Raw genomic sequence first — 72,089 nt, 5'->3', positions numbered from 1 at the left:
AGATGAATCAGAGATCATTTATTTTCAGGCAAATATGAGTGACAATGGCCCAGAATCACAGATTCAGATGAATTCCATGTTCCACTGTGGAAGTGGTTACATGAATCTTTATAGCCACAAAACAAAGTCATAAATCAGAGCAGTCATCAAATACATTAGGTAGATGGGCAACAGCAGAGTGGGGGCTCAGATATCATCTTAGAATATTCTTAGCTTTAGGGATTGTGGAAGCTAATGATGAGCTCATTTTAACAGTACATTCCCAACATTTTATCTGATAGCCATAAGAATTTAGGTCAGATAAAGAGGTTGCCTGTTGATTAGACTAAAGATAGCCATAGATGGTTTCGTTTCTTGTTCTTCTACGTTCCATCTGTCCACACTTAAGAAATTCTGCTCAGTCAAACAATCTGCAGGACCTTCAACCCTGATGTAGATTCTTCAGAGGATTTCAGTCAGTAATGTCAGTAAGGACAAAGGCAATTCTGTTATGCCTTTCTTCTTCTTTTGGAATTATTTTTTTCCAGAAATTCTTCCTTCAGAGCCTCTTACCCTTGATATTCTGCCCCATTTACTCCATAAAATGTATTTGCTTGATTATATATAACCAATTTGCTAGTCATCCTTAGACATAGCTAAAACAAACATGGATATTTTTGACTTATTTCCTAAGTGATTTCCTAACTCACCCAGAAATAAAAAAATAATAAACAGAACTCAAACCTAGAACCTCATTCTATATTCAAGCAGAGGTTCAAACTCCACAGGGGAAAAAACTAAGAGGAGTTTTAGTGTCAAAAACAACAATATTTATGCTATATTTTCTTCTACAGTACTTTAGATAAAAATGATGCTTAAAAATCTATTATCACATTTTGTGATAGTACTGGAGAGTTTGAACCTAGGACCTTGTGCTTGCTATGCAAGCATACTACCATTTGAATCACCTCCACAAGTCTTCTGCTATTATTATTTTTATCTTTTCTCTTTTGGTTCTAGGGACTAAGGCCAGGGCTTTGTACTTGCTAGTCAACCTCTTTGCCACCGACCTAAATCCCAGCCCACTACTATCATTTTGATATTGTTCACTTGGTCTATCAATTTAGGATCTAAAATCAAATTCTCACCACTTTTGTTTCTCTCAATTTTATCTTTACCAAAATTCATCCATCCTGCCTTTATCCTTGAATCTATCATTTTTCCATGCTGGTATATAAATTCTGTTGACCCAACCTTCCGTTTATTTTAAAGAGTTACTATTTGCCAAGCTTCATGTCAAGCTCTTTACTTACATTAGTCCTTTAACATTCATCATGATATTCTAATATAGGTGTAATTATCATCTTTTTAAAGCAAACAATAAGTTTCCTTTTTTCTGTTTTTGTCATATCTCAAATATTATGCTATAGCTCTATTTCCATTTGTCTGAAGAAATTTGTTAATTTATATCATGATTTCTTCAATCCACTAAATATTCAAGAATGAACCACTTAAATCCCACCTATTTGTATAATTTCCAAATTTTTATTGATTTTTAGTTTATTTATACTCTGGTTGAAAAAGATATCCAATATAATTTCAGTTTTTAAATTTTTTTCTCAGATTTGTTTCATGGCTTGTCATACAATTTGTCTTGGAGAATATCCTGTGTGGTAACGAGAACAACATGGATTAAGCAACTGTTGGGTGAAGTATTATGTAGCTGTCTTAGATTCTATAGTCCTGATGATAAATATATCGGATAGTCTCCTTACTTTTCTTTTTGTCGGTCTTAGGGCTTGAACTCAGGGTCTAGGAACTGTCCTTGAGCTTCATTTGCTCAAGGCTAGCACGTACCACTTGAACGACAGCATCACTTTTGGCTTTTTCTGTTTATGTGGTACTGAGGAATTGAACCCAGGGCTTCATGCATGCTAGGCAAGCACTCTACCACTAGGCCACATTCCCAGCCCCATCGGATAGTCTCTTTAGCAAGAAGCAGCTTTACCAAATCTTTTTTCTAATATCTTCCTGGCTAGGCCACAAATTACCCAAAATTCAGACCAAATTTCTACTCTACTTCTTTCTGGTTACTATAATTTTGTCTAAAAATACCAGTAATATCCATGCTACAACTTGAATGCTTGGTCATTTTGATATGTCCTTTGCCAAATAAACTAACCCACGATTATTTAATTTCTGTCCCCCACAAAGTCCTAGAACACAAATACCATGTCCCCAGGTTCTTTGCTATTTACTCCAATACCCAGAAGATTTCCCTTTCCCTTTAAAATCTTATGGACATTACCTCAACTCTCCACATTCTTATAAGCATCCTATATTTTTAACTTCCATTAGAATTACCCATGTTGCTCCACTTACATCTATCAAAGCTTCCTGTAGAGTCTCTCATGCTTTATCTGTAAATCAATTCCAAAGACATTTAAACATTTTCAGGTACAGATTTACTAATTCCTCAGTGCCAATTTTCTGTATTAGTAATTCTTTCATTGCTATAATAAAATACCTGAGGCAGCTAACTAATAAACAGAAAATGTTTACTTAGCTCATATTATTGGAAGTTCAAAGTCCAAGTTAGGTAGCCCCATAGGTTTGACCTCTCATGAGGGTGTTAGAGGGGCATGTTATGCTGGAAGTATGTGTGTGTAAGAGTTTACACTGCAAAGTAGAAAGTCAGAAGTTCAGATATCCCACACTCCCTCCTGAGGACATACCATCTTTAATGACCTAAGGGCCTCCTAGTGGGCCTTCAACTCCAAAAATTCCATCAATTCTCAATGTCACCACACTGAAGACCAAATACGCACACATAGGGAAAATGATAAGTACTTAGATATGTCTTCCATTTTCAATAAAATACTCGAGTCATGATCCAGATGAAGCTTTATATTAAAATAATTAAAATGCTAATAATGTATAAAATGTATTTCTTTTATTGTGCCAGTACCAAGGTTTGAACTCAGGATCTTAAGCATTCAGTTGGCCTTTTCTCTCACTAAAGACTGATGCTCTACCACTTGCCACACTTCTACTTCAAGCTCACAGACTTATGCCTAGGCTGGCTTTGAACCACAATCCTTAGATCTCAACCTCTTGAGTAGCTGCATGAGCCACTAGTACCCAGCTAAAAAAATATTTCTTAACTCATGAAAAAATGCTAAGTTGGTTTGGATTTACAGGGCCAATATCTAAGGAATATGGGAATTGATAGAGATAATAGAATACTAAAGCCACTTTTACTCATTGATTAGTGATTTTCATGTGATCAAAAGTCCAAAGGGTCCCATATAAGATTGGAAATGCTGGTGATAATGCAGAAAAAGGCAACTCTTATATACTGATGGTGGCAATGTATTATGAAAAATAATATAAAGACTCCTTAAAAAGTTAAAGGTAGGACTGCCATATGATACAGTAATTCCATTTCTGTGTATATATGTACAACGGTGATAAATTATCCCTGCACTTTCATTTTTATTGTGGTACTCTTCACAATATCTAAAATATGAAAACAACCCAGATGTTCTTTAGGAGATCAGTGAATAAAAAGAATGAAACCCTATCATTTATAGAAGCATGGACAAAACTGAAGGTCATTAAGTGAAATAAGCCAGACAAAGAAAGACAAGTGCCACATGTTTCACTCATTTGTGAAAGTTAATGAGTTACTCTTGTAGAAGAAGGCACTGCACTAGAATAGTAGTGACTGGAGATTGTGAAGCTTTGAGTGAGCTGGAAATAAGTTAGATAAGTTTGAATGAAAGAATTACTTCTGGTACTTAAAAAAAAATCACAATAGGAGCCGATGCCAGTGGCTCACGGCTGTAATCCTATTTACTCAGGAGGCTGTGCTCTGAGGATCACAATTCAAAGCCAGCCTGGGCAGAAAAGTCCCTGTGAGACTCTTTTCTCCAATTAATAACTCAAAAACTGGAAGTGGTGCTGTGGCTCAAGTGGTAAAACATTAGCCTTGAGGATAAAGAGGCTCAGTGACAGCACCCAGGCCTTGAGTTTAAGCCCCACAACCAACAAAAAACAATCACAATAGGGTAACTATGGGTTAAATATGTGATATATTTCAAAATGATTAAAAAAGAAGAATACAGAATTCACAACACATCAAAGTGAGTAACGTTTAAGGAGACAAAAATACTTATTGCTCTGATCTGATTATTATACATTATATATGTGTATTGGATTGCCATATTATACCCATCAAGGTGTACAAGTAAAAAGAAAAGAGTCAGGTGTGGGGCTTATATTTATAAGTCCAACACTCAGGAGGCTGACGCTGGGGGATGGAGACTTTGAGGCCAGCTTAATCTACATAGTAAGACCCTATCTCAAGAAAAACAGAGAAGGAAGAAAGGACACGAGAAATGAGTTAGAGAACGAAGAAGGAAGGAAGGAGAGGAGGGGAATGTAAGGTAGGGGAAAAGAGGAAGAGAACAGGGAGAATAGGAAAGAAGGAATGAGAAAAACAAAAGGGAAAAAAGAATGGAAGGAAGGAGAGAGAGTGTGTACAAGAGTAAGTGGCAGGTATGATAGTACATGCCTGTGATAACAACATTTGGGAGCAAGAAGCATGACAATAGGAAGTTTGAGGCCAGTCTGGGCTACATTATGAGACCATGTTCCAAAACCAACCAACTAACAAAAGCTCCAAAAACAAAAAGAAGAAAGGAAGGAAGGGGGCTAGGAATGTGGCTTAGTGGTAGAGTGCTTGCCTAGCACACATGACGCCCTGGGTTTGATTCCTCAGTACCACATAAACAGAAAAAGCCAGAAATGGTGCTGTGGTTCAAAGTAGTAGAGCCTAGCCTTGAGCAAAAGAAATGCAGTGACAGTTTCCAGGCCCTGAGTTCAAGCCCCAGGACTGGTAAAAAAAAAAATAAAAGGAAGGAAGAAAATAAAAATAACCAGGTAAGATGGCACATACATACCTCTAATACGAGTACTTGACCAGCCTGGGATGATACTTTGTCTCAAAAACATTCTTTAAAAAAAAGTTAAAAAAAAAAGAAAAGAAAGAAAAAAGAATCAATGAGGGAAGACATGGGAAATGGAAATAAATTTAGCAATGTACAGTTCCACTCCTGGGCATTTATCCAATAGAATACAACTAAGGACACACTAAAGCTACCAGCACAACCATGTTAATAACAGCATTGTTTATCATAGCCAAGGTATGGAATCAATCTAAATGCCCCTCAGTGGACAAATGTATCAAGAAAATGTGGTATATATACACAATGAAATTCTATGCATCCATCAAAAAGAATATTTTATATTCGTAAGGAAATGAAAAGATTTCAAAAAATTATATTAAGTGAAGTAAGCCAGACCCAAAGAAACATAGGTTACATGATTTCCTTCATTTGTGGTAACTAGAATGTGCCTATAAATCTATAAGTAAACATACTGGGTGGTAAAAGAGAAAAATACACTGGGACATGTCTCTAGGTATTCACACAGTGAGACCAAAGGAGGATATTCTTACTAGAGGACCACATAGATACAATAGTTATGTGTATCTGACCATTTAAAGTAATATTTATTGAAACAAACTCCAGGAAGTGGGAACAAGAGGTTCTTATTTTTCTTTGTTGCTATGTTTGTTTAATTTCCATTTGTCTTTCTTGTTTATCTGTCTTTGGGAAGATAATGGCGGGCACAGAAATGGTAGGGCCAAGGGTGAACAAATGCCTCAGTGATACTCACTAGAAATTATGTTGAAAATGAACTATGCAACTTGTGTGGATGGAGATGGGAGGAAAAATGGGACAGAGTAAGGGAAGGGGAGACATTGTTCCAAAAGAAATGTAATCTTGCCGGGTGCTGGTGGCTCACGCCTGTAATCCTAGCTACTCAGGAGGCTGAGATCTGAGGATCCCGGTTCAAAACCAGCTTGGGCAGGAGAGACCGTGAGACTCCTATCTCCAATAAACCACCAGAAAACTGGAAGTGGCGCTGTAGCTCAAGTGGTAGAGTGCTTGCCTTGAGCTGAAGAGCTGAGGGACAGCGCCCAGGCCCAGAGTTCAAGCTCCATGACCGACCCAAAAAAAAAAAAAAAAAAAGAAATGTAATCTTTATCAGACTAATGTAACTGTAACCCCTCTGTGCATCATCTTTACAATAACAATAAATAATTTATTTTAAAAAGGAATGTGGGCAGTCTGTAGAAGCTAGAAAAAGCATGGAAATGGATTCTCCTTGGAGAATTCAAGAAAAGGATGCAACCTTGATGACACTTTGGTTTTAGTTTATTGAGACCTGTATCCAATTGTATCCTATAAAGGCCAGTAAATGTCCTTTAATTAAACTTCTTTGTGATAATCTGCAGTAGTAGTAGCAATAAAAAATACTTATTTAATGAGTAAATGCTGCAAAAATGTTTCAAAAAGAAAACCAATGAAATGGGAAATTGGAAATAAATTTAGCAATATACAAAACGTGTAGCAATGTCTACAAAAAGCTAAAATATCACAATGTATGTGAGTTCATCTTAAATGAAAATTTAGTTCAATATTTCAAAATCAAACCTGTAACTCAATGATTTAAAGAAGAAAATATATGATCATGATATTTTTCCTATTAGGTATCAAAACATTTATAAGTAATATATATCTAGTATTGGAACAGAAACAGAGATCCCAAAATAAAAACTTGTGATGCTTAACATCACATCAATGGTACTGTTTCTTGGGAAATGTTGGGCATTTCAATATTGTGCTAACACAATAGATTTATCAGTTGAGAAATATGGTATAAGATCCCTGCTTCACATCTATACATAATATAGTTCTAGATGGAAATAGTAGCTCAATTTGTTCAATATAATTGTAACTATTTTAGAGAGGAATATAGGAAGTATTTTGGACATGCTATCAAGATCAAAACTTATGAGAAGTTGGGGGTGTAGTATAAGACAAAAGGAAAGAATTATAATACATTCACAACAAGGCTTATTCAGACAAGTCTGCAAATTTTGGAGCTCCGTTGGTTTTTTTAAACAGAGCAAGAGTCCAGGTTTTATAGACCCACATCAAACAGCCTTTGGATACAGACCAATGCTAGGAAAGTCAAGTAACTTTTTTACATAAGCCTATCCTGGAGAGGAATTTGTTGAGATCTGTTTTTTCCAACACTTCCAATAACTTGAAAATGAATACTTTTGTCTTGGAAGGGGAATATTTGGAAGGCACAGGATAAGTTCTGCTTCAATAGACACTTACACTGAGTACATTGAAAAGTTGGACTGGGAGTTGGCTCAAGTGGTAGAGGACCTGCCTAGTTCAAATTTAAGTATCATTATCATAAAAAGATATTGAAAGTAAATACATGAAAAAAATCTCCTAGTGATATTCAGTGATGTGCTAATGAAGGCCATAAAAATAGTCTCAATACCACCAAATGGGTAAAAACAAAAATTAAAGAAGTAGTTTGAATTTCAATTGTTTTTTTTTTTTTTTTAAAGGTAGGGGCTGGGAATGTAGCTTGGTGATAGAGTACTTGCCTAGTATGCATGAGGCCCCAGGTTTTATTCCTTGGTACCACATAAACAAAAAAAATAAGTACTTTTTTTTTAAAAAGGAGAATACTTTGGAAGTAGATCTTGCTTAGTATGGGTAAGGCCCTGGGTTAGACTCACCCAGACCACAAAAAAAATCTAAATCATGTTACCACAAATGCTCATACATTACCGGCGGGAATATAAAATGAAAAAACAACATTGAAAATTACATTTACAACTACTTTGAAAAACTTTTTACATTACCAAGCTAATTTTAAAAATTCAAATATCCACTTAAGTGTGGTGGATCAAGCCTGTAACCCCAGGTACTTGACAAATGGAAACCAGGACTATGCTGTTCAGAAGCCAGTGTGGGTAAAAATTAGTGAAGCTATATCGAAATCAACACGCTGGATATGGGTACACACATGTAATCTCAGCTATGCAGAAAATCATAGGAGAAGAACCTTCCTGTGGTCCACAATTGGCTCCAGAAAAATTTCAAGACCTATCTGAAAAAAAAAAACTACAGCAAAGAAAGGGCTGAGTGTGGCTCAAGTAATGGAGCAGTTGCTTAGAAAGCACATGACTCTGAGTTTAACCTCAGCACTGCCCAAAGGAGAATAAACAAACAAACAAAAAAGCAAATGTCCTATTTATCAGCAATTCTACCACAAGATAGATATTTACCTTAAATTCTTGCACATGCATGCAAAGTTTTGCTTTTCTTTTTTTATTTCTTTTTTTTGGGGGGAGGGGGTCCGGTTGTGGGGCCTGAACTCCGGGCCTGGGCGCTGTCCTTCAGCTCTTCAGCTCAAGGCTAGTGCTCTACCACTTGAGCCACAGCGCCACTTCCGGCTTTTTTCTTTTTGCTTATGTGGTATGAGGAATCAAACCCAGGGCCTCATGCATGCAAAGCAAGCACTCTACCACTGAGCCACCTTCCCAGCCCAAAGTTTGCTTTTCTAAGCCTTTGTTACCTCTCAGTGTGAAACAATGTAAGAGCAATTCAACATTCAAAGAGATAAATATATTTATTTATAGAATGGGATATCTCAGCAATGGAAATAAAAGTAGTACAGTTACACATACCTTCATGGATGAATGTCACAAACATAATTCTGGGTAAGGGGATCAAGGTACAAAAGAGCACATACAATGGGAATCCATTTATTTAAATTTCAAAACCAGGCAAAAGTAAGATATTTATTTACGCTTGTATTCATCAACCATAAAGATTTATTTTTTAAAAGAAAGAAATGATATAACAATCACAGAATATAGACCCAGGGGCTATCTCTGGGGAGAGGAAGGAGAATATGGTAAAGAATGATGTGTCGACACTTCAGAAGATCTGAGCAATGAATGTCCTATTCTTGGAATTGGGAATACAGGTTAAGTTTATACTATCTTTCTTCTTTCAACTCTAGATATATGTTTTAGTCACTCTTCCTCAGAATTTCAGGACTGATCTACATGGAGAATGCTCCTAATATCTCCTTATGCTCCGTAACACCTAAATGACGGATATCCTTACTAGGCAACCAGCAATAAAGGGCATCCAATAAAATGTTGGAGCTTCAACAGAAGAACTGGAGGCTCAGAAACTAAAAGGACGTTCACCTACAGCCTTTTGCATTACCAGGCTAAAATAACTGACAGGAAGAAGGAGCACAGTAGGGCTCCTGTAGTATCTTTACCCTTGTCTGTGCCAGAACTGGAGGTAAAGAGGAGTTGCTTTGGATCACTCTCCTAATATAAAGTGATGACAAACACATTAATCAATCAATCCAAACTCAAAAATTGAAAAAAATTAAAAATATTTATTTGTCAGGTGCCAGTGGCTCATGCCTGTAATCCTAGCTACTCAGGAGGCTGAGATCTGAGGATCACAGTTGGAAACCAGCCCAGGTAGAAAAGTCATGAAATTCTTATCTTCTATTAACCACCAAAAGGGAAGTAGAGCTCTGGCTCAAGTGGTAGAATGCTAACCTTGAGCAAAAAAAGCTCAGGGACAGCATCCAGGCCAGGAGTTCAAACTCCAAGGCCAACACACACACACACACACACACACACACACACACACACACAACACACACACTACTTATTTGAGGTCTTAGAAATTTCAACTTAAAAAACAGAAGTTCAGAGAACTCTGATTCATTGTTTTGAAGAAGGTAGGAATATGAATTCCAACATATGGGAGACTGGAGGTAGTCAAGGAATGGGCTACATGACTAACAATAACAAGGAAAAGAATATACTGTGCATACAGAATGGAAATGTCCATACAACAAGAGGTGGATAACCTTTTGTTATGCAGTTGGAGCCATTGGCACTACATAATTGTTCAGGAATTCCAGATATCTAGGGTCATAGGTTGGAGGAGACCAAAGTTCACATTCCTAGGCAGCAGTTTGAATTGGGCAGGAATCTTTCTTCCTTACTGGCCTCCAATTCCATTATGAAACACTTTTTTCAAGATGGGATGCCAGTGGCTCACACCTGTAATCCTAGCTTCTCAAGAGGCTGACATCTGAGGATTACAGTTGGAAGTCACCCTGGGCAAGAAAGTACATGAGACCCTTATCTCCAACTAACCCACAAAAAGCTAGAAGTGGAGCAGTGGGTCAAGTGTTAGAGCATCAGCCCTGAGTGAAAAAGCTAAGTGAGAGTACAAGGCTCTGAGTTCAAGCCCCAGGCACCAGCATTAAAACGCACACATAAACATAACTTTTTTCAAGTGGTACTTTCACCATAGTTTTCCTTTTATTGTCACAAAAGAAATGAGAGCAGGGAGCTGGTGGCTCACACCTGTAATCTTAGCTACTCAGGAGGCTGAGATATGAGGGTTGGAGTTCAAAGCCAGCCTAGGCAAGAAAGTATGTGAGACTCTTACCTCCAATTAATCACCAAATACACCAGAAGTAGAATTGTGGCTCAAATGACAGAATGCTAGCCTTGAGCAAAATAGCTCAGGGATAGTGCCCAGTTCCTGAATTCAAGCCCCCCAGCAAAGAAAAAAAAAGAAGTGAGTAAATAAATATTACGGGAAAAGTCCATAAACTCTGAGTGTCTTTTTTTTTTTTTTTATAGGGAAAAATTTCATTTAGGCAATCCCAGAAACAGCCACTTTTCAATTTGTCCTTCCAGCCTTTGGCCTCAAATTTCCTTCAGAAAATCTCCTTCTTCGGGCTGGGAAAGTGGCTTACTGGTAGAGTGCTAGCCTTGCATGCGTGAGGCCCTGGGTTTGATTCCTCAGCACCACATAAGCAGAAAAACCTGAAGTGGTGCTGTGGCACAAGTGGTAGAGAGCTAGCCTTGAGCTGAAGAGCTGAGGGACAGCGCCCAGGCCCAGAGTTCAGGCCCCATGACCGACAAAAAGAAAAAAAGAAAATATCCCTCTTTCTACTTTTCTCCATGTTTTTTTTCTGAAAGACAAAGTTTCAGTTGAGACATATTCCCACACCTCCACACAATACTGGTATTTTATTGAGATGCCTTTGAAGTTTAAAGCTGTCCTCAAACTCGCCTCTCCTTCTTTCCTAAGGAAAAAATAAAATGGGGAGGACGCAACTGGGCAGGGAAATCTAGCCACCTGAGAACTATACAAAAGGAACATAGAGTCTCCAATCACAGACATGATTGAATATATTACCAAGAATGGGGAGGACTTTTTATTTTAGACAGAGAAATCATTGTATTGGAGATAGCATGGTTTCCTTTGCTGCCCTGTAAGACTATATACTAATTCCATGACAATATCATCCATTGAAAGAAAATCAGCAACTTTGTGCCATGTTGAAGAAGCACAATTGGCAGATAAACTGAACATAGTATCCATAGTTTCTGAAGTTTAAAGTATTTTTATTAATAAAAAAGTACAAGATTGCTTAGTACTCAAGGACACACTTTGCCTGGATAGCACAATGGGAGAGTCCCACTGAGCTAGAACAGAGGAAAGTTGAAGTGGCCATACTAACTGACACAGTTGAGTATCTTCAGGTGCATGATAGTCTCATATGTAAGTGATTGTTCAAAGCCACACTTCTGAAGCAAAAATAGTATAAAACAAAGTCAAAATGGTGGTTACTCTAATGCACTAAAATAACGAGGCACAGCCATGAAAGTTAGAGACTGAAGCTTAATGTAGTGTTTAATAATTTCTTTAAACAAACAATGACAAAAATCCAATACATCCCTTCACTGCAGGCTCCTTTCCCCAACACAAAATAAAAGAGAGTCAGGTTCTAGTACTGCTCTCCTGCTGTGCCATCCTGTCAAAAAATAGAGATGAACACCACTAGGAACTCTCTTCACCCTTTTTTTATTCAGGAATACAATGAAAACATCACTGCATACAACATAGTAATAATGTTCAATACAGCTACTTGAACTGACTCTAGGAGGACATCTACTGGAAGGGAAGGAGAGTTCAACTGTTAACAAAAATAATATCTCCTCCCTTGCCCTCTAAGCCACTAGAAAGGGAGATAGATGGAAAATGATACCAGTGTTTGAAAAACAAAGAAATATCCAGACACTGGTATATGTTCCCTCCTCTTCCAGTCCACTCCCAACTCAACGACCCCACCCCCCTTTCCTCCTACCTTTACTGTCCAAAGTACAGTAAGAGGAGGAGAAAACTGAATTTGGGAAACTGAACTGGGCAAAGACTAATGGGCTTTGAGAAATTGTCTTTGTGCTTCTGAAAAAGTGATATGTAATGTAGTCCAAGTAGAATGAGAAGGGGAAATATAACTTTAAAACTATGGATTTGGGGAACTCCCCTTCAGTTCTTTCTCCAGATAGTTTCTGCTACTTTCACGGAATTTCTTTCACCTTCAAATAAACTTTCCCTTGTTTAATTTTTTTAAAAAAATCTGTGGAGTTTGCCTACCTATTCTTCTAGATCTTAATATATTTCAAGTCTGGAAATATATAATCCTAGTTAGTCACAAAGAGAATGTAGGGAACATGAGAACAAGTGAAGAAATAAGATTGCCACTCTTCAATTATCTTTCTTAATTCTTTTCATAGAGTAAATACAGGGTACATATAGGTACTATAATGATAATTATAATTATCATCATAGTAATGATTATAATACTTTCTTGTTCATTTAGAGATAGCTCATCATTTTTGAGAACATCCATTAATAAGAAGCCTCACAACACTCCTGTGAGGTAGATATTTGGATTCCCCATTTCACAGATGGGTTAACAGAGGCACGGAGAGGTGATCTGATTTGCCTAAGGTCAACCATGTAAGAGAATGGGGAAAATATGGAAGAGAGGTAACTAAGGGCACCACTCTTGTTGCCAGACATCCATATTTAGCAATGGGGAAAAAAGATAGTGCTAAGTGTTTCTTTAAATTGGGTGCACCCAATTTCTTTTGTGTCCATCTCTTCAAATAGTACCTCATATAGGAATTAGCACACTAAGAAACATCACTAGTTCCCTTGGCTTTTTTAAGGTTAGGTAAATTCATAATGATTTGGTTCAGGTATGAGAAAATGTTTTAGATACTGGATAGATAGACCCAGACCCTTAGTATTGAAATCACAGACATCTCTAAATCCATAATTCAGTAGAACACTTTGCTTCAAAGAGCTGTTAGAATTCTTTAAAAAAAAAAAAAAGAAAAAAAACATTACTATCATATTCATAAGCACCGGGTTCTAGTTGATAGTTATTTCCCATGTGTTTACAGGTTAACAATTAAGATACTGTTACATATTTATATATACTGAAATTGAACAATTAAGTAAATAGATGGCAGAAAGGTGGGAGCCATGTTTCTCACTGTTGAAATGGAAGGTAACACAGATAGTAAGGGGAAGCCACTAGACTGATTTGTGCATTAATGGATCAAGAATAAAGACATCAATATAAACTCATGTATAACTAAATAAAGATATGGATGATTAACACAGAGACATATTTATAGCTATGTGTATATACATAAGTTAGTATACACATATATTTCCTTGTCAGATAAGGAGGCCTTGACACAACAATACCTCAGCAGCAACAAGCATACCTAGTTCCCACATCTTGATTTCTAATACATCTCTCCAGAGAAAGGAACCAAGACTCACTGAAGAACTGGCTGATTATAGAAATGCACCGAAGATTTCAAATTAAAAGAAAAGCAAGAGGAGCCTAGAAAATCTTGCAGCGCCAGAAATTAAAGACAGGCTTTAAAAAATCATATTGGGGCATGTCAAAAAGACTTTGAGAGTCACCTCAATAGAGTTCCCAGTGACCAAAGTCAGAACAATTTGAGCAACACAATAAAATAGCAATGGAGTATAACCTAAAGTATAAAATAAATAGCCATGAGTCCATGCTGATATAAATAAAAGGATGCATAAATAAATATGTGGAAAAGAGACAAATCTCCCATACAGAAGAATTCCAAATAATTCCTACAGATATTTGTTTTCAAGGACATGGTACATAACTCACTACTCCATAAGTGAAGACTATAGTAATTTCCTTCCAAACAGTACAGAGATGGATGGGAGGTAAAAGAGTGCATGGGAGAAATAGGATAAACAGTCTCATAGCCAGTTGACCAAAGTTAACATCAAGAAGAAGAATAAGTCATGTAAATAGCATGTGATGAAAATAGTAATTCACCACTGTATTTTTCCTCCACACACAAAAAACATTATTCCATTCTCTTTTTGAAAAAATAGAATAAATCCCAAGAATATACTTGTCTAAACTCCCAAGGTCATTAAAAACAAATCTAAGAAACTGTCACAACCAAGAGGAGCCTAAGGAAATATGCTCCTTAAGGTAATATGTTATACCAAATGAAATATTGAAACAAAAAAAGGATAGTGGGTAAAAATTTAAGAAATATGAATAAAGTACTGACCATAGTTAACATTAAAGTACTGATGCCATTTCCATAATTGTAACAAATTACCTCACTCATGTAAAATGTTAAAAACAGGAAACTAGATGTAGAGTTAATAACAGAAAAACTTAGATGTGTACTATCTTCACAATTTTTTTCTGTAAATCTGGTAACGTTACAAAATAAAAAATATATTCAAAAATAAGTTCCGAGCCAGCTGTGGTAACACACATCTGTCATCACAGTACTTGGGAGGATGAGGGTTGGAGGATTTGGAGTTTGAGGCCAGCCTGGTCTATGTAGTGAGACCCTGTTTTAATACTTTTTTTAAACAAAAGTAATATAAAGAAGTTCCTATCAGAAATCTTCTCCACAGCACACTCCATCTAATCTATCCAACCATTTCATAGTCCTCATAGTTTTCCTTAAATTTAATAATCATAGGCATCAATAATTATGCTCAAATGCCAATCATTTCCAGATAGAGAAATTCTATTGCAACCAATTCCTAAATTATTAACCATACTTAGCAAATAAGGTCATTTCCATATCCTAGGCAACGCTTGCACTAGCAGTGCTTTGCTGGTATATGCACATCAAATTCAAATAAACTCCAAATGCTAACCAAAAAGGAGAAAAACTATAGCTCCTTTCCACCTTACTATATAGCAAACATTTATTTATGTGCTTTTATTGCAGCAATTCTTCACTGTACTGCATCTGAATCCATGTACTCTATGAAAGTCCCCTAGTGGCTCTTGTCACATTTCTGAAGGTATATGTAATTAATTACAAATGTTTCAAAATCATTTTTTGCAAGAAAAAGGGCAATGAGAATAAGATTAGAATTGATTGCTTCTTAAGACAGTAAGCACTTGCAAAAGCATTAATTTGCAGAAAGTTTTTCTTTTTTAATAAAGGCTCAGGTGCATCAGGAAAACCAATTTTGGGATCCTGATTTGATCATTCTAATTAGTACAATAGCTGATAGTCTGTATTTATAAAAATGGATCATATGATCCAATGCAAATGTTCCTGAGGTCTGAGGGGCACATGTCAGTTCTAAACTCTGGGAAAGGAATCAGGATCCAAACTGTAGAGAAATGGGTCAACCCTTGGCTCTACTGTGAAATACTGTATTAACTACAGAGGTATAAGCTTAAGTCTATATGTGATAGTAATCCACATTTACCAATCAGTATTATAATTCTATAGAGATTTCCAATGAATAGACTGGCCCTGGATATTTGCTAGAGCTTTAGAAATTAGTATATAGTTGGAACTTGTACACCAAAAGTCAGGTAAAAGCCCATATTAAAATAAAAGTCACAACAGTAAAAACCTACATGTCATCTTGAAAAGTACAAGAATCTTTAAACTTAAGGATAGTTGATGGTATGGAAAAACATTGTGAGTTAAAATGAGATAAAAAAAATCTAATATTATATGTCAATAACCACTTTGCTTACTACATCATCAACTGTACATGACTTTTGAGTGGTTCCAAGTTTTCTGAAGTGTCACATAAAATTGGACAAATATTGCAACCAATTATATAAAATTTTCTTTAATTTGGTTTAATAATGTGATCCCTGGGAGAAGGAGTGTACAGGTCTATAAGGCCTCAAGGAAACATTTGGAGAAAGAATCTGACCCGTATTTGTCTCATCTGTATAATATGAGGGACGGGTAGGACTAGAAAGCTAATAGGATCCCTTTTTGATGCTAGAATTCTATGATTTAGTCAGAATGGACAGCTTCAGGAGGTAGTCACCTAAAGTATTTAAGCAGGGACTGGTTGAATATATGCCAAGGATAAAAGGGTTCAATATGAAAACAACCTTTAGGAGAGAGGTTGAACTCAATCCAATTGATACAAAGCCCCCTCTTCTTACCCCAGGAGAGGAAATATGCCATGTGGAGGTAGATCTGAGTTCCAGGGCCAGGAACATAGGGGCTTATGCCCCCCAGAGAATATTACGAAACAGTCTGATTGGGCAACCAAATGTGTATGTTATGCAATCTGCTGTAACAGCTAAAAATAAATGGCTTAGGTGTCCCTAACAGTTGTAAAACACCAAACTGCTTTTTCTCTCTCACTTCTCACAAAAAAAGCCTTTTATATCCCATTCAACATAGACTAGTGACTGCCAATAATGCTATGGCATAAACAAAAGTCCTTTTTTCCAACCCCTCACCTCTGGTTAACACGACCTCAGTGTGTACTTCTCATCATGTAAATATACTAAATTGTTGCTTCATGTAAACAAAAAAAGAACAGTACAGTGCAGCTCCTGAAGATTCTGTCTCAACAGGCTGCCATTTGAAATGAGGTTTATGATTACCAGCACTTTTCGTATCCTGTCCAAATGAAAGTCATCCTATTTGTTCTCAGGGTCGCCCCCAGGTTTGCTTGTTCCTGTCAGTGACCAACTTATTTTCCTAGAACACTTTTTCCCCTACTGACCTGTCTTTGTGTGCTTTGAATATTTGTCCAAATGTAACCTAAGAAGCTGTAATTGTGCCCCCAAAAATCTTTAATCCTGAAAGAGCAGGAAGAGAAAGAGGAGAAAGACAAGAAGGACCCTTCATCCTCTTTGATGGACTTACGAAGAAGAAACCAGCAATGTCTGAAAACAAAATTGTAAGAAGAAAACTGGATTGAATCTACAAAACCTTTAAGTTTGGTATGAGACTCAGCTTATTCACTAAGAACATGCCCTACATTTAGGACCCAATTCTCTGTCAGTCTTACCATTCAACTGCATCGTTATGCTCCCTCCATGTAGGAACATGAAAAAAAAGTCATTTTAGGATACTACCACTGCCTTAAGTACTGATTAAAAATATAGATATATATATATGGATAAAAGTTCTAGAAAACGAGAAAAAATAGGGTGGGGAGGGGAAGCAGCGTATGTTTGTTCACAGCCTTGAGTTTTGATTCCTGTTTTGTTATTGTAGGAAAAATGTCTATATCTGAATAGAGGGTCTGGGGAAAGGGGCAGCCATGGGTGCCGCACTGGAATTCAACCCATGCGGAGGTTGAAAAAACTGAAGTCTGGACAATGGAGAGGTGAAGGTAGAATATGAAGAGCCCCATGGGAGACCAGACAGCTTTTTAGTCTCCTCAACCTGGCTCAGTAGGCTGTTCCAACCCCATCCCCGAGGCAAGTAGAGGTCAAAGAGGACAAACTGGTCACAATCTCAGCACCCACACAGGAGACCAGTGCAGCTCCTCTAGTGTGGTCTGCGGTGCTCACATGGTGTCATGGCGCCGGCGGTGCAGAGACAAGTGGTCAGAGCGAGAAAAGCTGCGGTTGCAGTCTGTGCACCGAAAGGGCTTGATGCCTGTGTGCTTGCGGAAATGGCGGGTGAGCTCATCCGAGCGTGCGAATTTCCAGGAGCAGCCATCCCAGGTGCATTTGTAAGGCTTCTCTCCTGAAAACAAAACATGACAGAACAAAGGGAATCAGAGAGGCGATGGATGCCTGGCTAGTAGCACTGCAGTCAAAGATGAGGCAACCATTTTAAAAAGGCATGCTCTTGTTCACTTTTGCAAATTAATTCTATCATGCACATCATGATGTATTGAAATAATGGATGCATTCTGGATTTGGTTAAATGAAGCTAATTAATATATGTATTGGCATCACATACTTTTTTACGGTGATGAGGACACTTTTAAAATACACATTTGTGAACTAGGTGCTGGTGGCTCATGTGTGTAATCCTACCTACTCAGGAAGCTGAGATCTGAGGATTGCAGATCAAAGCCAGCCTGGGCAGTAAAGTCCATGAAACTCTTAACTCCAACTAACCACCAAAAGAATGAAGTAGAGCTGTGGCTCAAGTATTAGAGCAAAAAAACTCAGAGACAGCACCCAGGCCCTGAGTTCAAGCCCCAGAACACACACACACACACACACACACACACACACATATGCACATATACATACATATATGTACAGAGAGAGAAGGAGAGACTCATAGATTTTCAATAATTAATACACTGTTATTCATATAAACGCTAAGATGTCAGATTGGAAAGCATATAGGCCCTGGATTAAATAGATGTTTGAAATCTAGCTCAATCATACCCTCTGTGATCTTACATAATCACTTTCACCTGGCCAAGTCTGTTTACTCATCTCCAAAGTGGGTAAAAAGATCTCACAGGGTTCTGAGATTGTTTTCTTTTTTTCTAGCTAGGAAACAAAAGAACTAGGATCCAAACTCAGGTTTTAGACACTTTCCACCCTGCTATATTGAACTAATGGACTAACTCTGCTAATTCCTCCAATTGAATATTTAAAAAATATAAACAAGAGAAATGTGTGATTCAGTAGAATGGGCACCCAGAGAAAGTCATAGGCCTTCTTCTGCACACAGTTAGAAACTTAAGCACACGAAATGGCATGAGGAGAAGTATCAAGTCAAACTTTTTGAATTGGATTGAGTTCATGGTCTGGGAAGGTGGCTCAGTGGTAGAATGTTTGCCTCGCATGCATGAGGCCCTGGGATTGATTCCTTAACACCACATAAACGGAAAAAGCCAGTACTGGTACTGAGTCTCAAGTGGTAGAGCACTAGCCTTGAGCAAAAGCAGCTCAGGGACAGCGCCCAGGCCCTGAGTTCAAGCTCCAGGACCAGCAAAAAAAAAAAAAATAGCATTGAGTTCAGAATATTCAGGTTTCTTCTGGTTATATACAGGGTATAAATGCTCAGGGTAGAAAGCTAAATGGAATAAAAGTAGTATTTTTTAAAGCAACACACACTACCCCATGGAAAAGATGCCATCTGAACAACTAAGGTAGGTGAGGTAGTACACATCTGAAACTTCAGCTAGGCAAGTGGTATAGGGAAGATTGCATTCTAAGACCAGTCTAGGGAAAGTAACAAGATGTTATCCAAAAAAATACAGACAAAACAGGGTAAGGGGGCAAACCTCAATGGGTAGACCACCTAACTAGCAAGCATGAGTCCTTAAACCTCCAGTACTAAAATTATCCCATTATATGTATGGTCACATACTACACATTTATATACTAAGGTCAAAGTCAATATAAATACACTTAAATGTAAATTATTAGAAGAATTACTAACAGTGAGGGAAGTGAATGAAGATAGAGATGCTGAAGAGAGAACTTTTAATTTTGCATCTTTTGTACTATTTGAATGTTTTGATACCAGGATATATTTTATCTCAAAAAAATAAAAAAGAAAGAAGCTATATTTGCACAAATATTAATTATGGTTAAGTCTGAGCTATAATTATGGTAATAAATGCTTTCATTTTAGTACATTTTTTCTGTTCCTCATCTGTTACAATGAGCAATCTTAATTTTATAATCAAAAACAAGGAATATTGCAGACAGGAGCTGCATCGTATTCTAACCATCTTTTCTGGATCTTGTTCCTTTTCTTCTTTATAAATTTTCCAGGGCATTTACATTGTTGCTGCTTTAAATTTTGTTTCTATGTACTGTTTTCCATCTTACTGCTCACCACCCACGTATTAGCTAATTAACTGTATAGCTTTCAGGTAATGAATAATAGAATTGAATCCAACCTGATTCACAGGCTTGGACAATAACCAGGCAACTGTTTTGATGATCAAAGATGCCAATTACTAATAATATCATTATTCTGAAATTGCTGCATTGGTTGCTAAGAAGAATGAGAAAGGGATGAGTGTATTGAGACCAATGAAACATTATGAAATGAGATGTAAAAGCTACTGAATGACTATTCATAAGCACACACAGGGAAAAGGCTAGAAGGCTGTACAGAAAAAAAAATTGAAGGAGATTTTCTGAGACTGTGGAGAGTGTGAGATTTTCATCTTTTGTTCTACAATATTATACCATTTCCAAACATCTCAACTGTTATATTACTATGGAAATATTTTGTTGTAACATAAACAATTTCTCCTGAGAGTTCCTATCTTTACTACATCCAGATGAAGAAAATTTGGCTTGTAAAGCAGTGACACCCTGTGGCAATCAAGGCTTATTGCTCATCACAAAAATTACAGGAATTCAGCAGAAACCTATCTTTCTATTTTAAGAACAGTTATCACATATTAAGTACATTGTGTTTATGATCATTAAACAAACCCTTGTTTAAGTTAACTTCATATGGCACATTTCATCACCTCCACCAATGCTATCATTTGAAGAACAAAATTTATATAGGAAAAAATAATTCATTATATAAAACATACACAGTAAATATAAGATAAAGACAGTGTGACTAGGCATTGAAATGGAGGCATTGGTAGGTTTTAGATGTGTGGACCAGAAAGCAAAAATCAGCCTAATCACTGGGTAGCACAAAGTTTCATAAGGCAAAAGGTGAATGGTTCAGCCATCCTGTAGTATTACAGAATTACTAACAGATGATCCATATTACAAAATCTAAGTGGAAAAAGTTTGGATTAAAACAATGAGGAAGGAAAGAAGGAAGGAAGGAAGGAAGGAAGGAAGGAAGGAAGGAAGGAAGGAAGGAAGGAAGGAAGGAAGGAAGGAAGGAAGGAAGGAAGGAAGGAAGGAAGGAAGGAATTTGGACTTAGGTAAGTAAGGCAGTAATACACCAAAGGTGAGGTGGGCAAGGGGAGTTGTTGCCCTATATGAGGCTATAACGAACAGAGAATTTGAAAACAGTAAGACTCAAAATTTGTGTATGTTTAGGGGAAAACAAAGGAGGTAACAATGCTTGATAGGAAATGTACTCATTACCTTACTCATGTAACTGTAACCCCTCCGTACAGTATTTTTACAATTATACATATATACATATATATTTTTTTTTTAAAAAAACACACTAGTACTGGAGCTTGAACTCAGAGCCTGGGAGCTTTTTTGCTCAAGACTAGCCTTCTACCACTTGAACCACAACTCCACAGCTGACTTTTGGAGATAAGAGTCTCACAGACTTTCCTGTGCAGGCTGGCTTCAAACTGAGATCCTCAAATCTCAGCCTCCTGAGTAGCTAGGTTTATAAGTGTGAGCCACTAGTGCCTGGTTTCACTTCCTGTCTTTTGATGATTAATTGGAGATAAGAACATTTTGGATGTCTGCCAGAGCTGGATTTGAGTCATGATCCTCAGATGCCAGTCTTGTGAGTTATAGGTTATAGGTGTGAGCCATCAGCAGTGAGTAAAATTAATCTTTTTATTCTCATCATTTACAAATTTAAAATCATGTCAATAATCTCCCCACCAGGATAGAGAGCTTCTATTGCTATCCCTTTCTTGTTATATCTCTTAATTCAGGCAATGGTTGCCTGTTGAAGTAACAATGCAGATTTTTAAACTCAAGAGTGACTTAGTCAAAGTTCCATCTCAAAACTATTTAACCATAATGTTGGAAGGTAAAAGAAAGTGGAGGTATGGCTCAAGTGGTAAAGCACCAGCCTTGAGTGAAAAATGGATAAAAGTTAACTGAATATAAAGTAGGTGATCAAATTAGTTTTGTTGAATTAATATAGGACTCAAGAATAAGTTTTTAAGTGTAAAAGGGGACAAAAGAACTGAAATTGAAAGAATGTTAATTTAGACCCAGAGGATCATTAGATTAAGCCTATATTGAAATAAATTGGAAAATCTAGAAATGGATAAACTTCTAGACACAAATAATCTACCAAACTGAAACTGAGAGGATATTAAGAAACATAATCTAAGATAAACAATGATACTGAAATAGTAAAAGTTTCCAATCAAAAGTTTAACCACCTCTGGCACACACCTGTAATCCTAGCTACTCAGGGGGCTGAGATCTGAAGACTGATGTTTGAAGCCAGCCTGCACAAAAAAACTGTAAAATTCTTGTACAATTAACCAGTAAAACCAGAAGTGGAAAGGTTTATATGGTATAGTGCCAGCATTGAGTGAAAAAGCTAGACAAAAGCATGAGCCTTTGAGTTCAATGACCAAAACTGTCTTTCGTTCCTTCTCTCTTTTTTGGTAAGTCATGGGGCCTGAACTCTGGGCCTGGGCACTGTCCCTCAATGCTTCAGCTCAAGGCTAGCACTCTACCACTTGAGCCATAACACCACTTCTGGTTTTTTTCTGCTTATGTGGTACTGAGGAATCAAACCAAGGGCCTCGTGCATGCAAAGCAAGCATTCTACCACTGAGCCACCTTCCCAGCCCTTCCTTCTGTCCTTCTTTTTCTTTCTTTCTTTCTTTCTTTTCTTTCTTTCTTTCTTCCTTCCTTCCTTGCTTGCTTGCTTGCTTGCTTGCTTGCTTCCTTCCTTCCTTCCTTTCTTTCCTTCCTTCCTTCCTTCCCTCCTTTCCTTCCTTTCTTTCTTCCTTCCTTTCTTTTTCTTTCTGTCTCTCACACACAGCATGCTTGCGTGTTTTGCACGCACACACACACACACACACACACACACAGACACACACACACACACAGAGTCTGGGAGCAGACAAATTAACTGTTGATTGCCAGACTTTTAAAGAAAACTGATATCAATGCTCCCAAAATGATTCCATAAAATAGGAAAGTAAGGAACACTTCCAAACTCACCCTAAAAGCCACTATTTTCCTGATACTGAACCCTGACAAAGGGCACAAGCAAAGGGAACATTATAGGAAATATCCTTGATGGACACAGATGTAAATATCCTCAATAAAATATCTATGAACTGAATTTTTAATCATTAAAAAGTTTGTTTGCCATACTAACTTAATTTCATTCCTGGGATGCCAGGATAGATCAACCTATACAATTCAGTAAATATAACCCTGCATATAAATAGAATCAAGGATACAAATTAATGATCATCTCAGCAGATGTAGAAAACACCTATCAAAACTTCAATACCCCTTCATGATGAAAGCCCTGAAAAACCTAAGTATAGAAGGATCATACCTCAAACATAATAAATAATCCTATAACTAACATTGCATTAAATAGGGAAAAACAATCATTTCCACAAAGGCAGGAATGAGACAAAGGTGTCTACTCTCTTCACTCTGCTTTAATATAGTATGTGAATCGTAAGCCAGAGCTATAAGGCAAAACAATACAAAATATGAAGAATATAAATAGGAAAGAACTCGAATTATACCCATTTGAGTATTATATGATCCTATGCTTACAAGAAAATAAAGTCTCCATCAGAAGATTCTTAGATCCAACAAAGTAAGGAAAGTAGCAAAAGGTACAAGATCAACATGCAAGCATCAATATATTTTCTATACATCAGTAAGATGTGCTGAGAAATAAATTCAAAATAGTTAAAAAAGAAGCCTAAACAAGAAAGTTAAATACCTGTACAATGAAAAATTGTACAACACTAAAGAAATAGAAAAAAACACTAAAAGATGGAATGATGCCCTCTCCATCAACAAAATTAGTATTATGAAAATGGACATACTTCTGAAAGCTATCTACAGAGTCAATACAATTTCCATTAAAATTCTAAGGACATCCTTCATGAAAGAGATAAAAATCCTAAAATTCATATATAAGCACAAAAGACTCTATTAGAGATAGCCAAAGCAATCTTGAACACAAAAGGCTATGCTGAAGGTATCAAAACAACAGTATTACATATCAGCACTAGCCAAAAAAAAAAAAAAAAGCAAAAAAATACTTAGACCAATGGAATAGTGGATCCATCTGATTCTTGATAAAGGAGCAAAAAACATACTAAGATATAAAATAGTTCCAAAGGTTCATGTATAGAAGGCTTGCTCTATAGCTGGTGATGCCATTAAAAAGTGATGGATCACTGGATGCTGATTGCTCATGACTGTAATCCCAGATACTCAGGAGACAGATCTGAGGATTGAGGTCCAAAGCCAGCCTGGGCAGGAAAAGTCCAGAGAATGGAGTTTCTTTTTTTTTTGGGGGGGGGGGGGAATCCGGTCATGGGGCCTGAACTCTGGGCCTGGGCGCTGTCCCTCAGCTCTTCTGCTCAAGGCGAGCGCTCTACCGCTTGAGCCACAGCTCCACTTTCGGTTTTCAAGTGGTTTATTGGAGATAAGAGTCTCATGGACTTCCCTGCCTGGGCTGGCTTTGAACTGGGATGCTCAGATCTCAGCCTCCTGAGTAGCTAGTATTACAGGCGTGAGCCACCAGTGCCCGGCTATTATGACTATTCTTAATATGTGGTTTAAGAGCCTTTGAAACTAGATTGTGGGAAGAATTTTGAGAACTTTGGAGATACAGGATTTAAAAAGAAAAGCTTATAATGCTGCAAATAAAGGACACTGTTTTGTGCCAGTCCTGGGGCTTAAGCTGAGTTCCTGGGTACTGTCCTTGAGTTTTTTTGCTCAAGCCTCAGGGAAAAAACCCTAAAATAAGTGCTAAAAATGTATAGACTAGTTTATCTACTGCGGAAAAATTTAAGGCAGTGCAGCTTTCAAGCTATGGCATGAGCATTGCTAATTGCTTTTAGACACATTTACAGTGAAAATTAGTAAGTAGCAAACACCAGAGATGGAAGATTGGGAAAACTTGCAGTTTGGCCATAAAAGGAGTGTGTTTAAAGTTGGGGCCAAGGAAAATGTGGTTCCTGAAAAACTGAGCACCATTAAAAAGATGCCAAGTCCTCTGCATCTGGACAATAGGAAAGATGACTTTGAAGGCATCTCAGGAAATGGCCAGATCCCAACTATCATAAGCTCAAGGATGTAAAGATACAGACTCACTGGAAAGGCTTTAGTTTGAGAAAAGAACTCAAGGTCACCATGCTGACCCAAGACAATCTAAGGAGTATGTCCTCATGTTTACTTATTCAAACACTCAAAGGAGCTGTGGTCCAAGTTGGCTCAGTTAGAGCTAAAGCTGATAGCAGACTTCAGAGTCCTCTAAATGTTGCTGGTTTTACTAGCATGCAAAATGTAAATGTTAAAGAGTCGTGGAGACTTCTACACAGATTTCCAAGAAAAGCTTGGGAGGCCAGATAATATGGAGGGTTGGAATAGCTGTGGGCAGCCCCTGAGAAGGTGATATGTGAAGCTGTGAAGATGGAAGGGAGACTCCAGGAAATGAGAGATGTCAGAAACATAAAACAGCAGCCTAAGAATGCTGCATACAGTATGCAGAACCAGGCGGAGAGAAAGAACATGTGGACTGCAGCCAGCAATATCATAGGGGCAGGCCTTTCCCAGCCCTTTGCCGCTCACATCATACCCTTGCAAGTCTTGGATACCAGACACACAGCTTACAACATTTATCTTTGTCCTACTAAGTTTGAGTCTTTTCTCCCATCCCTCCCTTACAAATGAAACTATTTACTCTGTACTCTTGTATCTTTTTTAAAATTTTTTACAAAGGCTCACAGCTCAGAGCTTGCTTTGAGTCTCAGGGGAGACTTGGTAGACTGTTAAGTAATGTTTGAACTATTGAGACTTTGGGGGCTCTTGGAGATGGGCCAAGTAGAGACTGCTAGAGATTAGATGGAAAATCGTCACAAAAGGTCAGTTGTTTAAGGTTAGGTCACCAGCGCATTAAGAAGTGAATTGAGCCAGGAACCAGTGGCTCATGCCCATAATCCTAGCTAATCAAAAAGCTGAGATCTGAGGATCAAAGGACCAAGGCAGCCAGGGCAGGAAAGTCCAGAGACTCTTACATCCAATTAACCACTGGAAAAATAAATCTCAAAGCAGAGGTATGGCACAATTGGTAGAGCACCTGTCTTAAGCTAGAAAGCTAAGGGATAGTTTGAGGTCCCAAATTCAAGTTCCAGTATCAACACACAAAAAAGTGAATTCATCAGGATGGCTCTAACCTAATCAATTGATTAATACATTAGTGGATTCATAATTTGATGACATTATTAGGTGGTTGTGGAAACTAGGAGAAAGTAAGTAGGCTAGAGGAAGTGGGTCATGGAAAAGTATATCTTTAATTATCTTTAAAGTGCATATCTTGTTCCTGACACCTTCCTGCTTTTCTCTCTGCTTCCTGTCCACCAAGAGGTAAGCCACTTTGCTCCAGCACATGCTACCTGGCCATGTTATTTTGTCTTGTTCTGCACAGGTCCAGGAGACAAGTTTCAATGAACTAAAAATCTCTTTTTCTTTAAGCTGACTTGCTCAGGTATTTAGTCACAGTGACAAACACATCTACATTGCAGTAATGACAGCCTTTCCAACAAATGGCCCTGAAAATCCAACGTACACATGTTGAACATTTACACTATATCCCATTCCCTCCCTCTGTACAAAATATCAACTCATTCTGGGCACCAGTAATCACACCTGTAATCCTAGCTATTGAGAAAGCTGAGATGTTGCCAACCTAGGCAGAAAAGATAAGGTGACTTTTATCTCTAATTAACCAGCAAAAAAGCCCAAAGTGGAGCTTTGACTCAAGTGGTAGAGCAAAAAAACTTAAGCAAAAAAAGGTAAGGGATGGTGCCCAAGCTCTACGTTTAACCCCAGTACTGATACACACACACACAAAAAATCAACTGAAAATGGGTCAAAGGCCTAATAAAAGGCACACAACATTGAGGAAAACATACAGGAAATACTTAAAGATATAAAAATAGGTGATGATTTCCTAAACAGGACTCCAATTGCCCAAGAAATAAAATTAAGACTTGACTAATAGGATTAGGTCCAATTAAAAAGCATACACATAAAACAGGAAGCAATCAGTAGAATGAAGAGAAGCCTACAGAATGAGAGAAATATATTTGCTTCAGTGCTGTAGCTTCCTAACTAGAAAGATCTACAGGTGCACCTTGGGGATAATGACTACTCAGAAGATGCCAGACTTCATGTTTTGCTAGGCTGTTTTTAATCAAAGTTGCCCTAGGAATAAGATATGTGGATAAAAGCGACGAATGGGGCTTGTGCTCATAAGTATAAATTATTTCAAGACTTCTATTCCTAACTCTCAGAGACTGTATGTATTTATATCTGCATATTGAGGTGGAATAGGGGTGGGCAGACCTGTGTGGATTCTGCGGTGAGCTTTCAGGTGAGAGCTTTTGGTATACACTTTGCTGCATCCTGCAAAATCACACTGGTGAATCCGTCTTCTCTTCAAGTCAAGTGATTCCTCTCCCTGCATTTGGGCCATTGTTGCTGGTCTGAGCAAAGAAAGAAACATAAAGCCAAAGACTGATTTTAAAGTAGAAACAAAAAATGCTTGCATACAGTGATGCCACCTCATCCATGCTTGTAATTTATGCAAATTTAATCCTAGTTCCCCATGAGAAGAAATTATTGGGATAATGCAAGCAATTCTTTCAACAAGGCCATTCTGCTCAGAAAGTGAAGGTCCTTGAGAAGGCATGGGAGGTCATAATGTTTCCTTGGGGAGTTGTGTTCCCAAACAGTGTGAACATTTTACTTCAATAAGTGTCATTATTCTTGTGCTTCAAGAAATCCATTTTTCATACAACATGATGCTAAACGCAACCCAAGGACTTCCAGTTCACCTTAATACTGGAAGATCAAGTTGTTATAATGTATAGAAACAAAGATCATACAACTATAATGCATAGGAGATTCGAAGATTGTTTTCAAGGATAAAATTGATGGTGAATAATTAGAATATAACTGTAACATAACATGTACACACTTGTCCACACAAACTCACATATCATATCTGGGGAGTTTATGTACATTTTGATGTCCTCAATTTTAATTGCCTGGTAAGACTTAATTACACATGCGAGCACACACACACACACACACACACACACACACACACATACACACAATGAATGGGAGCTTGTACATGTTCACACACATCACATAAACACAGAGACTTGAAAACAGAAGTACTTACTCGTGGTGCAGTCCCTGCAGACTCTGTAAGGCTGAGGATCCACTCTCAATTGCACTCTCCTCACTATCACTTGGAATCTCCAGTGGAGACATGGACGTGGGATCAACTTTCACTAAAAATAAAAGGAGGAGTGTGAGCAGAATGTATATGATTCTGCAATCATTTTCAGGATTCTCAGTATGGCCTACATTGAGAAGTGAAAGCAAAATAGGGAAATGCAGAGGGTATAAAAAGGAGAGATGAGAGAAATATATTTGTAGGGAAGACAAGAATAACATTTTTGACAGGAAAGTAAAACCAATTTTGTCAGTGGAAAAAGGAGGGCTAACAAAGAGAGTAAGTGAAGTTGAATATGCATCAAAGTAGTTTTGTTTGTATGTATGAAAATAGCCAGGCACTGTTGGCTCATAACTTTACTTCTAGCTACTCAGAAAGTTGAGATCTGAGGACTGTGGTTCAAAGCCAGTCTGGACAGAAAAAAGGCAGAAGTGGAGCTGTGACTCAAGTGATAGAGTGCCAACCTTGAAGAAAAAAGCTAATGGAAAGTGCCCAGGTCCTAAGTTCAAGCCCAATACTGGCATGCACACACACAAAAATGCAACCTGTTGAAATTGTTTTAAGATAGAAGGAGGAGATAAGGAATGATAAAGGTGAAGATGACTGGTAAGAATACTATTTTTTAAACTAGAAAAATAATTTTTATTTACTAAAATGTGTCATGTGAGGTGTTTAAAGCTTGTATTGTTTTTAATTTTTTTCTTCAAATAGATGAAGAAAAGGATTTCAACTTAACATGTCAATTTACATGTGAAATGCATCTTGAACAGTTACTGCTTCCTTCATTCTCCAGCCACCCCACCCCTCTAGCCCATCCCCATCCATATCCTTAAGTTTCCTTACTCAGTAAGCATAAATAAGCTTTGACTGACTTGGGGTAAGGACTAAAAGGACTCAAGAACTTAAAGAATTTTAACCATATTTAACCATCTTTCATCCTGAACATTCACCCTCCCTGCAGAATCTTTACCCTGAAGAGGACTTGTTTTACACTCATGTCATTCTTTTTTTGTATTGCATGCTAATATTCAACAGGGTTTCATCTTAGTGTTTTATACATACATATACATATACATATAAATATACATATACATATACACACGGCACTTCAATCAATTGACTCTCTCATTGACTCACTTTCTCCACCTCCACTACGTCTTTTTTAATTGTCAAGGTGATGTACAGAGGGGTGACAGTTACATAAGTAAGGTAATAAGTACATTTCTTATCAAACTTGCTACCCCTTCCCTCATTTTTCTCCTACTTTCCCTCCCTCACCTCCCCACCACCAAGTTATATAAATCATCCACTCTTTTTATTCAACTTTCAGTGAGTTTCATTTTGCCATCTTTACTCACAGATGCAATGTATTTTGGTATTGCTTATCCTCTAATATTTTCTTCTCCTTACCCCCCTCATTCCTTTAAGCAGTACCACAAATGAAGCATATATATGCCACATTTTCTTGATCTAATGTAGAGTACTGGCTGTAACCAGTTTAGCTATTGTGCGTACTGCTGCAATGAACATGGGTATGCAAGTGCCTCTATTATACTCAGATTACATTCCTTTGGATAAAATGCCAGAGTGATATTGCTGGATCATATGGTAGTTTTATGAATAATCTCCATACTGCTTTTCATAGTGATTACATTAGGTTAAATTCCCAACCAGGTATCAGGGCTCCTTCCGCACCTCCATTCCCTCTCCAGCTTTTGTTACTGTGTTTTTGATGATGACCATTCTGATTGAAGTAAGATGAAATCTCAGGGTCATTTGGAATTGCCTTTCCTTTAGTGTCAGGAATGTTTTATTTAGATGGTCAGGACTTTCTTCTGGTATTTATTGGCCATTTTTACTTCTTTCAAGAGGCCTGTTTGCACTTCATATTTTTGTCTGTATATTCTGGTTATGAATCCCTTTATCAGATGTATAGCTGGCAAATATATCCTTTCATCCTGTTGGCTGTCTCTTCAATCTGGTGACAATTTCCTTTGCTGTGCAGAAGGGTTTTTTTTTAGTTTAATACATCCCATTTATCAGTCCTTGCTCTCATTTCTGATTTATTGAAATTCAGGGGAATACTGTCTATGCCACTATGTTCCAGTGTTTTACCTATTCACTCCTGTATCAGCTTCTAATTTTCAGGTTTTATATTAAGATCCTTGATCCACTTTTAATTGATAATTGTATAGAGATAGGGGTGTAGATTCAGTCTTCTGCATATGGATGTTCAGTTTTCTCAACATCATTTATTGGAGAGGTTGTGTGTTTTCCAACATATATCTTTGGTTCCATTGTCAAATGTTAGGTGGATGTAGATATATGAATTTATTTATGGGTAGTCTAGTCTGTTCATTAGTCTTTGTATTTGTTTTTGTGCCAGTACCATGCTGTTTTTGTTACTATAGTTCTGAAATATAATTCAAAGTCTGCAATTGTGGTACCTCCAGCATTGCTCTTTTGCTAGAGTCTTGGGCTATGGAGTTTATGCTTCCATATAAATTAAAGATTAAGTTATCTGTTTCTGTGAAGAGTGACATTGGGATTTTGATGGAGATTGCACTGAGTCTACGGATGGCTTTCAGTGCTATGGCCATTTTCACATTGATTTTGCCTAATCTATGAGCATCAAGGTCTATATTCTGATGTCTTTTTCATTTTCCACCTTCAAATTCTTATACTTTTCATTGTAGAGGTCTTTTACCTCTTTGGCTAAATTTATTCCTAGTCATATTTTTGACATATTGTGAATGGAGTTATTCTTCTGAATTCTTTCTCTGTCTATTCATTATAGGGGTACAGAAAAGCTATTGAATTCACTTTCTTTTTTGCTATGTTGCTGAAATTGTTTATCAATGCTAGGAGTTTGGGGGTAGAATCTCTAGCGTCTTTAGGTATAGGATCATGTCATCTGAAAATAGAAATGATTTGACTTCTTCCTTCCCATTCTTGATCCCTTTTATTTTTTCTCCTGTTTTATTGCTCCGACTAGAAATTTGGCCTAGAACTTGTGAGCCTCCTACTGAATTACAGGGCTGTATAACCCAGCTCATTCTACATTTCTTTCTGTGGTACCAGATTTGAACTCAGGGCCTCACCCTAGCTAGACAAGTGTTCTGTCACTTAAGTCACACCCTTAGATTCTCAATTTTTGCTTTGTTTTTTTTTTAAAACTAGAAGATTTTGCTCAAGGACAGCCTTGGATCATAATCTTCATACCTACAACCTTTCTCATAGGCAGAATTATAGGTCTGTCCCACCACACTCACCCATTTGTTGAGATTAGATTCCCTTAACTATTTACCTAGGCTGGCCTGGAACTGCAACCTTTCTAATCTCTACCTCCTGAGTAGTTTTGATTGCAGGCATGAGCTCCCATTACCAGGTGAGCATATACCTGTAAGCATTGAGGGGATATGATTTTTCAAAGTGTTTATGAAGATTACTCTTGAAGCAAGAAAAACTGGAGGGAATGAAAAGTTTCAGAAGATAGAATGACTCAGAAGGAGAATAGATGGGTAATGTTGATACTCACCTGATCCAGCATTTTTGCCATCTCCTCCAATGAGTGGGACCGTAATTGCTGCAGGGCTCCCATCTGCAGGCAAATTGGTATACACCATGGGCAGAGACTGTACTACCAGTGGAATGGTCTTTAGTCCACCTATTTTATTTGGCAGACTGACTGAGGGGATGGTGTGTATCACATGTAATATCGGTTGGCCACCAGTCCCCTGAGAGGAGGCTAGGATAGAACCAGGAGTCAGAACAGCAGGGATGTTTGCTGAAGTGCTCGTGTCAGCTGTTGAAGTGGATACCACAAGAGCCTGGGGAGCAGACAGTGGCTTGGGAGGACGTATTGGAGCTTGCAGCATGCTAGCAGGCTGGAGAGGAGCCTTAGGTTTATGAAAAGAAAGATCAACTGGTTCCACCTGGGGTAAACTGAAATCATTAGCCAGAAGTTCTTCTGGGGGTTCAATCTTGATGTCATTAAACAGAGCTGGGTTCTCCATGGAGCTCGTATCCAGGAGCGGTGGAGATGTCATACTACTTCTATCTGCCGTCACAGGGTGATCTCTCAGTTGGATAGTACCCTAAAAGAAACAAACAAATGAGAGATGCAAAATAACTATTGAGCCAGGTGGCTCATACCTGTAATCTTAGCTACTCAGGTGGCTGAGGTCTGAGGAGTCCAACTAGAAGGCTGCCTGGGCAAGAAAGTCCATGACACTCTTATCTCCACTTAACCACCAAGAATAAAAGCCAGAAATGGAGCTGTGGCTCAAGTAGTAGAGGACTACCTTGAGCAAAAAGCTAAGAGATAGGGCTGGGAAGGTGGCTCAGTGGTAGAGTGCTTGCCTTGCATGCATGAGGCCCTAGGTTCGGTTCCTCAGCACCACATAAGCAGAAAAAGCTGGAAGTGGCACTGTGGCTCAAGTGGTAGGAAGCTAGCCTTGAGCTGAGGAGCTGAAGGACAGAGCCCAGGCCCAGAGTTCAGGCCCCACAACCAGCAAAAAACAAAGCTAAGAGACAGCACCCAGGCCCTGAATTAAAGTCCCTTTGTCCCAGGACTGGGACACACAGGAAAAAAACCAGCTATTGTTAGTACCCTAAAAAAGGCAGGTGAAGCCAGGCACCAATGGCTCAGGCTTCTATTCCTAACTATTTAGGATGCTGAGATCTGAGGATCATGGTTCAAAGACAGCCCAGGCAGGAAACTCTGTGAGACTCTTATCTCCAAGTAATGAGGTAAAAAATGTATATGAAGATTTGGCTCAAGTAATAGTAAGCCAGAGTCCCAGCTAAACAAGAGTATAAGGCTCTGAGTTCAAGCCCTAATACTAGCATCAAAAAAAAAAAAAAATCCTTCCCCAAACATGAAATTCCTTGTCCTCTGAATCCTGCAATTTCATTTAAATTCTTAGCATATTTCCACATTTCTCATTTGTCTTTTTGGCGAACAAGTTCTGTCCTCAGATTAAAGAGGCAGAATCCAAGAAATCTGTAAGGAAGAATAAATCAAGGACACCTTTATTATATTCTTTCATGGTCCTCAATGATATTAAAAGTAAAGTCAATTGAAAGCCTAAGACATGGTTATATGTAATGTTATTGTCTATATGGAAGTGGCTTATGGATACAGATGTACAAATAGATGCAATTTTCCAATATACAATAAGGAGAGACCTCGCTAAATTTTCAGGGACTTTCTGGACTATATATTGTAGGCCCAAAAATCTAGGGAAGCTGAAAATTGAATCCTAAAGTGGAGACTAATTTGATAATTTTTTGCCCAAGGGGATTTTGAAGATGCTAACTACTCTCTATGATAATGCCATTTGTATAAGGCCTCAAAATGTATTATTCAAGAATATCTAAAATAGGAACTAACAAAAGTATAGAAACTGAAGAACATGTGCAATATTCTTATTGCCCTGACAAGATATGTTCCAGGGCCTTGTACTAACAAGCCATCTTGACTTGTACTTTTGACAATTAAGCCAACCTTTTGTCTGTAAATTATTTTTTCTTTTTAAAAGTTTTTGATTTTTAGTTTTAAGTAGTTGTACAAAGGAGTTGCCATTCAACAAAGTAGTATATGAATGCAATGAATACTGATCAATGTCACCCCTTTCAACATTCTCACCCATCTTTCCCATGTCTGTCAATTCTTAAGTGAAATCTTAACTGCAACAGAGCTTGACTCTCTCTTGTTACCATAGCACAATTTTGGAAGGAATTTAAGAAGTCTAATTGTGTGCATTTTAGTGTTTTAATAGTAACTTCCTTAACACATTCCATCACATTTCTCCTTTAGAACCCATCACTTTTAAGTGTGCCTATTTCATCTCAGATTTGTGTGTATATGTACATGTGCATGCATGCACATATGTGCTGGTACTGGGGCTTGAACTCAGGCTCTAGCACTCTAACCTGGCATTTTTGCTCAAGGCTGGCTCTCTACTATTTGAATTACATTTCCACTTCTGGTTTTTTGCTGGTTAATTGAAAAAAAAAAAGTCTCATGAACTTTTCTACCTAGGCTGGCTTTGAACTGCAATCCTCAGATCTCAGCCTCTGAGTAGCTATAATTACAGCCATGAGCCACCAGCAACCAGCTCCACGTAAGATTTTTTGGTAGCTTGTGGGGCTTGAACTTGGCCTGGGCTCTGTCCCTGAGCTCTTCAGCTCAAAGCTAGCACTCTACCACTTGAGCCACAGCGCCACTTCCAGTTTCCTGATGGTTAATTGGAGATAAGAGTCTCAGGGACTTTCCTCACAGGGCTGGCTTTAAACCATGATCCTCAGATCTCAGCTTCCTGAGCAGCTAGGATTACAGATGTGAGCCACCAGCACCCGATCCATGTAAGATTTTTAAGCTAATTTGAGTTCGCAAAAAAAAAAAAAAAAAAAAAAAAAGCTCTGGGAAAAGGCACATAGGATCCTCTACTTCTACAAAGAAATCCAAAAAAAGCTAGGTCTATTTCATAAATATATAAGATTTTGAGCATTTGGCAAAGATAGTTTTAGCTGAAAGAGTATCAGGCAAATAAACTGTTAAAAAAAAAAAAAAAACCCGTTTTCATTTATATGAAACAGCTCTGCTGTGAAGCTTGAAACTGGGAAAGGTAAGAGTAGAAAGAAATGAAAAAACAAAATACTCCAGACAGCACAGTAGGTAAAAAGGAGCGGAAGGAATGTTGTCATGGTAACAAGATAAAACCCAGGCTCCTCCCTAACAGAAAGGTAATAGAGGTTTTTGTAGGAGGATTTCTTCAAGCTTTGCTCTAGGTTTAAACTAATCATTTTCATGCCTGGGTTCACATATGCACAAATACACACATATCTTGTAGATATTCATCATTTAGATCAAAAAGTCAGCTTGACCATCTGAAACTCCAGTCCTTCATAAATAAGTTCAAGAAAAGAAGATTTGAAGGAAATGGATGAAGATTATTAAAGCAAGACTTAATCTAAACCTAGAGGAATTTTAAATAGTTTATCACCACCATCTCAATAGCATCAGGAAATAAAGCACTACAGGACAGAGGTAAATGATCTTTGTACAAACTAATGAGCTAGACAATCTTTTTTGTTTGTATATGCTAGTACTGGAGCATGAACTCAGGGCTTAAGAGCTGTCCTTTAGGTTTTTTGTTTTTTTTTCACTCAAGGCTGATACTCTATAACTTGATCCGTAACTCTGGCTTTTGAATGGTTAATTGGAGATAAGAGTCTCAAAGACTACTGCTTGGGTTGACTTCAGATCTCAACCTCCTGAGTAGCTGAGACTACAGGCCCAGGACCCAGTAATCTAGGCAGTCTTTTTTTTTTATTGTGAAAATACTGTACAGAGGAGTTACAATTACATGGGCAAGATAATGAGTACATTTCTTATCAAGCATTGTTGCCTCCTCCTTTGTTTCCCCTTCCCACCCCTTCCCGTCCTCCCCCCTACCCACCCAAAGAAATTAGGATACACAGCAAATCAAAGAAAGGTTGGACAAAAGGGATTGCATGAAATTGCAGAGCTTCTGCAAAACAAAGGACATAGCTAGCAAGATCAATAGAAAGCCCACGGATTGGGAGAAGATCGTCACTAGCCATACAATGGACAAGGGTCTCATATCTAAAATATACCTGGAACTCAAAAAATCAAATCCCCCAACAACAAATCCTCAAAGAAACAACTGCCCAATAAATAAGTGGGCTAAAGACTTAAAGAGAAACTTCTCTGAAGAGGAAAGAAGGATGGCCAATAGACACATGAAGAAATGCTCAACCTCCCTAGCCAGAAAAGAAATGCAAATCAAAACAACATTGAGATACCACCTCACTCCAGTTAGAATGGCAAAAATCAAGAACTATAATAACAACAGATACTGGAGGGGATGTGGACAGAAGGGAACCTTACTGCATTGTTGGTGGGAGTGTAAACTTGTTCAACCACTTTGCAAAGCAGTATGGAGGTTCCTCAAAAGACCCCACATAGAGCTCCCCTATGACCCAGCAACCCCACTTTTGGACATTTATCCAAATGATCACAAACAAGACCATACTAAAGCTACCAGCACAACTGTGTTTATTGCAGCATTATTTACCATAGCTAAGATATGGAACCAACCCAGATGCCCCTCAGTAGATGAATGGATCAAGAAAATGTGGTATATATACACAATGGAATTCTATGCGTCCATGAGAAAGAATGACATTGCCCCATTTGTTAGGAATTGGAAAGACTTGAAACAAATTATATGAAGTGAAGTAAGCCAGGCCCAAAGAAACATAAGTCCCATGGTTTCCCTTATTTGCAATAACTAGTATATGTCTGAGACAAGCAGAAAAGGTCAGATGTTAGGTAAAATAAACCCCAAGGTAAGTATTCAAATGTTTTTTTTTTCTATAATGTGATTGTTTCTAACATATTTATAAGATTATTTCTTTGTTGCTTTGTATGTCCCTCCCCCACAGTATAACCCCTGCTTTCACTGTATTTGATGTTCGTATAATTTGTGGAGGGGAAGGGAAAAAACAAATTCTTTAAATAGAGATACAAGTGGACCCATTGCAACAATGAGATGTACAAGTTGTTATGTCCAAAGCGAACTTTACAACTTTGGTGGGGTGGGGGGAGGATTGGGTGAGGGGACGGGGGCGGGCTAGGGGGAGAATGGGAAGGGATGGGAAGGGGAAACAAAGGAGGAGGCTACAATGCTTGATAATAAATGTACTCATTATCTTGCCCATGTAATTGTAACCCCTCTGTACAGCATTTTCACAATTAAAAAAAAAAAGAAAAACGAACTTTACAACTTTGTGGGGGGGGGGGAGATGGGAAGGGTTAGGAAGGGGAAACAAAGGAGGAGGCAACAATGCTTGATAAGAAATGTATTCATTATATTGCCCATGTAATTGTAACTCCTCTGTATGGTATTTTCACAATAAAAAAATAACTAAATAAAATAAATAACGAAGAAATTAGGATAATAGCAGCTTCATTTCATTGTATGAGAAATGAAAATATGAGTCAGATGTTGTGATCTCTGTCTATAATCTCACCTCCTGAGAAGGAGGCTATCAGGAAGTTTACCAAATTGAGGCAGCCTGGGCCACATAGCAAGTTCTTATCTCAAAAACCACCCCCTCACCAAGTACATATGTACACAGTTATTTGTTAGGTATTTGCTTAATATCTAGCATGAAAATATGGAAATATCATTACCTACCATGAAACAGTGGAAAATATGAAAAAATAAGAAACAGAATAGAACCAGGAGTAAAACCACACTATTCATCAACGCCATCTAATTTTTAACAAAGTAGCCAAAAACGTACACTGGAGAAAAGAAAGTCCCTTCAACAAATGATACAGGAAAACTGGTTATCCACTTGTAGGAGACTGAAACTCTATCTTTATCTCTCACCCTGTATAAATATCAACTCCAAACGGGTCACAGAACGCCAAGTAAGACCTGAAACTTTAAATCTACTACAGAAAAACATAGAGAAAACCCTGGATGTTATACAGGTAATTCATTTGTGAATAGGACTCTAATTTCCTAGGAAATAAGAACAAGAATTGACAAATGAGACCACAACAAATTATAAAGTTCCTGCAGAGAAAAAGAAACAATTACCAGAACCAAAAGCCAACCAAAAGAAGGGGAAAAAACTCTTTGCCAGCTAGACAAAAGATAAATATACAGAATATACAAAGAGCTAAAAAAAAACTGAAAAGCAAAAAAATAAAAAAAGCCATTAATAAATAGGTAAGTGAATTGAAAAGAGTTCTCAAAAGTACAATGGGATAACTGATACATGAACAAATATTTAGCCTCCTTAGCCATAAAGGAAATGCAAATCAAAACTATAGTAAGATTCCTTTTGCCCTATCAGAATGTCAATCATCAAGAAAACAAACAATAACAAATGCTGGTGAGGATGTGGGGAGGGAAAGAATCCTCATACACTGTAAAAATGTAAAATAGGACAATCACTAAAGAAATCAGCATGAATGTTCCTAAAAATCCAAAAATAGACCTAGCTTACATCCCTACTGATAGCATCTTACCATGTATCTGAAGAACTGTAGATCATAAAAGATATCCATGATTATTGCCACACTGTTAGACTAGCCAAATAGTGAAATCAGCTGAGGTATGCAACAATAGATAGACAGACAGACAGACAGACAGACAGTCAGACAGATAGATAGATATATGCTACATATATACCATGGAATATTACATAGCTATAAAGAAAAATGAAATCATTCCATTTGCAAGAAAATGGATAAGACTGGAGGATATCAGGTTGATTGAGATATATAAACAAGCTCAAAAAGCCAGATATTTTGCCAAAATACCAGTTCAAGCTCCAGTACTAGTACTGGAGCTTGAACTCAGGGCAGTCTTGTGCTATCACTTGGCTTTTTTGCTCATAGCTGACACTCTAATACTTGAGCCATGTCTTCAGTACAGCATTTTGTGAGTTAATTGAAGATAGAATCTCTGACTTTTCTGCCTTGGCTGGTTTTAAATCTCAATGCTCAGATTTCAGATTGCAAGTAACTAGACTCATAGGTATGAGCTACTGGTGCTGATTATATGTGTGTGTGCATACATGCACGTGTATATACATGCATGTGTGCATATTTGTATATATGTACATTATGTATATGTGCATGGGTTTACACATGCATGTATATATGCACATATATTTATGTGTATAAATATATATGCACACATGACTATGTTTATATGTGCATAAATAACATGCATATAATTTCTTTTGTCAATTATAGGGCTTGAACTCAATGCCTGAGCACTGTCCCTGAGATCTTTTGCTGAAGGCTAATGGTCTACCACAGCTAATGCTCTGCCATAGCTCCATTTCTGGTTTTTTGGTGGCTAAATGGAAATAAGTCTTGCAGACTTTCCTGCCCAGGCTGTCTTCGAACTGCAATCCTCAGCTCTCAGCCTCCTGAGTATCTAGGATTACAGGCATGAGCCACTGGTGCCCAGCCCCATGCATACATATTTTAGCTCTAGGACTATTTAGGAGGATGAGGAGAGGAGGAGAAGGGTAAAGAAAGATATAGGGTGAATAATTTCAAAATACAATGTAACTATGAAGATAGAATTTTTAAAAATCTCAATGAAAGCTGTTGATCAACAGAGGATTAGAGGTGGGGAAAAGGAAAACAACACATATTCTGAGCAAAACATAATATACACACATCTGAAAACCCACAGTGAAAACCCTTGGTGCAATTAATACACACATAAAAATGAGTGACTGGAAAACAAATAGACTGTTAGAGGGTAGGTACCAGCAGAAATGGGGGAGGACTAAAGATGATGAATTAGGATGAATATGGTAGAAGCAGTTTGTTTGCATATATGAATATGGAACAATGAAACCTGTTGAAATTGTTTTAAGGAGGGGGAGTGGGGTAAAGGAGAGTGATAGAGGGGATGAGATTGATAGGAATACAATGCATACATGTGTGGAATGACAATGAAACCACCATATGACATTGCACCCTCTTGTGTACTGTGGTTACAGTATACAAATAAAAAATATGAAAATAAGATGACACTATTTTTTCTTTTTTAAATCATCTAAGATGGCTTTTTGGGCAATACATAGTGGAGTTATTTTATATGAGTATATGTAAAGTTATTTTACATATTTATATGTATTTATTTTATTATATATTAGAAAAAATATATGTAACCTACCATGGTGGCTTCCTCAAATGATTTATCCACAATCTAATCCCAAGATTCATGGACATTACCTTATTTGGAAAAGAGGTCTTTGTAGATATAATTCAGGATTTTCACATAGCGTGGATCAGCTGTGCTGGGACTGAAATTCACTGACTAGTATGTTTATGAGAGTCAAAGAGATAAAAGGGAAAATTAATGTGATAAGACAGGCAGACATTGGAATGGTGGGGCCCCATAAGCCAGGAACTGCCTATATCTACCAGAAACTGAAACCAATTTTCCTCTAGAATTTCCTGATGGATAATGGCACTTAATTTAAAACTTCCTGCCTCCAGGATTGTGAGAGAAAAGTTTTAACTATTTTAAGCCATCAAGTTTGTGGTAATTTGTTGCAGCAATCTTAGGAAACTAATACCTAAACTGAAATCAAAATCTCTCCAGATTCATTTCTTTATTTGTGTTTGTTTATTCATCCATTAATTCATTTAGTTAGCTATTTTTTTATAAGAAAGGAAATAATAAGTTGGGCCACAGTGGCTCATGCCTGTAATCCTAGCTACTCAGGAGGTTGAGATCTGAGGACTGTGGTTCAAAGACAGCCCAGGCAGGAAAGTCCTTGAGACTCTTCAATAACTATCAAAAAGGTGGAAATGGAGCTCTGGCTCCAGTAGTAGAGCACCAGCTTTGGTAGAACACACGTGTGTGTGTGTGTGTGTGTGTGTGTGTGTGTGTGTGTGTGTGTGTGTGTGTGTGTGTGTGTATGAGATAGAAAAAAAAGAGTAAGAGAATATAAGACTACGTGAAAATATATGCCAAAAATATTAACAACAGTAAATGGGTATGAAGGGAAGATATATATGACCAAAGTAAGTTGAATGCTGTTCATTCATTTTAATTAAGAAATCCTCTTTCTGAATCTAGGCACTGGTGGTTCATGTCTGTGATCCTAGATATTCATGAGGCTGAGATCTGAGGTTCAAAGCCTGCCTGAGCAAGAAAAGTCCATGAGACTCCTATTTCTGACTCACCACCAAAAAGCTAGAAGTGATAGAGCACGAGATTTGAAGTGAAAAAGCCAAACAAGAGTACAAGGCCTGACTTCAAGTCTCAGTACTAGTACACACACACACACACCCCAAAATTCTATTTGTAGGAAATAATCAGGAATTAAAACAGAGTGCAGGTGACAACCATGTGCTCAGATGTGTGGTATGGTGAGCTACTAATTCAGAAAAGGGGTATAGCATCGTTGTTCTAAGTTAGACAGCTACAAGCTAATCCTAAATCATGATATAGACCAGGTGACTCCCCCTCACTGGGGGCAATGACAGCATTACATGAGAACGAAGACTCCCTGTCTTTGTCCTCTGAGACATGACTATTGTTCAGCAACCATGTATGACAAGCTCAAAACAAATATCCTGGAAATGGCAAACAACAGCAAAGTGCTCAGACCACTTACTATCCAGAATTTTCTGAATACTGAGCCAATTTCAAACTGGCTTCAAATCTTAGAACTCTTGTTCTATTTAAGTAATACCTGGAGGGAAAGAATGTGGATTAGTGGTAGAGTGCTTGCCTAGCATGCATGAAGCACTGGGTTTGATTCCTCAGTACCACATAAACAGAAAAAGCCAGAAGTGGCACTGTGGCTCAAGTGGTAAGAGTGCTAGCCTTGGCAAAAGAAGGGACAGTCCCCAGGTCCTGAGTTCAAGCCCCAGGACTGGCAAATAAATAAATAAATAAAACCTGGAAAAACATTTCTGGAGTTATTATGTATACTGAGATTACAAACTTGAGTGGCCATGTATATTTGACAATATTTCACTGAGTACTTTTGCTACAGGTACAATTGATTTTTATCTAACACTAAGTAAGCTCTGCTTCCTCTTGGTATTAACTATGACTAGGCTTCAGGAACAAGCCCATGTTTCACAACAATTAGCAAATTTTGCTGTGTTTGCTGTGTTTCTAAAAGGCAACAGTTACAAGTAAGGTAAATAAGATAATAATTTGATTTGAACATCATTAAAATGTCTACAAAGGGATCTCAACAATATACACATGTGACTTCAATTCACTTATATACTACAGGCCAAACATTTAATAATCAGAAATGACTGAAATTGGGTGCTGCTTGCTCACCTATAATCCTAGCTACTCAGGAAGCTGAGATTGAGGATTGCTGTTTGAAGCCAGCCTATGCAAGAAAGTCTGTGAGACTTATCTTCAATTAACTACCAAAAAGCCAGAAGTTGAGCTCAAGTGGTAAAGTTCTAGCCTTGAGGGGAAAAAGCTAAGCGGCAGCACCTAAGCCCCAATACTAGCACATACACGGCCCCACCCCCCACTCCCCACAAAGAATCCTAAATAAAATCCTGGGAATAAGTAAAGAAACAGGTAAATTCTATATACAAAACTATATACTCAGTTGTATACAGATTTTCTGGCCACTGATGGTTTATGCCTGTAATATTAGCTACTCAGGAGGCTGAGAACAGAGGAAGCTAGCCCAGGGCAGACAAATCAGTGGGATTTTTATCTCTAATTAAAGAGGGGGAAAAGACTGAATTGGATATATAGCTCAAGTGATAGATTGCTAGTAATGAAGTCAATGGGAAGAAAGAGGAAGAGGTAGAGAGAGGGAAAGACAGCGATGGGGAGAAGAGGGGTGAGGGAGAATTAATCTTGAAAGATAATAACAGATTCTGAGTTCAAGCCTCACACAAAAAAAATCATAGGGCTTTTAAAGGATAATTTTGACTATATTTGGATCTCATTTATGCAATGACTTAAAACTAAACCATGAGCAAGATGAGATTTCAATATCTGGCAGAGTCTTTAACTGTGAATGCCAGATGTGTTTAGATATGCTATTCTAATAGTTTGGGGCCAGTTTTCTTTTCTGTAAAATGAGAACACTGAGACTAGTGATGATTAATTTTATCTGACAATTTAGCTGGGCTACAGTGCTATAATAATCTGGTCAAATATTGTTCCTGATGTTTCTGTTCTGTATGAGATTAATGTTGAAATTACTGGTCTTTTTGTAAAGCACATTAACCCACATGAGGTGAATGGACTACATTCTATTAGCTGGTAGCCTTAAAACAAAGATGAGACTGATATCCCTAGTGCAAAAAAAATCTTTTTTAGACAAGGTATTGTTATGAAGCCCAAGATGGCATGGAACTCGTGCTCTTTCTGCCTCAACCTCCCGAGTACTGGGATTATAGGTCTGTTCCCCAGCACCTAGCACAGAAAAAATTTCTGCCTTTGGACTTGAAACTCATTTCTGTGTTTTCAGTCTATGAGCCAGTTTCATTCTCTTGCTCTCTCCCCTCCCCCTTTCTCTCCCTTTTTCTCTCCCTACCACACCCCCACACACAGAGCCAAAAAGATGTTTTCTTTGAGAATCCTAATACACTGCTCAACAGTTATTGTGGAAATTAAATTGGACAATGCGTGTAATCTTCACAGTACTCAGAATATGGGATAGTGCTTTACAAATGATTACTATCATCTACCAAAGGTCTAGTAGTATACCTAAAACCTTGTTCTCAAAGTTTATGATTCTCTGAATTAGATCTAGGCAAAAGTAAAATCCAGATATCAGATACTTCCTGGATACTTACCTGCTTTTCTCCCTTCATAGTGCCCAAACATGTCAATAGAAAGAAAATTGAGCTCTAATTTTGCAATAATAACCAGGTACTCAATACTATGATAGCTCAATATTATTACCCCATTTTCCTGAAAACGGACCTGTTTGAACACCTGCAGTGAGCCACCTTCTGACTTAAGTTGGACCCCCAAGTTGTTCATGAGTTGATCCATATCTGAAAAAGATAGAAGAGAAAGATGACTTTTAGAACAAGATATATGCATACAGTTGATCACAATTTCCAAGCTACTGATCAGTCTCTGAAATGTTCTTATTTATTCTGCTCACTAAAATTATTTTGATAACCCATTAATATTAGTTGCTTACTTTTCCAAGCCCTGAACTTAGGAAAATCAGTTTCTTCCAGCTTATCCAACTTGCCCTATCTCTATAACAATATCAGCATAGCCAGGCTCTGGTGGCTCATGCCTGTAATCCTACCTACTCAAGAGGCTGAGATCAAAGCCAGCCCAGGCAGGAAAGTCCATGAGACTCTCCTCTAAACTAAAAAAAAAAAACAAAACCCAGAAGCAGAGCTTTGTCTCAAGTGGTAGAGCACTAGCCTTTGAACACAAAAGTTCAGGGACAACACTCAGGCCAGAGTTCAAGCCCCAGGACTGACAAAAAATAGAACACACACACACACACACACACACACACACACACACACACACACACACACACACACAGCAGTCAAAATACAATTGCACAGTCAGCAAGGATACAAAATTATAATAGAACCCAAGAAATTTAAAAGATTAATCTGAAAGCAATTATTTTATTTCTTTAATGTTAAGAAATGAAGAAATCATTGCCACTGGTAGCTCACACCTGTAGTCCCTAACTACTCAGGGTGCTGAGCCCTGAAGATCCCAATTGGAAACCAGCCTGAGCAGATAACCCCAAAAGACTCTTATCTCTAATTAACCACCAAAAGCCTGGAAGTGAAGATGTGTCTAAGTGGTAGAATACCACCAATCCACATTGAATGAAAAAAAAGTGAAAATGTGAGGTCCTGAATTCAAGCCCCAGGACTAGCATGTACATACACAAACACACACACACACACACACACACACACACACACACACACACACACACACACACACACACACACACACCGGGGGAAGGGGAGGGAGAGGGAGAATAAGAGGGAGAAGGAGAAAGACAAAAAGACAGAGATGAAGCAATCATTCCTAGTTAAAAAGTGATAATATACAAGGAAACTTCCATAGCAAATACGAGGAAGACATCTGAGTCACTATCAGAGTCTAGAGAATTTTGACACTTAAAATACTATGTCTCCAATTTTACTTCAAAATACATGACAGAATAGTTCACATTAGAATACTTCACATATGCATCCATTCACTCATCAAATATTTACTGTATAATTAATATGTATCTGAAGTTGTCCTAGGCACATTACTATGAGTTTGGGCTCCAAGTCAACCATTTGGAAAGTATGAAAATACAGCAGAGAAGATTGATCTGGGAATTACATGCCCAAGAACCACATTTGATAATTTTTTTTGCCAAGGACCTTTTCTTCTAAGCTTCAACTTACCTATTTAGAATGAAAGGATTTTAAACTATCTTCCACAGAGGCATAACACTTCTATAGAGCCCTTAGGGCATAGGGTAATAAAAGAAGTATAGTACCAAATTAGAACAAAAGAGAGTTGAAGTTAGAAAAGCCCAATTTCTAATAATACCTTGTTTTTTCCAGTAATATATTCCAATGACCTAGAACACTACCTGCTGCATTATAGGTAGTCAATAAATTTCTGGTGTATGAGGCTAGTGACAGAAAAAGAGAAGGAAAATACGACTTTTTAAAGGACAGAGACTCAGTCCAGCCCCAGTGGCTCATGCCTGTAATTCTAGCTATTCAGGAAGCTGAGCTCCAGATGACTGCAGTTAGAGGCCAGCCCCAGAAGAAATGTTATCAAGACCCCATCTCCAATCTAGCAAAAAAAAAAAAAAAAACTTAAGGCATGGCTCAAGTGGGAGAGGTCCACCATAAGCAGACAGGCCAAGAGAGCAGGAAGCCCTGAGTTTAAGGCCCAGAACCAGCAAGAATTAAAGCCTGGGAAAGAATAAAAGAAAATTAGGTTATATTTGAAGTACACCTGTGATATAATTAGCTATATAAAATACAAGTTAACTACATAGGATACCAGATAACTATGTAATATACCAGAGAGCATAGCTAAGCAATTTCCAGTGGAAATTTCCATGGGAAAAGAAAGTGTGATTCTTTTTTGTTTGTTTGTTTGTTTGTTTTTAAAGTGTTAAATCAAGTAACATTCATATCGACCACAAGGAGGCAGCAAAAAACTAACCAGGCTAGCTTGGTGACTGCCAGAAAAACCCATAGGACAGTGTGGAGGGAATTTAGTTCTCCTTCAGATTCACAGTGCTTTCAATTAGGCCTCATTTTTCTAGCCAGGAAAGATTACAACAGCCATTTCCTATCTGGTCTTTTTCAATTCCTATGGATTAAGACAAGGCAGTGTTGAGGAAGCAGAATGTAGTCAACAAACTACTTGGGGCTGGGAAGGTGGCTCAGTGGTAGGGCGCTTGCCTTGCATGCCTGAGGCCCTGGGTTCGATTCCTCAGCACCACATAAGCAAGAAGAAAAAAGCTGGAAGTGGCGTTGTGGCTCAAGTGGTAGAGTGCTAGCCTTGAGCTGAAGAGCTGAGGGACAGCGTTCAGGCCCCATGACTGGACACCCCCTCCAACACCCAAAAAAAGAAAAAAAGCTACTTTAGAAATCTGTTTCTTCACCTTCCAAAAAGGGAAGAAAAAATATTGCTTTAAAATAGTTAATGTAGCTGGACAGTGTTGGCTCATGCCTGTAATCCTGCTACTCAGGAGGTTGAAAGCTGAGGATCATGGTTCAAAGCCAGACTGGGCAGGGAAGTTTATGAAACTCTGATCTCCAATTAACCAGCAAAAAGAAGGAAGTGGAGCTGTAGCTCAAGTGGTAAAATGCCAGCCTTGAGTAAAAAAGCTAAGGGATAGTTCCCAGTCCCTGAGTTCAAGTCCCAGTATTGGCACACACATATACTCTCTCTCTCTCTCTCTCTCACACACACACACACACACACACAGAAAGACAATGTGATGAGTCCACCTGTTTATGTAAATTCATTCTAAATAATTTTTGACATATAAAATATTATCAAGTAACTATAATTACAATCACTACCACAATCATCATCATTACTGTGCACAGGGTAGAACCTAGGCTGTTATGCAGGCTAGGCAATGCTTTACCACTGAGACACACCTCCAGCCTTTATAATTATTCACAGTCAGAGTCTTGAGCTCTGGTCCAGAATATCTCTTGGGAATCAAACAGGTGCTTTTGAAATTAAAAAAAAAAAAATCAAACCTTGAATTACCTTTAATTTTCAAGTAAATTACATACAGCAATCACAACAATTTTAAAGACAAAGATGGTCCTATTTTGAGGTCCCAACAATAAACTCAAAAGTCTGTAACAAGAAGGCACAGTGGTTCATGCCTATAATCCTAGCTACTCAGATTGCTGAGATCTGAGGATCAGTTTGAAGCCAGCCTGGGCAAAAAAGGCTATGAGATTCTTATCTCCAATTCAGCCACAAAAAGCTAAAAACGGAGGTGTGGTTCAAATGGCAGAGAGCCAGCCTTGAGCAAAGAAGCTAAAGAACAGTAGCACAGTCCTTGAATTCAAATTTCATTATTGGCCCATACACACGTGTGTATGTGTGCGTGTGTATACACAAGTCTGTAAAAAATAAGGGCTCTGATGAACTGTTTATAAATACTTTAGTTAGAGAATATACTGAAAGTCAAGTTTGTTTGTAATCTTCAAAAAAAATTCCTGATAATCCTCGAGTGGTGGTTGTTATTATTTAACATTCTTGTTAAATTCATGCGTTGAATTAGTTATCAAGTTTAGCAGCTTCTCCTTATAATTTATTATGGACTTCAACTGGCCATTTTTGCAACTTCTACAATTCTCTTTGTAGTGATTTTCCTGCTGCTAACTATGTTAGTACAAAGATGCCCACTTCAAATCTATGATGCCATTGATATCAAATGACGCACAAGAGAATGAAATGTACCACCCCTCTCATGACCCAGTAACCCAAATGAAGTAAATCCTTTATCAAACAAGGAAATCCACTTCTAAACAATGATAGTCCACTGAAGGCAGAGAAAAATAAGACTGAACCTCAGTTTCTGCTTTCTGGAGAACACTTTTGGTCCCCACTCCACCCTACCCCCAAGTCATCAAATAGGTCTTCAAAGAAGTTGAATAAAATGAGTCTCTTGGGCTGGGAAGGTGGATCAGTGGTAGAGTGCTTGCCTTGCATGCATGAGGCCCTGAGTTCGATTCCTTAACACCACATAAGCAGAAAAAAGCAGAAGTGGTGCTGTGGCTCAAGTGGTAGAGCGCTAGCCTTGAGCTAGGAACAGTGCCCAGGCCCAGAGTTCAGGTCCCATGACCAACAACAACAACAAAAAAAGAGTCTTGTGCTGAAAAAATTTTCTGAAGATACCACCTTGGTTCTAGAATGAGAAGCCAAACTCAAATGGGCTGTCAAAATGACTTCTACCTTCTCTTCTACCATTTAATCCTTCTTTGCCCTATTTGTCATACATGTCCTGTTTTTAAGCAACTGGTAACACCTCATATGCCTCAGCTACATATTTGAATTTTCTCTCTGTCAAGCAGGTTTTTATTCTTAATGAATTTGGAAACATAACCACATCTTATATATTCAATCTTAATTTCTAGTATCCCCATCGATCTAGTCTGCCAAACTAAAAGTCTGACAGTCATTCCCTTGTGTCTCTCTCTACATACTCCTCTAGGTGATTATCAGATTCAACTAATTCTACTATGGAACTTTCTAGCTCTTCATCATCTCTAGTCACTTCTAGTATCCTCCATATTGTTATCAAGCATGGTAAAATGAGTGTGTTCAACAGTTAAATGCCTGGGGTCACATCCTGGCTCTGCGGCTTCTCAACAGGTTTTACCTGCTCCCTGTGTCTGTTTTCTCATTCGTAAAATGGGAATAAACCATCTAATAGAATTGTTATAAGAACTTACCAAGTTAATATGTGTTCAAGCGTTTACAACAATACCTGCCACAAGGAAATGTTGATTCCTCCCTGCATTACTGGGTCTCTCAATAATTACTTGTCTTGTTTTTCTCTGTATCTTTATCTTTTAGCTCAATATCTCCTACATACTATGTCCTAATATCCAACCAATAAATAATCTTTAGGATGAGGAAAGTTAGGAAGTGGAGGTATGGCTCAACTGATAAGAGTGTCAGCCTTGAGAGAAAGAGTTAAGTGAGAATGTGAGGCCCCAGTGCCAGCACACACAAACACATTTTAAAAAAGAAATGAAGAAGATTTAGGCCAGATTCAGATCCACATTTCTCTAGCTTCAAAAAAAGCTTGGAGATAGTTCTTGCCCTCCCCATATCTCAAATGTCATAAGTATGATAGTAGATAATTAGGAATGGCTCAGTTATTTCTGGTTTGAGCCAAATGGAATAACCATTGGATAATTCTACTCAACATTCTAGAGACTAGCTAGTATGAGGAAAAATTATTGGGAAGTCGAACAAACTTTTTCTAAGATTTTTCATCTTCAACTATGCAAAATGGACAATGAAAGGGAATTAGGATACACAGATCTTAATGACTCCATTTTTTTTTAAATGTTAAAATTAAAAGCTTTATTCTCCCATTATTTGTTTCTAATATTGCCTGTTTATAACTACCAGCCAAGAGCCTTCTCTGGACATATTCTGTCACATGTGCAAGACTATTTAAAGTGTCTACCTATAAGGGTAATTAGATATAGGGGATATGATTCTGCTCAACAGTTTTCTATTTTTCAATTCTAAAGGCTTAAAAATGTAACTGTAGTGTAACTTATTATATATACAGTTAATAGAGTTAACAGAATCACTGGAAATGATATGATCCACTATTTAGGATGAGAGTTCTTAAGAATTAAGTTCAACTGGATGCTGGTGGAGGGCTTTATAAATCTCTCACTTTTCTCTGTTATTTGAATTATTGTTCCAAGTGTCTAAGAGAAGCCAGACAGATGTTCAGAAGTTGACAGTGAGGGATACAGTAAAGAAATATTAAAAAAAAAGTTACAATGTGTAATGGCCTGGGCCTTTGAGATGTAAATCACCCAATCAGGAGGGTATTGGGATTAAAAATTATCTACTTGTAGTAGCCATCATTCTGCTTGGATTGGCTCTGCAAGTCTTTGTGCCTGGCTGCTGCTTTTTTCTGGTACTTCTCCTAAGGGCAAAGATATGGAGAAATAGAGGAGAAAGATTGAGCCCCATCTCTAGTACTTCATCTCTCATATATGAAGACTATAACAAAGCATAGTTAAGAAAGTATGTCATAAGAATTTTTCAAAGTATATAACTTTTGTTTATTTTGTTGCCCAAATAGCATTTCCTATAACGATCTGCTTGCTTTACAAAAGTGAATAGTCTCTCTAAGGTACAGAAGGAGGTGGCTCACTAAGAAAGACCACCCTCTACTCCTTAGCAAATCTTCCAAGGAAAAGCAATGCCCAGAGATGAAGCAGAAACTTCAGGAAAGAAGCAGGGAAAAGAAAGCTTTCAAGGAATCCCCATCTTACAGATAAGTAATTTGGAGGCCCATGGTCACATAATTTAGAAGTACAGCAATCAGAACTAGAATTTTTGTCCTCTGATTCAAATTACAGTGCCCTCTTACCATTTTCTAATACTCCTGGGTCTGGTGAACATTTTCTTTCTGAAAAACTGCTAAAAAGAACACGTTTAGCCAGGCGCCGGTGGCTCATGCCTGTCTGTATTACTAGCTACTCAGGAAGCTGAGATCTGAGGATCGTTGCTCGAAGCTGGCCGGGGCAGGAAAAGTCCACGAGATTCTTATCTCCCATAAACTAATAAAAAAAAAAGCTGGAAATGGAGCTGTGGCTCTAGAGGTAGAGGGCTAGCCTTGAGCAAAAGAAGCTCAGGAGCAGTGCCCAGGCCTTGAGTTCAAGCTCCAGGACCTGCACAAAAAACAAACAACAAACAAAAAACACATTTAAATACAACAACTTAATCATTTAAGAAGATCTTCTACATATATCTTTCATCCTCATCCTCAGAAATGCTGGAATGATTAAAAATGAAAATCATTATTTTGGAGTTTTGAGCTTATATGTCATTGTTAAAGTATTATTTGTGTTGTGATTATTAGAAAAATAAAGAATAGATTACACATGAATTTTCAGATAGTTTTATTTTGCATCCTATGGGAGAATGGACAGTAATGGTGGTGATAAAAAGCACTTTAATAGTCAACATTCACTCACTACCTATGAAGTAACAGGTAAAAGTTAAAAGAATAAATATGCTAGGCGAGGTGACTCACACCTGTAATCCTATCTACTCAGGAGGCTACTCGTGTTTCAAAGCCAACCCAGGGCTGGGAAGGTGGCTCAGTGGTAGAGTGCTTGCCTTGCATGCATGAGGCCCTGGGTTCAATTCCTCAGCACCACATAAACAGAAAAAGCCAGAAGTGGCGCTGTGGCTCAAGTGGTAGAGCGCTCGCCTTGAGCTGAAGAGCTGAGGGACAGTGCCCAGGCCCAGAGTTCAGGTCCACGACCGGCAAAAAAAAAAAAAAAAAAGCCAACCCAGGCAGAAAAATCTGTGAAACTCTCATCTCCAATTAATCAGCCAAAAGCTAGAAATGGAGATGTGGCTCAAGTGGTAGAGTACCAGACTTGAGCAAAGTAGCTCTTGAATTTAAGCCCCAGTACTAGCAAAGAAAGTGTATGTTAGTTCATTTAAACCCCATAACCCTAGGCTTAAGTAATATTACATTTACCACTGAACTAATTGTTTAAACCACTAGTTAGTAGTTAACTATTTTAATTTTGAAGTAATAGGTATGAAAATCAGGGCCTCACACAATGGGCAATCACAGTTCTGAGCTACACCATGGTACACATCATTTTAAAGAAGTAAGCTAACAGAGGATGCAGAGATGGATCCTCAAATCACTCAGCTAAATAAACGACAGAAAGGCCAGGCACTAGTGGCTCATGCTTGTAATCCTAGCTACTCAAGAGGCTGAGATCTGAGGATCATGATTCAAAGCCAACCTAGGCAGGCAAGTCTGTGAGACTCTTATCTCCACTTAACTACCCAATAAAGCAAGAAGTAGAGCTGTGGATTAAGTGGTAGAGTGCTAGACTTGTGCACAAAAGCTCTGGGACAGTGCCTAGGCCCTGAGTTCAAGCCCCAGAAACCACACAAAAAAGGACAGAAAGGAGATGTAAGTGCCAGCAACCTGGAACTTCAGTAGAGCTGTAACGAAGTTATAATGTCAATGTGTCTACTCAACATGTGCTTTTAGAAACTCCCAGCACAACTGTATATGCTTACTAAGTACAAACTATTCAATAAAGGTAGTCTGAAAGATTCTCCAATTTCTCTCATTTTCTCCATACAGGTCCACAGCTACTGCCATAGGCATCATAGGAAAACTTAACCTCAAAAAAAAAATCATAATGCAGTGTCCTAGTAGCAATCTCCTCATTCAAGAGTTCCAGCATACACAAAAGCCAGAATGTGTCTGAGGTAACATGTCTAGCCACAACAGTGTGCTCTCATGCTGAATGCTGGTGGCTCATGCCTGTAATCCTATCTACTCAGAAGGCTGAGATCTGGAGGATCAAACTTCAAAGCCAGCCTGGGCAGAAAAGTCTGTAAGACTTTATCTCCATTTAATCAGCCAAAAGATGGACAGGAGGTATGCCACAAGGGGTAAAGTGCCAGCTGTGATCAAGAAAGCTGAGTGAGACCAGGCCCTGAGTTCAAGCCCCAGAACCAGCAGAAAAACAGTAAATAAAATAAAAAGATAAGAGAACTCTAAAAATTTATGAGAGCATATTATTATAGAAATATTGAAGGCTAACAACACATACCACATGTGAATGTCAGGGGCAGAAAGAAAGAAATTGTTAAACTATTACAACACATAGTTAAGTGTTTTCATGAGGTAATGAAAAGATAAGATGATAAGATAGACCAGAAAAGAACTATATGACTTCAGAGTCATTTGACTTTTTTCATATGTAAAATGGGAGTTAAATCAATCCAGCTCTGTCCCCCTCATATGGTTGTCAATAATCAGTGATGACAACACATGTAAAATGTTTTGTAAGATGTAATTATAAAAATCTCTGTAAGTTTTCAAGATCACTGTCAGAAAATCACAAAATAAAGTATAAAAACATTTTTTTAAAAATCAATTTTAAAAAATCAATCCAGTTAGAGTAATAGCTACCACACGTACGTGCACGTGCAAACAGGCACGCGCACACACACACACACACACACACACACACACACACACACACACACACACACACACACACACACACACCCCTTGCTGGTAACCAGAAAATCATGCTTGCTCAACATGCTAGCTCACAGCTGGCACCCTATCATTTGAGCCATACCTCCATACCTGCTTTCTATTGATTACTTTGGACATGGTGTCTTATATACATTGCTGCCTGGGTTGGTGTCTTACTACCATCCTCTAGATCTTAGCCTCCTGAGTAGCTAGGGTTAAAGTCACAAGCCACTGGTGCCTGACTGTATGTATGTATATATGTATATATGTATATATGTATATATGTATATATGTATGTATGTATGTATTTTGCAGGGGCTTAAACTCAGGCCTGGGTATTGTCCCTGAGCCTCTTTGTGCTCAAGGCTAGCATTCTACCATTTGAGCCATAGCACCACGTCTGGCCTTTCCTGAGTAGTTTATTGGCAATAAGAGTCTCATGGATTTTCCTACCTGGGTTGGCTTCAAACCATGATCCTCAAAGCTCAGCTTCCTGAATAGCTAGGGTTACAGGCATGAGCCACTAGCATTTGGCTTTATTTTATTTTTAAAATAAGTTTTTGTATTGGTACTATGGTTTGAACTCAGGGCCTTGTGCTCTTATCCTTTTTTTTTTTTCTCAAGGCTAGCTCTCTATGACTTGAGGCATTTCCACTTCATTTCTAGTTAATTGAAAATAATTAATCTCATGGACTTTTCTGCCTGGGCTGGCTCCAAACCAAGAGCCTCAGAGCTCAGCCTCCTGAATAGCTAGGGTTATAAGTGTGAGCTCCCAGCACTCAACTGGCTGTATTTTTGCTATATTTGTTTCCACTCTCCAATTAGTTCAAATTGTATAAAATCACTTTCATAACCTCTATCATCCACTTGTCCTCTCTTCAGATACTGATGAGCTTTTCCACAAAAAGAAAAATATGTATTACTATTGACCTCACTAAACACAACAGGAAATATAGTCTCAGAAAGATAAGTAATCCTAAAGTTATATACATTGGTAAGTGACTAATCTAGATGTGATGTCCAAGAGAAAAGCTCTTTTTCTCCCTTAAATACTTACTACAACCTTTTGGAGTAGTTTGGTAAAGTTGAAAATAATAGTAATGGAAGTACTTTTGTATCATTATGAAAAGCTCTACGTTTTAACATTTGCAAAGAGTGCTAAAGGATTCTCACTAATTGCATGCTCATCAAAAAAACAAAACTTCCTGGAATCACAATTCTAGCATGGCACTGAGGCACCAGTTTACAAAAGGGACAAAAGGGCCCAGCATAAAAGTCTCATACTCCACAACAGCATGTAAAATGCCATGTGATCCTCTTCATCACTATATAACTTTTTTTCTAAAAGGAACCTCTCTCCAACAACTAAACGTGGTGCCACTGCAGCAACCTAAAGGAATTTGTAAGAATACTATGAAGTTGGTAGATATGAGGGAGAATGATGAAAGTGATGACATTGATCCAAACGCCTTGTACTCACAAACTGAAATACTGAATTGAAACCCCTTTGTACAACTACTTAAAGATAACTTTTTTTGTCAGTTGTGGGGCTTGAACTCAAGGCCTGGGCATTATCCTTGAGCCTCTTTTTCCTCTAGCATTCTACTGCTTGAGCCACAGTGCCACTTCTGGCTTTTGAATGGTTAATTGGACATAAGAGTCTCACAGAGACTTTTCTACCCAAGCTGGCTTCGAACCTCAATCCCCAGACCTCAGCCTCCTGAGTAGCTAGGATTACATACATGAGCTACCAGCACCCAGCTTAAAGATAATTTTTAAGGTAAATTATTTTTTAAATATAATAATCCATGAAGTGCTGGTGACTCACAGCTACTCGGGAGACTGAGATATGGATTGCCATTCAAAACCAGTCTGGGTAGCAAAGTATGTGAGACTCATATCTAATAAACTATTAAAAAAAAAAAAAAAGCAGCTGGGTGCTGGTGGCTCACGCCTGTAATCCTAGCTACTCAGGATACTAAGATCTGAGTTTTGCAGTTCAAAGTCAGCCCGGGCAGTAAAGTCCCTGAGACTCTTATCTCTAATTAACCACCAGAAAACTGGAAGTGGCACTGTGGCTCAAGTGGTAGAGCGCTGGCCTTGAGCTGAAGAGCCCAGGGACAGCGCCCAGGCCCAGAGTTCAAGCCTGGAAATTGACCCATAAAAGCCAGAAGTGGAGCTGTGGAGCACCAGTCTTCAGCAAGAAGAAGCCCAGGGAAAGCAGCCAGGTCCTGAGTTCAAGAGCCAGAACCAGCTATAAATAAATAAATAAATTTTCATTTAACCATAAAAAGTACAATGATTCTCATCCATGTTTAATACAAAAAGCGCTTAAGGGCAGAGACGTAGCCTCTTGAATAGCCTTTTCACTCTTAGCTTGGGCTAAACCTAACTCAGGAGCACCAAGTCAAATAGTACTAGGAGGGTCCCATGTCCGGTCGTGGGGCCTGAACTCTGGGCCTGGGCACTGTCCCTCAGCTCTTCAGCTCAAGGCAAGCGCTCTACCACTGAGCCACCTACCCAGCCCCTACATGCGTATTCTTAAATCTTGCTTCAAAATATGGAGGAGACATGTTATTCTTTTTTTTTGTTTGTTTGGCAGAGCTGAGAGCCAAATTCAGAGCCTTGCACTTGCCAGGCAAGTGCTCTTCCACTGAGCTAAATCTCCATCCCCATTTTATTCTTTTAGCATCAACTGGTGCATATGTTTAACAGAATATGATGGGAGGTACCAGTACTGGGACTTGAACTCAAAGCCTGAGTGCTATTGCTTAGATTTTTTTTTGTTCAAAACTGGCACTCTACCACTTAAACTACAGCTCCACTTTTGGCTTTTTGGTAGTTAATTGAAGATAGGCATCTCATGGAATTTCCTGCCTAGGGTTGTCTTCAAACCTTGATCCTCAGATGTCAGCTTCCTGAGTACCTAGGGTTACTGGTGTGATCTACTAACACTCAGCTAGGACTACTTTTGAAAAAAATAAATACTTTCATTCTACATCTCTCCAGTCTAAATGAAGATGAAACAATTACATAATTGCAAGTGTAGGAAAAACCTAAAGAGCTAAAAGATTAGTCCCAAATAGCCCGTTAAATACGTGCTCAGCATTGTAAAGACCTAAGGATATTGTACTGTTTATGAGCGTCGATTTCAAGCAAAATAAGAAATACAAGAGAAATTCAGAATAAAAAAAAAAAAACAAGAGAAACTCTAGAGACCAAAGGATTGAATATGTAAATAGAAAAATGAAGCTAGATCTAATAATTTGGACAATTACATTTGGCAAAAAAAAAAAGAAGATTGTAGAATAAAAGAAAAGCCTGGAAATTGTTTCCAAAAGCACATGCTAGGTATGTGGAGAAACCAGGGCTTACTTGTCTCTATATTCTTTTTTTTTTTTTTGTCGGTTGTGGGGCTTGAACTCTGGGCCTGGTCGCTGTCCCTCAGCTCTTCAGCTCAAGGAGAGCACTCTACCACTTGAGCTACAGCGCCACTTCCAGTTTTCTGGTGGTTTATTGGAGATAGGAGTCTCACGGTCTCTCCTGCCCGCGCTGGCTTTGAACCGCAATCCTCAGATCTCAGCCTCCTGAGTAGCTAGGATTACAGGCGTGAGCCACCAGCGCCCGGCTGTCTCTATATTCTTAACTAGAGATTATGGTCAATTTAATATGAAACTTTCTGATAATCATTAAGTCTTTACAGAAGACCCACTGCATAGACAACACTATTGAAGACCTGTGTGTACGTGTGATAAAGCAGATAACACTATATGGAAAACAATAAATTTCTGGGTCTATGATTTCTACCCTTAGGGAATTCATAGTCCAGGTCAGAGAGAGAAACTGGTAGCTCATTCAGACATGGCTCAGTTCTCACAGTAATGTTACAAATTAAGCAGTTATCCAATAATATTTTCAAAAGCAGGAAATTTTCTATTTTGAAAAAAAATCTTCTGGGAGATAAAAACTGGGAGAGAGCAAGGGAAGGGGTGACATTGTCTAAAAAGAAATGTACTCATTACCTGACTTATATAACTGTAACCCCTCTGATAACAATTTTTAAAAGAAAAATTCTTTCTGAAAAACATGAGAGATCTTGCAATGTGATGAGAGGTGAATATTGATTGGAACAGGAGAAAAATTAGTTGAAAATTACCCAGGGCTTCGCCTTTTAAACAAGGTGTGCTTTCCTCAATTTATAAGGCCTTGTAGAGATAGTTTGACACTGCAGGTCTATGTGCTGAGACATGCTGTATAAAATAATAGCAACCAAATATTACAAAACAAGGACTCCCTGTTTTGTTTACTGCAAGTAAAATGTTCATGAAAAAAAACTCCAAAAGAATTTTTTCATGTGAAATAGGCCTTAAAAAACAAAAATCAGTCAAAAAGCACGAGAAAAGAAATCTATATTAGAGAAAAAATAGGCAGAAGTCCCACCCAAATTACGTGCTACTTGCATTTTTTTGTGTGCCAGTACTGTGGTTTGAATTCAGGCCCTAGGCCCTGTCCTTTAGTGCTAACTCAAGAGTAGTGCTCTACCACTTAAGCCACAGCTCCACATCCACAGTTTTGATGGTTAATTGGAAACAAGAACTTCACAGACTTTTTCTCCCCTGGCTAGCTTCAAATTGCCATCCTCAGATCTGTCTCCTGAGCAGCTGGGGTTACAGTATTTTCTATTTCAATGTAGCCCAGGTTGGCTTTACACTGTTTTTGCTCCTGCCTCAGCTGAGTGCTGAGATTATAGGCATACACTATCATGCCCAGCCACAATTAGTGTCTTAATAGGAGAAACACCAGGCAGGCATTTGGGGCTGCCAAGCATTGGTGGCTCATACCTGTAATCCTAGCAACTCAGGAGGCTGAGATCTGAGGATTACAGTTCAAAGCCAGCCCACGCAGAAAAGTCTGTGAGATTATTATTTTTTTTATCTCAAATTAACCACCACAAAACAGAAGTGGCTTGCTCTGTGGCTCAAAGTGATAAAGTGCCAGTGTGGAGCAAAAAGAACTCAAAGACAGTGCCCAGGCTATGAGTTCAGACCCAACAACTGACCAAAATAAAAACCTGACTATGATTAAACCCTCATCTCTGATGCTTAGCCTCTAGAAGTGCAAAAGTTAAAAAATAAATTTCTGTGGTCTAAGACATCCAGCTGGTAGTATAGCTGGTAGTATTGTTAGAGCGGCCCTATCCTTCCATTATATTAGTTGCAAAGTTTTGTTGTTGTTTTTTTTACTGTGATTACAAACAATCATGCAAAAGACTGGAACTATTTCAAATGTTAATCAATGGAAGACTTCAAATAAAGTATAGCTTATCTAGTGCAAAACTGTGCAGTAATACAAAAGATGGAAGCTTTTTATACACAGATATGGAAAGATCTCCAAAATATATTTTTAAGTACACAAATCAAGTTGTATAACAACATACAGATTATTCTACCATTTGTGTATAAATTGGAAGGGGAGGAGAAAAAGACATATGCACTTTGCTTGATTTGTTTTAAATATCTCTGAAAGGATCCTTAGTAAATTTAGTTGCCTCAAATGAGGCAAAATGAGTGGCTAGGGGACAGAAATCAATTAGAATTTTTACTGTATAACCTGTATATGTTGGATTGAGTCATGTGGAATGCATTACCAATTTAAAATACATTTCTGAAATGAGAGTTTTTAAAACTTAGGGGAAATAAAATACATGTGTGTGAGCTGTATTTGGTCTGTAGGCTAATTGCTTGCACCTCTAGCCTAAATTACAGTGGTAGAAAATAGGATAAGAAAGAAAGGAGCCAAATACAAAGATATAAAAAAATTTAAAAAAATTTTTAAAGCCTTTGGCAGTAGATAGATAAAGAAAGTGAGGAAGGGGGAACTATTTGATGCCAGTGTTTGGAACATGGAATATGAGAACCACAACAACTACTTTTTCTCACTAAGTACTATGCTTTCATGCATTCTTAAAGTGCTTTGTAAAACACCTCTATTCTTCACTGCTATTCTATGAGGTAGTTTCTATTATCTCCAGTTCATAGATAAGAAAACTCAAGTGCAGAATTTAAGGAAGTTCACCATGGTTTTATAGACATAGCAAGTTACAGAAGCAAGGAAGTGGAAAGCAGGCATGTTGAATGAAGGATGGGCAAGATTCTGGGTGAAGACAAATACTATTTTAGAAGTAGTGAGTTACAATCTCAACTGGCTCTAGAAATAGGGTATTTCTACTTAAACATTCCAGAGTTAGAGTCAGACATGGTTATGCATGCCTGCAATCACAATACTAGGGAGGTTGAGGTAAAAGGATCATGATTTTGAGGCTAGTCTGGGGTATACACTGACATACTAATTTAAAAAAATTAAACCGAGTACTGGTGGCTCACGCCTGTAATCCTAGCTACTCAGGAGGCTAAGATCTGAGGATCACGGTTCAAAGCCAGCCAAAAAGTCTGAGACTCTCATCTCCAATTTACCACCAGAAAACTGGAAGTGGTGCTATGGCTCAAAGTGGTAGAGCACTAGCCTTGAGCAAATAGAGCTCAGGGGCAGCACCCAGTCCTGAGTTCAAGCCCCAATATATGTGCCCTCTCTCTCTCTCTCTCTCTCTCTCTCTCTTTCTCTCTCTCATACACACACACATACACAGACACACACACACCTCCCAGATTTGGAGGGCTCATGATGTTGCCTGACATAGTGTGTTTGACTAACATGCACAAAGCCCTAGCAAAAATAAAAACCCAGAGTTTGATTTGCCACATTGCATCTATTTTATCTATTTTTTTTGGAGGGGGTCTGGTCGTGGGGCCTGAACTTGGGGCCTGGGCGCTGTCCCTCAGCTCTTCAGCTTAAGGTTAGCGCTCTACCACTTGAGCCACAGCGCCACTTCCAGCTTTTTTCTTTTTGCTTATATGGTGCTGAGGAATCGAACCCAGGGCCTCAGGCATGCAAGGCAAGTGCTCTACCACTGAGCCATCTTTCCAGCCCTGCATCTATTTTATCTAAATACACAGATAGCATCTTTTAGTATATTATATAGAGCATGTAGCAGGTTCCAGACATTTACATCCAGCATCTGTTTCCATTTTATCCTACATTTATCTTCACCAAACATACAGCAACATCTAAATAAATTACTACTATTGACAAAAATGACAACATTCTTCTCTTATAAAGTATGTATTAAATGTCAGGTACTAAATCCAATGCTTACATTATTCATAATCATAAATTACCATGTCCTTTTTTTTCATCCTGTTAGCATGGATGGAACTCAGGGTCTGCCCTTGCTTGACTTGATTTCTTGTGACTGATGATCTATACCACTTGAGCCACATCTCTAGTCCATCTTTACACTGGTTACTTGGAGATGGGGTTCTTGAGAACTTTTCTGACCAGGTTGGCTTTGAATATTCATCCTCTGATCTCAGCTTTCTGAATTGCTAGAATTTCAAGTGTGGGCCACTTGAGCCCAGCAAATTGTTTGTCGTTGTTGGTGTTTTGGTGGGATTGGGCTTTGAACTCAGGGTCTGATAAGAAATAGCTTGGTTTGTGCTCTACCACATGAGCCACGCCTCCAGATACCATGTCATTTTAGAGATGGGGAAACAGGCTAGATAATAAAGCTGAGGTTGGGGCTAATAAATATATAAAAATCTGACTTCTAGATATAAAACCTAAGACAACATAATAAACATCAATGAAAGCTGTTGGTCGATAGGGGATAAAGAGTATGGGAGAAGAGAAAGCAATAGAGGGTTATTCTGAGAAAAACATATGCCCATCTGAAATACCATACAGAAACACCCTGGGGCAATTAATACACACTAAAATAAACTTGAATGATAGGAAAGTAAAACAGGCTCAGAATCAAGGAGAATGTCTGTAGGAGAGAAGAGGACTAACAAAGAGGGTGAATGAGGGTGAATGTGGTCTAAGTTGTTTATTTGCATGCATGAAAACAGAACAATGAAACTTGTTGAAATTGTTTAAGAAGGAGGAGTGTGATAAAGGAGAGAGAGTGGGTGAAGTTGATTGGGATATAGTTTATTCATGTGTGGAAATGTCACACCCAAACTCCCCTTGTATAACTAATGTACGCTAATTAAAAAAAAAAAAACTAGAAAAAGCACATAGTAAGTACATAAACAAAAAAGCTCAGAAAGACCAAACATAGTCCTACATTGCCCCCCCCCACCCTTTTTTGCCTGTACTGGGTTTGAACTCGTGGCTAGGGCGCTGTCCCTGAATTTATTTGTTCAAGGCTAGTGCTCTATCACTTGAGTCACAGTTCCACTCCCAGCTTTTTGGAGGTTAACTGGAGATAAGAGTCTCATAGATTTTCCTGCCTTGGCTGGTTTTGAACGCCAATCTTCAGATCACAGACTCCTGGGTAGCTAGGATTACAGGCGTGAGCCACCAGCTCCTGGCTTCGACACTGCCTTAGAATCAACAAAAGAGCCCACACTATAATGTTACTCATTTACTCACATTCTACTTAGTAATTAAATGGCAATCATTTTAGATGATCATTTAGGCCAGTCATCCCAATCAAGTTTTCTTTGTTTAAAAAAATATGCCACTTTAGAACTAGTCCTCTGAAGATAATCTACAAAATATATGCCAAGTGTTTACATGGGAAAGGTGCTACAATGATCGAAAACCTCTCAATCTGGAAAAAAGATATCATCTGGATATGTATAAAAACAACCAAAATGCAAGACAGCAGTTTCCAGAAAATGCAGGAAGAAATGATCTGGGATCTCAAGTGTATTTCTAGATGCAAGGATCAGGGAAGGTTCCATAGAAATAAATGCTAAATTGGGATTAATTATGGTGGGAATACCATCAATACAGTTCAAGAAAAGCTATGAGGGCTGGGAAGGTGGCTCAGTGGTAGAGCGCTTGCCTTGCATGCATGAGGCCCTGGGTTCGATTCCCCAGCACCACATAAGCAAAGAGAAAAAAGCCGGAAGTGGTGCTGTGGCTCAAGTGATAGAGTGCTATCCTTGAGCTGAAGAGCTAAGGGACAGCGCCCAGGCCCAGAGTTCAGGCCCACAACTGGACTCAAAAATAAAAAAACAAACAAAGAAAAGCTATGAAGGGAGTTCATTTGTGGTAAATATCAACCAAGCAGGATAGGGTTAGTATCTAAAGAATAACTGAGATAAGAAAGATCTGGGAGGCCAGAGGAAACACAGTAGGATTTAATGGAATACTAGGATCTGGGTGAGAGGATAAAGAAGATATTTAAGAAAGAAGAAACAATAAATTAACTTTTTAAAACTTTGTGAGTAGGTTTATGGTGCCTACCTGGAATGCTAGCCCTCAGGAGGCTGAGGCAGGAGGATCAATTACCTTAAAAAAAGATTTTTCAAGGTTGGCCCTGGTGGCTCACACCTGTAATCCTAGCTACTCATGAGTCTGAGATCTGAAGATCAAGCTTCCAAGCCAGCCCAGGGGCAGGAAAGTCCTGTGAGGCTCTTATCTCCAATTAAGCACCAGGAAAGCCAGAACTGGAGCTGTGACTCAAGTGATTGAGCACTTGCCTTGAGCAAAAAAGGTTAGGGACATCACTCAGGCCTCACATTCAAACCTCATGACTGGCACACACTCAAATATTTTTTCTTAGTACTTGATACATAGTACATCAACATATATTTGTCAAACTATATTTATTTTTATATATTATAAATATTTACTAATTATATTCAAAGATAATCATCATTCAACATTTAAATGATGCTATAAAGTATTACTGACTCAGGACAAAGATAAACATATAAATGTATTAAATTATTATAATTTAATACATAAAGCTTCTGCCAAAATGAAAAAAAATGGGTGCTTGATTTCCCCACACACCACCAGAAACTGAGGAGGGTGAGATCAGAGGATAATGGTTCAAAGCTAACCCAGCAGAAAAATCCCTGAGACTCTTATTTCCAATGAAGAAGCAAAAAAACATCTGGAAGTGTGGCTCATGTGGTAGTCAACCCTAAAGGAAAAAGCTGGAAAAAAGTGCAAGGCCCTGAGGTTAAGCCCTAGTGCGGAAAAAAAAAATAAAGCTTGGTACCTAGACTAGGTTTGGTAATTCATATAATAGGACCACTAAGAAGCTCATCTGGGCTGAGAATGTGCTTTAGTGGTAGAGTGCTTGCCTAGCATGCATGAAGCCCTGGGTTCGATTCCTCACTACCACATACACAGAAAAAGCGGGAAGTAGCGCTGTGGCTCAAGTGGTAAAGTGTTAGTCGAGAAAAAACCAGCTCAAGGACAGTGCTCAGGCCCTGAGTTCAAGCTCAGGACTGGCAAAAAGAAGGAGGAGGAGGAGGGGGAAGAGGAGGAGGAGGGGGAGGAGGAAAAGGAAGAAGAAGATGAAGTTTATCTCTGAATAGCACATAGTAACAATGAGAGCAGTGGGGGTTCTATAGTACCCCAGCACGCTGAAAGTACAGCCCATTAACTTTTTCTTGAGAAAAAAACTGGATGGATAATTTGTCATTTTCACTTTTCAAGCTATATTTCAAGCTATATATTCCTATGTTTTCTGCCTATTTGTTCTCTAAGCTAACCTGAAGATATTGTTCTTAGCTCATTTATTAAAGTTGTTAGAAACTTAACATCTCTATGTTAAGTTCCTCCAAAATGTTGAAAAATAGGAAGGGCACATGTGAATCACTAGTTTGTTGCCCAAAGATCATCCTGGTTAAGTTGCCTAAAGAATAATGAGGGGACAGACAGATAAATAACCTCTTGGAAGTGATAAAAAAAAAATCCAGTGGGAACAATGTTAAATCAGAAACAAATAAAACCTATGTTCTAGCTTCAAACTTTGGGCAAGCTAATGCAAACTTCCCACGTCTCCCTTCCCTTCATTTGGATACTCTAAGGAGCATAAAGTACTAATTCTATCAGCAATGCTCCAGAGAAAGTTCCCAAACTAAGTAGGAAAGAAAATGAACCATACAAGCAGAAGCTTCTAGTACATACACTATGATGTTTATCAAATATGTTCAGAAGATTTTGAATTTGATAGTAATCTACACCCTAATGAAGAGAAAAAGCAATGCCCAGGCTCATACAACCAGTTAGTTGTAGTGGTAGGGATTCAAAGCAGGTCTTTTTTACAATCTCAAACCATCAGTTTCAATCGGTTTAAAATCCAAACTTAGAAATTAATTCACTTTGCCCAATTACTATTCTACTGAGTGACATAGAGTCTTTAATGTTTTTTTTCCACAATGAAAACACCACCAAAAGAAAGAAAGCACCATTCTCTGACCACCTGTTTGTGTGATCCCCTTCTCCCCCCCCCCCCCCCACCCCGTCCAAATGATTAAGGTTAAAAAAAATCTGTCAAAAGCTCCAAGTGGCTAAGCAAATCTATTAGCTCCAACAACCACAGCAATTTGGTCAGATCTCACCTACAAGGACGATCCGGCCGATTTGGCCACGTCTTAAAGGGCCCGGGCAGGGCCTAGGCTTGAGCTTCCTCCTCCAACTAAGCTCAGCCCCTCCCTTAAGAACAGGCACGCCCAAAGCAGCTCCTCCCTTGCAGCTCCTTCCAGGGTCTCGCGTTTAGTATCCCCAATAATCTAAGCGCCCACCTTAACCCCCTGACTCCTCTTCCCTCTTTTTAGAAGCATATCTAGGTAGCAGCTACTGCTCACGGGGGTGGGGAGTGAGTGGGGGATGTTACCTGAGATCGTGAGCCTCCGAAACCCAGTGTCTAGCGCGGCGACTTTGGCGGTGTGGGGTTAAGTCAAAGACAAACCTTACCGCCTAAGGAGGATTTGAGCGCGCTCAGTCTGGGCGGACCAAACTGGACAAATCCACCCATTCTCGTCCCTTGTCACTCCTTTCAAGAAGCCCCCCCCCTCCGAGTACGCCCTCCCCTTCCTATCCCTGCTTTGCTCAACCCTTTAGGCAAAGTCATTTTCCCTTGAGTTTCATTTGATTCCACATAGTGTTTTTACCCTTCTGCTTCTCGCGCCCCCCTCCTTAGCTAAAACCCGGAACGAAGTGAGTGTGTGTTGAGAAGGGGGGAGTAGAATTTAGATGGAGGAGGGTTCTAATCCCAGAGTCACTTACCGCCTACGCCTGTAGCTGAGGACTCCAGAAGTGTCCGGAGCTCCTGCGGTACTCCCAGAGGCTCATACTCCTGAGCTGATTGCAAGACAGCTGTTCCCCTCACACCCGCCCCTGTCTGACAGGACGCCAGGCAACGAGCTCTCGCCTTCTCTTTCTTGGTCCCCTACCACCCCTTTTTCTCCCGGCTGGAAAATGGGGGGGGGGAGGCGAAAAGAGAGGGAGTCGATTCAGACCTCAGAACAAGGGAAACAAAGCTCCTCAAGGCATCCAACCCCAAAATCAGGGCCGACCAAGCAGACTTCCTAAAAAGAATCCTCCCCTCTTGCAGCCTTTTTCTCAGCTAAAAATAAAGTGGGTTCGCGGGATCGAAGAGCCTCCGTTTCCCTTTTACCTCCACCAATTCAGTTCCGGCCAAGCCCACTCTCCACCCATCCTCAGAACTCCGCACACCCAGGCCGGGGTGGAGGGCTAAGAAAACCACCTTAAACCTCAAAACACTACTTGAACATAAAGTTGACACCGAGGAGGAATAATCCAAGATAGGAACCCCACGAGGAGATAACCACAAGAGGAAAACCTTCAACGCTTCAATGCCGCGGCTGGCGCCACACACCCCAGCGTCTTCCTAAAAAGAAAGAGGGAGGAGAAAATGCCGACGATTGGTTGAAATATCAGAGGAACACTAGCCTAGGGTAGGGGCTTCAGCGAAAAACCGCAGCAACTCTTGTGGATCCTCTGCAGAGAGGTTTCTAAAAGGCACCTAGCTACCCCCACAAGGACCTCACGCACCCACGAGTCAGAACCTGAAGTGCTCTCGGGGCACCTTAGTGGGTGGAGTGATTCCGTCTTCCTCAGCCCGGCTAGGCCCCGCAGAAGAGGTGTGACTATCATGAGGACTCCACCTAGGGTGGAGTTCCTTAAAAGGGACAAGCGGCCTCTGGAGGAGAGAGCGAAGTCAGAGGAGGTGGAGAAGGGTGGGGCCGACAGGCAGAGGGAGATGGGAGGGGGCGGGGCGGGGCCCTGGGCGGGGCTGTGGGCGGAGACAGCTGGACTCGCCCCTGGCGGCCACCTCCCTCAGTCTCCTGCAGCAGCAGGTACAACTGGAATCAATTTCAGTTGGTTATTCGTCCCAGAAAGAGGCTTGTGAGCACATTTCTTGGTCACCAATCCCCACTCGAGTGACGCGAACACTCTAGAGGGGGGCGAAAGGGATGTGGGGATTGGGTTTGAAGACTGTCTGGGAAGAAAGGGATGGGGAAGGAAGAGAGCAAGGAAGCTGAAAACTGGAAGCGATATGTACCCTCCTAGTTCTCCATGGTAACGAGTGACACCAGCAAGGACAGCAAGGTCACAGTGTCTTCCTAGGGAGGAGAGTAAAAGGAAAGGGGATTGGCGCTGGGTGCATTTTCTAGCCAGAGATGAAGGAAGGAGGTGAAGGTGGAAGAAGTGGGTGGCTAAGAAGGAGGACTTGAAGATGAATTACGAATACCGAATGAATACCGTTTGGCCCAGCAGTGAGACTTGAAACAGGCTTTCTCAGTCTCCCAGATACCACATCTCTAAGAATAGAGTTCTCCCCCCCTCGCCCCTTGAGACCGCCTCTCAGCCAGGCATTGGAGAAGATCCCTGTAGAGCTGAATCCATAGGATAGAAGCCACGTTTTCAGGATTTCTTTGCCCTTGCCTTAAAGTCCTTCTTTAGCTCATTTTAATGGGAAGCCAGGAAGTCACTAGCAACCACAGCCCCTTTTCAGTGCCTCTTCCCTACCACAATTCTTTTCAAGAAAAGGAAGGAGAAGAGAGACAAGAAACAAAGCAGAGGAAGGGAGAGAGCAGCAAGGCAAGGAGAAATAATAATAGCTGTCATGTATTCAACACCTAATATGGGCAAGTCACTGGGCCAGGTGCTTTTTACATTCATCATTTCTCCATTTACGTCTGGTAACAATTCTAGAAAGTAGGTGCTATTATACCTTCTGTGCTTGTCTTTTAAAAAAGCATGAGTGCACTGCCCAATATATCTCAACACATATGCCCATTTGTTTAACTGATATCAGTGCTTCCAGAATGTCCTCTAAGCATCACATATCTCTCTATCCCCCAAATATTTTGTTCTTCCTCCTAGAATTCACCAACTACCAGTATGGCATCACCAGGAACTCCATCATTCAAGGCAACACCCTGGCACTCAGTCTTTCACCTGCTATGATTTGGCCTTTGCCTTTCTCTCAGCCAGCAAGGCTTTTGCTGCTCTCCCCATCAGACTTGGATTGCTAATCCCTTACACTCCTAGAGCTGTTTCCTGTGTCTATGCGTTGATCCCTTACTTTCTCTATCTGAAAAGGCCTAAATTCTCTGTCCATCTTCTTGAATGTACTATTTTAAGGTCATCTCCCTTCCTTAATTCCTTCAAGCAAAATGGACCATTGCTTTCTCTGTGCTCTTCTCTACCTCAGGACACATATTTGTTGTTTGGTTGCCTCCCCTTACTAGACTATAAAGCCCTTGAAGTTAGGCACAAGGTGTTATAATGTCTAACTCTGCTGCTAGATATTATTATTATTAACAACAATAATAGCTCTGTTCTTAGCCACACACATGTGTGTATACCTACATACACACAGCTATATATGGCAATCTTATGACTACAGATTGCTATTATTAGCATTTTCAGAAGAGGAAACTGAAGGTCAGAAATTAAATAACAGCTAGGCACTGGTGGCTCATGCCTGAAATCCTAGCTACTCAGGAGGCTGAGATCTGAAGATTCTAGTTCAAAGCCAGCCTGAGTAAGAAAGTCTGTGACAGTTTAGCTGGGGGAGGGGGGAAGATGGGAAGGGGAAACAAAGGAGGAGGCAACAATGCTTGATAAGAAATGTACTCATTACCTTGCCCATTTAATTGTAATCCCTCTGTATGGTATTTTCACAATAAAAAAAAGGAAAGTCTGTGAGACTCTCATTAACAATTAACCAGCAAAAAGTCAGAAGGGCATTGTGGCTTAATTGGTAGAGTGCCTTTTCACCTTGAGTGAAAAGGGCAGGTGGGAGCTCAAGGTCTCTGAGTTCAAGCCCCAGTATTAGCATGAGACAAAGAAAGAGTGAGAAAGAGATAACTTAAATGACAAACATGTATTTGTTGCATGGGAGAATGTTCTAGTAGTAGAGGTTTTATAGATAACTCTCTATATGTACTATACCAGATCTACACCAATTGACTAGGTAAAAAACTGACATGGAACTGTATAGGAAAGTGTACAACTCTTTATGAATCTTTAAAAAGGAGTCACTTTATCCTTGAAGCCTTAGTTTCTTTTTCTTTCTTACTTTTTTTTGTTGTTGTTGGTCATGAGGCTTGAAATCTGGGCCTGGGCTCTGTCCCTGAGCTCTTCAGCTCAAAGTTAGTGCTCTGCCACTTTGAGCCACAGCACCACTTCGTTTTCTGGTGGTTAACCAGAGATAAGAGTCTCACAGGGCTGGGAAGGTGGCTCAGTGGTAGAGCGCTTGCCTTGCATTCCTGAGGCCCTGGGTTCGATTCCTCAGCACCACATAAGCAAAAAGAAAAAAGCCAGAAGTGGTGCTGTGGCTCAAGTGGTAGAGCACTAGCCTTGGAGCTGAAGAGCTGAGGGACAGCGCCCAGGCCCTGAGTTCAGGCCCCACCGGACCCCCCTCAAAAAAAAAAAAAAAGAGTCTCACGGACTTTCCTGCCCATGCTGGCTTTGAACTACAATCCTCAGATCTCAGCCTCCTGAGTAGCTAGGATTACAAGCATGAGCTACTGGCACCCAGCTATTGAAACCTTAGTTTCTTAATGTATCTATTATTCTTGTGCCTGTCCATGGGCTTGAACTCAGGGCCTGGGCACTGTCCCTGTTTTGTTTTGTTTTGTTTGGTCAAGGCTAATGTGCTATCAGCTGAGCTACAGCTCTACTTCCAGCTTTTTGGGTAGTAAATTGGAGATTAGAGTCTCATGGACTTTCCTGTCCAGGATGACTTCAAACTACAATCCTCAGATTTTGGCCTCCTGAGTAGCTAGGATTATAGTCATGAGCCACTACCACTGAGCTTGATGTATCAAATTTTAAGAATCCTACTCAGCAAGGATTTTCACTACTCCAACCATGGCTATTTTCAGCAACACTGAAAAGTTTTAGAATCAAGTATGTCAAAGTTTTATAATCAAGTGTGTGGGACAACACTGAGTCGTTTGTATCAAGAATGAATGAAGCTAGGGGATGTAGGTCAGTGGTATACTGCTTGCCAAGTGCCTATAAGCTCTCAGCACTTACTTGATCCTCAGCACTGCAAAATCAAAGCAAAAGCAATAATAAAATGAGTACAATTTTGAGATGAAGATGAGTAGATAACTACAGTGAAATTGTGCCACTAGAATTCCCTGTCAAGGGTCATTATGAATTCTATGTTTAACATGAACAGAATTGTCAAAAACCCATCTATTTTTCTAGTCATCCAGGGCTCATGTTTGTAATCTTAGCTATGCAGGAGGGTGAGATCTAAAAATCACTGTTTCAGTCAGGAAAGTCCACGAGACTCTTATCTCTATCCCTTCCCCCAAAAAAGGACAAAAGTAGAGCTGTGGTTCAAGTGGTAGAGCACTAGCCTTGAGCAGAAAAGCTCAGAAGTATCACCCAGACCCAGAGTACAACCCCAGGACTTGCACAAAAATTTAAAACATGTATTTTTTTATTTACTTTTATTTTGTTGTAAAGGACCCAGACCTAGAGTTTAACCCCAAGACTGGCACAAGAAAAACAAAGTATCTATTTTTAATTTGTTTTTATTTTGTTGTAAAGGTGAAGAACAGAGGGGTTACAGTTACATAAGTAAGGTAATTTCTTGTGGAACATTTTTATCCCCTCTCTTGTTTTTCTCCCACTTTTCCTCCTCTATGTCCTCCTCCCCGCCCCGCCACCATAACTTATAGAGAGTTCATTTCCAAACTAGTATCTTGTGGGTATCACGTATTACTGTAAAACATCTATTTTTAAGAAGCCAAAATACTATATTGAAAATGAACTTGTGGGTGGGATGGGTAGAAAAAACTGGGAGAGCACAAGGGAAGGGGTAACATTGTCCAAAAAGAAATGTACTTATTACTTGACTTATGAAACAGTAACCCCTCTAAATATCACCTTTATAATAACAATAAAAAAGAAAAAATAATAAAAAGAAGCCAAAATAGTTTATATCCTTATCAAGAGTTGTTTTAACTAATTTACTTTAAGCCCACGTTTGTGTGTGTGTGTGTGTGTGTGTGTGTGTGTGTGTGTGTGTGTGTTTCAACTCTATTTATATAGAAAACATTATCTCAAGTGGTAAATTCAGAGTTTTTTTTTGTTGGTCATGTGGCTTGAGCTCTGGGCCTGGGTACTGTCCCTGAGCTCTTCAGCTCAAGGCTAGTGCTCTACCACTTTGAGCCACAGCACCACTTCCAGTTTTCTGGTGGTTAACCGGAGATAAGAGTCTCACGAACTTTCCTGCCGGGGGCTGGCTTGAACTTTCCTGCCGGGGCTGGCTTTAAACCACGATCCTCAGATCTCAGTCTTCTGAGTAGCTAGGATTACAGGCATGAGCCATCGGCGCGGGCTGTAAATTCAGATTTTGAAATACATAAATTACTAAACAGTGGGAAGACAAATTAGTAATTTGTTCCCATCCATTTTTTAAATTTATATAGTCAATAAAACATACAGAGCCCTTGCGCTATCACAAGAACTATGCTAAGTGTTAGGTCCAGAAATAAGAACATCCATTTTCTCCAAGAGAGACACTCCAGTAGAGGAACACTTCACATTTTCCCCTTTCCCTTTGTGATGTATGTGGGGTGGGGTAGTGTGTGTGTGTGTGTGTGTGTGTGTGTGTGTGTGTGTGTGTGTGTGTGTGTGTGTGTGTGTGTGCGCCCATACTTTGCTGCTCAAGCTGGCTTTGATCTGCAATCCTCAAATCTCAGCCCCCTCAGTAGCTAGGATTACAGGCATGAGCCACCAGCACCTGGCTGTTCCTTAGCTTTTTTGCTCAGGGAGGGCACTCTACCACTTGAGCCACAGCTCAACTTCCAGTTTTTTGGTGGTTAATTGGAGAGAAGAGTCTTACTGATATTTTTTTTTTTTTTTTTGCCCAGTCTGGATTCAAACCATGATCCTCGGATCTCAGCCTCCTGTGTAGGTAGAGTTACAGCCATGAACCACTGGCACCCAGCTTTCATTTAAGTCTGATAGAGATGGCCTCTCTCTTACTCAAGTTAGTCCTCACAGGTGACTCACCAGGAAGTGTGCACCTCATGACCACATTAACAAACATAGGGCTTTTCCTTTAATATTCTTCGCCTCTTGACACATCAACAATCACCATGTGATTGATGCTGTCTAGATCAGATGGAAGGTTGTAAGGCAGCAGGTATAGACAATCAGAAGTTGTGATGTTTCTCTCTCCTTCTAGGAAGCACCACAGGCTTGCCTTTCTTTAGCTGACTTAAAGCAACTTGAAATGTTTCAACTTCTTCCATTCCTCCCTTTAGCCTAAGGGAGAGTGACTGCTTGAAGAAGCAGCCTGAACTCTCCTCTATATATCCAAAGAATCAGAGGAAGAGGGTGAGTTAAATGACACATTGAATATAAGGAAAAATAGCTGAGAAATATGCAGACATCCCATGTGTCAGAGCTCAAAAGATGCTGTCCTTTTCCCCCTTACTCTTCATCCTTCTGTTTCTCTTCCTCCTCCTCCCCCTCCAGAAAAACAGCTGACAAGCTACTGGGGTGGAGCCCAGTTTGAGGGCTAGAGGGAGGGGGAGGAAAAAAAGCCTCAGCAAGAGAACTCCACCCTCTCTGCTCCCAGTAGAACAACAACAACAATTTTAAAAGAACGCTAGAGCTGGGGTTGAAGAGAAGTTGGAGCAGAATAGAATGAAGTTAGGAAGGGTGGGGTGAGGGA

General features: G+C 39.1%; 1 protein-coding gene across 1 annotated transcript; it reads right to left on the bottom strand.

The window, feature by feature from the left end:
- Nucleotides 1-16,482: 16,482 nt before the first annotated feature.
- Nucleotides 16,483-50,473, bottom strand: Klf8 (Kruppel like factor 8). The gene is made up of 6 exons (XM_042702536.1): nucleotides 50,390-50,473; nucleotides 43,708-43,781; nucleotides 31,743-32,301; nucleotides 28,148-28,259; nucleotides 27,304-27,443; nucleotides 16,483-17,827 (listed from the first exon to the last, which is right to left on the bottom strand). Exons 2-6 carry the CDS (start codon nucleotides 43,777-43,779, stop codon nucleotides 17,646-17,648), a joined length of 1,065 nt encoding a protein of 354 aa, XP_042558470.1. The 5' UTR covers nucleotides 43,780-43,781; nucleotides 50,390-50,473; the 3' UTR covers nucleotides 16,483-17,645.
- Between the last annotated feature and the right edge of the window lie 21,616 nt (nucleotides 50,474-72,089).

Source organism: Dipodomys spectabilis, unplaced genomic scaffold (genome assembly GCF_019054845.1).
Source record: "Dipodomys spectabilis isolate Male_0828 unplaced genomic scaffold, ASM1905484v1 ptg000328l, whole genome shotgun sequence".
Taxonomy (NCBI): domain Eukaryota; kingdom Metazoa; phylum Chordata; class Mammalia; order Rodentia; family Heteromyidae; genus Dipodomys; species Dipodomys spectabilis.
Note: the sequence above shows the minus strand (reverse complement) of the source record. Positions and strands in the feature narration are given on the sequence as shown.

Coding starts and splice junctions, on each gene's coding strand:
- Klf8 (XM_042702536.1), bottom strand. CDS start 43,779: ATGGATCAACTCATGAACAACTTGGGGGTCCAACTTAAGTCAGAAGGT. Junction 32,302..43,707: donor CACTGCAGGTGTTCAAACAG/GTCCGTTTTCAG, acceptor TGTTTCTTTTAG/GGTACTATCCAACTGAGAGA. Junction 17,828..27,303: donor TCACCGCAGAATCCACACAG/GTCTGCCCACCC, acceptor TTTTGTTTTCAG/GAGAGAAGCCTTACAAATGC.